Below are 72089 nucleotides of genomic sequence, written 5' to 3'. Positions count from 1 at the left end.
ATAAAAATATGTCATTTGTCAAAAAAGTCAGTTAAGGGGGCTCGCGGGTCTAAATCAATTTTTTTTTATTTAATATAGGATTTCTCTATATTTTTCTATAAATTAACTTTATCTTATACGTAATAGAAAAATGAAATAAAAAAGTGGGGTCACCGTTCATTTACGCTCACAATCTGCCTTCGAAAGAAGCATGTATTTTTGTTAATGTCCTTCTTTTCTGTTGAACTAATAGGAGAAATAACGGTAATATCGAAATAAAAAATGAACTAAATTACAGAAATCGCTTAAATTTTACAATTTTTTAGTTTATGTACAGCTTTTTCGAAAACAACAATAAAAAGTATAGGTCACCGATGATTTAAAAAATATATTTGAATATTAGTGCCAAAAAAATGGCGTTTTTGCACCAAAGGGAGATAATTTAGAGCTTTTTCCATGATATCTTCATTTTAAAAGTCACCTGGGGCCATCACGGAAATTTTTTTGGAATAATTTTTGTACCATATGATAAAGTAACAACTACTAAAGGTAATAAATAAAAGGAGTAGGGGCAATAAGGCCCTTATTTGGCCCAAAAATTACTGCAAATTTAGAAGTTATCATACATATTTTAAAATTACTGAAAAGTATCTAAGGTAAAAGGTATTCAGGAAAATAAAACAATTTTGGACATTGAACAAGTTACCATGGCAACAAATCATGACTTCATTTGCATATTTTGTAAAATTTCGTGATTTTCCTTGTTTTTCACCAAATTTTTAAGTATATTTTAGATTGAAAAAGTATGTGCGCACCCAAGAAACAACTTTATATTTGGTGAGATTTTGTCATTAGTTACAATAAAGCTTCTGTTAAATTATTTTGTTGTTTCTTGGCTGCGCACGATGTTTCCACAACAGAAATAATGATAGAAAACATAAAAACTTCTGTATTTTTGATCGTTTTTGTGAAAACAGTACTTATTATGATGTAATTGTGACGTCATCACATAAGAATCTTAATGCTTTTCATTTATATTTCTTGACCCTATGCATTTGTAAACATTATGTGCCAATTTGAAAAAGTTATCAAGCATTTTATTTTCTTGGGCCAAAACCAGGCCTTAATGCCCCTACTCCTTTGTAATGAAAAATAAAACTTTATTTTTTTTCTGAAAATCTTATACCCGCGAGCCTCCTTAAACCGGTATGCATGCGAATATGATTATCCTGATTTTTCTTTCAAAAAGGAGAATATGCCAAAGGAATATCGTTAAATGGAAGATAAATGAAAATAACATTGCAAACGAAAAACAACAAAATTATGATAAACAGGTTAGCAAGGCCACAAAACACTACACAGCATTTAAAAATATGCAACACGAATACATTATACAACTGTGATGATCTCAGGTGGTCAAGAAAGGAAAGCAAGTTTTGATTCACATGGAGCACACATCGGTCGTTCCACTAATGGGAAATCAAACATTGGTGATATTGCCCGATCTGGTGTGATATTAACCAGACAGAGAACGGGATATTAATTTTGACAATTTAAACTAATCCGTCGTAATACTATTATGAGACATAAATAAAGGCAACAGTAGTATACCGCTGTTCAAAACTCATAAATCCATGGACACAAAGAAACTGAAGTATTAACTAATTACAGAAAACTAAACCTGAATACATAACGCCTAGATATAAAAGATCGAACGTGAAAAAGGTAATAAGTTGTACAGCTTCCATATTGTGTGATCAATCTCGTAAATATGTTCATAAAACTTTCGTCGGTATGACTTTAACTGTATCATTTTAACCAAGTGGAACCCTTGGTTCAATAGTTGTTTTCTAAGAGGCATACCTGTATCCATGATATAACGATAAAAATGCAGTATCAACAAGAAGGTACAAAATGTAAATGTTTCCATATGTTGACGCTGATAGTATGTTGCTATGTAAAACATGATGGAAGATTGTCAGTTGTAAGGTCAAATGATTCACTTTTTTTAATACACTTTTATTCAACAAAGTATCGAATTAACGACAAAAAGCGTCATATATTTACCAAATTGGTTTTGATTTTTGCTATCAAGGTCTTTTTGTGTTTTAATGATTATTTAAATGCAAGGATTAACAATGTCTGTGTTTATTTAATAAATAACGTGCAGTACCAAGATGTATATGAAATAAATGAAATTTGTGATTTTTATTTTGTTAAATGCAATTGATGTTAAATAAATAAATGTTCAAATTTTACATAGTACGAACATGTACCTTTGCATCAATCAGCAACTGCTATAAAGGGGGATTTACAATGACAACTGCTCTCAATTTTTCATTATATGTGAACCTTTCAACATTCGCTTGCCGACATTTTGAATTTATATGTCCGGTGCAGAATATTTCTTATGATAAAGATTATTATAATTCGTTAATGTCATATAAGTAAATAATACGTGTGATAAATTTATTCAGAAACCAAGGAATTTCTTTTTGTATAAATTTGATCTTTAGTGATTACCTTTGCCTCTATTATGCGACATTTTACATTTCCTGATGCATAAAATCCATTTCCAAATACCGAGATAAAAGAGCATGTCCTTTTCGATAAATCGCAAAATGATTCCTCAATCAACCCGAATACCTCGGGACCTTTCCGTCGGTCAACTGAACAGTCTTCACCTTCGAATCCATCATCACATTCACAAATGCCTAAAACAGACTGTGTCTACAGTACAAATGCTTTAACAAGTTAAACAATAATAAGAAATCTTGAATTCATCAAAATGTACCAATCCGTAAACTAAAAGATTGGTGACGTCTAACAAAAAAACGAAAATCGAAAACTTGTTTATATGATATGAGTATTTACCATGCGTTGGACCGACATAATCAGTTACACATTTTACATGTGAATTCACAAGGGAATCGTTCCCAACGTGTCCTGTCGCCCTTATCTGACACTCTCACTCATATCCAACCAGTATTTGAACTTACTTTAATTCTTAAGCATGTTCGCAAACAAAACTATAAACAAACAAGGCGTATATGAAGTTGTTTATAGAACTATCTTTATGTCAAAAACTTGAATCGTTTTGATATATACATGAATGACACATACATATAATCGTCTGCACAAACCATGTTGAAGTATGGTCGTTCTGACCCGGCCTATTTCTGACCGACAACAATTTGGTTACCGCTAATAACATAGTATCGTTCCTACTTAAATAAAAACACAGGATATTTATTTTGCCAGCTTTGATTTTTGTTTTCGATTGCAGTGGTAAATACTTAATATTCCTTTACATTTACGCGTATGTATGATCTTGTTTACCTGGCAACACTGTCTGTTTGTATGCATTTACATTGATTAGTTGTTTCTTTTTTTTTCTGATTTGTGATCCAAGTCATGCATTCAATATGTTTTGAATTTTTTGTATCATTCATAAAGCGGGTTGAAAATTAATTTCCATTTTTGAACATTAAACAATGGATTTACCTTGCTGACATATTCCTGATTCAGAACAATCGTTCGGACAGTAATTGTAGAAAACTAAATCTGCTATATCCATTATAGAAATGTCATTCTTCGAGTTGTTTGTAAGAGTTGATGTACTTGTTGACAGGATTGTTTTGTCTCGCTTTATGTTGTGTGCAGTAGTTTTTTGAAGATTTGGTTTTGGTTTCCAAAAAGTTGAATTCATTCTAATTTCATTTAAACAAGATGCTTTCATTGAATCTAATGACGATGATAGAAAAACATCCGAACCAGATATCTAAATCAAACAGATGACATATTAATAAATATATGTTATTATTATTTAAATAGGTGATTTTATTGCCTCCAAAATATGTCCATGATGCTTATGAAAATCAATTGCTAAAGTTAATTTTAATTGGATATCACCTCAAATTCTAATGATATTACTATACGTTGATGGTCTGAAATTGAGCTTTTAAGCAGATACGTTGTATAACAGAACTTAGGCTTTATGATTGAACGATTTGTCTCAATGAAACACAGTCAACGGAAAAGGAAAATACCAGTTTGTGTTTTTTGAAATGTGCAGGCATCGTATTTCTCGTTTATAATGGTCGCTAAACATCATTTTGTATTTCACGCCTTTCTAGTAAATTCGATATGCGAGTAACAATAAGACAATGAAGTTTCCCACTAATCATATTTTTTTTGCTTTGTGATCAGTTATATTTTTTTGATAATGAACGTTTTCAGTCAGTATATCAGGCAAATAATATTCAAATGCAGGTTATAAGAACAGGATCTGTTAACATAAGCGTTGTATCGGCTTCACATGTCATCTTATCGACATCACTAGTTTTTAGAAAAATGGAAATATTTTAAATGTTTTGAAATTTTCCTGTTTTCATGGTTACAAGAGCCATTTTGAACATTTTCGAACTTCAAAATACAACTCTACCTATGCCAGTTACCTACACTGTAAAGTTTTAACCAGTTTGCAGCAATTATTTTTTTTTTTCAACATGTATGCGGTTTCCATGGTTACATTTGATAATTCTAAAATTTTAAAAGTAGCCATCTTATTGCCACATGTCATGTTATTTTTCAATACAGTTTCATTGACTTAAAATAACTTTTTTAAAATAATGCTAATTTAATGCATTTTTCCATAGGGTAAATGCAAAACTTTTCCCCTGTTTCCTTGTATCTAATTACGAATAACCTTTATATCAGTTATACATATCTCAATACCAGTCCCGCCAGACGGGATTATTTTGCTGCACAATTTATACAGTTCTGTTTTCGTGAAATATGAGTAGCAAGCATTAACTGCCTTTTGCTCAGTCCAACCATTCTTCCATTCAAGTTTCTGAAATAAAGGAATACAGATAAATGATAAATAGGACATGTCATTGATCCTTAAATGATTTCCCAGCTTTCTGAACTATTTGTGTGGATACATTTTGCGGAGGGTTGAACGTTTACTAAAACAGATGAACATATATTTGCCTTTTTAAATTATATTCATGTATGTTTTGCAAGCACAATCATGTTGATAATAAACATTGCCCTACCTTTTGAATTGCCAAAAAGTCAGTTGAACTTAACAGTTTTATCTAACTATAAACCAGTTAAAACAACCTTTTCTGTTTTTATACTTTATTACATTGTAGTTTTTCATTAGACTTTAAAACTTATTCATTGTTGTGGAGCGTTCGACTGTAGTGGAAAAAGCGACACGAAGCGATTCTACGTTCCGTCGTCGGCGGTGTCAACAAATATTTACCCTATGTGAAAGTTTTTGAAATATTAATAACTTTCTTAAACTATCCTGGATTTCTACTAAACTTAAACAGAAGCTTGCTTATGATGATGAGATTGTATCAAAAAGTATATTTTGTTCAAATAAAATTCCAATGTTTCCGTATTATACTTATAAATGGACTTAGTTTTTCTGCCAGGAAAAATAACATTCACTCTGTAGTTGTCAGTTCATTTTCTGCTGATAAATTTGAATGTCCCTTAAGTAACTTTCGTCTCTCTTGTATTCGCGACACAAACATTGTTTGACTATAATATGAATGTTAGCCTGATTATTTTTTAACAATTTTGAATTAAGATTTAAGAAAATATAGATATAAACGTTATCATATTGTTTTATAGAATTTTGAAATAACAGCAATCATGTAAAGGCATTGTAGAGTGTTGTACTGAATACTAATAGAAAAAGTAAAAATTATACATAAAAAGATGTTAGAAAATAATTATATCACAAATCCGAGATATTAAAGCGGGTACATGTACTTCTCCTATTAGCAATTTAATAAATATGAATTAACTTAGCCAATGTATGTGTCACCTGTAGACTATACTCATACTTTACTACATCAATCGGCACATCAAATTCAAAGTCATCTGCTATTTCACGTTTTGTCCTGCCGTAATTGCTACATTTATTGTGTTTCCAATTCATTGGTTTGCATAAAGGTAAGCTTTCCGTCCATGCGCAGTCTGCAGCGTCTTCGTTTTGTGTATCCAAGTCATGTATATCAGATTTGTTAAAACATGAGCAATACAAAACTGCAGTCTGCATTTGTTCTGTTCTACTTCTTGCGATAAACAGGCTTTGGGACCCAGGAACTCTATTCATGAAAAAACGAGCATATATAACAACTAAATACTACAAATTCATGAGGACAACTGCAGCAAAACGATGGTTATGTTAATAATTAATTAAAAGCAACAAATAAAGTAATAAAGCAAAATGCAATCGCACAGGAATTCTTCATGAAACAAAAAAAAAAAACAAAAAAAAAACAAAAAAAACAACCTGGTACGTCATGTTTGATACCACGTGTAAGCGTTCGATGGTGTGCATGCATGACTTACCATTAATATGAAATAACATAAATCAAATATTTTAAAGGAAAACGTGAAACAACAACAGCAATTATAAATTCTTATTGTCAACCAGTGGAAGTGCATTTCATAACTATATATATAAACAGGCCTCTGACTAATCTAGTATGTGTTTAAACCCTAGTATAAAACTACTACAATAACAACTTCGGGGTGGAGGATTTTAAAAATGACAATATAACTTCTGAGATTTATTCAAAAAGCCCGAGGATTCATTATTTACATTTATAGCTTATTATCGGTCGTCCCTCTGTCTATTTCACTCTGTTCAGCTCTTAATATTATTCCGTATCATGTCTTTGTGACGTCAAATACGTTGACCCGGCCTTAAAAACTTTGACCCGGACTTATCAGCGACGTCATAATGTTTGCACTGACGTTAATAACTTTGACCCGAACTTATAAAGTCATTGTTTGTGTGCTGGCGAAACAAAGAAAACATTTCCGAAACACGCAAATATAGCCCGATTAATCGATTATCAGATTATCTGCGTATTGATATTGTAAAATATCAGCTGCTTGGCATAATATGAAGGCTTTTGGATCTCGTTCGCTAACCTCACTCGACAAAAAGCTTCATATCATGTCTCGCAGGAGATATTTTACGATATCAACATGCAGATAACCTGATAATCGGTTTTTATTTTTGTGTTTGTACATGACACAACGTTGACCTTCAGTGACCTGTCAGGTATACGAGGATAACATGTTTTCAACTCGATATGACAATAATGTGCAATACCTGACTTACAGGCCACAACTATCTGTCAAAATCATTCATAATAAAGACATTACATACATGTATACTTTTTTATACCTTTGTGTATACTAAATTGAGAGTGGGAATGGAGAATTTGTCAAAAAGACAACAAGCCGACCATAGAACATACAACAGCAGAAGGTCACCAATATGTTTTCAATGCAGCGAAAAATTCCCGCGACAGAACGCGTCCTTCAGCTGTCCCCAAATATATGTTATGATTATCAGAAAACCGAATAAAAACCACATGTTCCTTATACATGTATGTGATTTTGTTACGTACAGATTAGAATAAACGGAATTTCCTTCTAATGACACTAAACTGATCTGCATGGACTACTTCTTGAATTACACTGAACGTTCTAAATTTGTTTAACCATTGGTTATTCAATCTGTTGATAGCTGCTTATATGCACATGACGTTTTTGGTGCACTTTTTATATCAATTACTAATAATGTTTGTTAACATAAGTAAACTGAGTGTTCAATGTTTTTTTTTAAATGTTTCAGTATCTAAAATAAATAATGTCATTTTCTATACCTACGTCCAACTGCTTATAAACTCTTCTAAGTTCACAAATTCACCATCCCTATTTGCAAAATCGTCTTCTCGATTACCATTGTATGTTCCACATAAACCATCCGTCTGTCCCCAGTCATTTGGGGAAATGGCAACGTGAATATTTAACCAAGATGTTTTCACAGACACTTGTATACGGGTTCCAGTTGGCAGTATCACCTTTGGAATATATAAGCACAGATAATAATATGTAGTTGATATACATGTATTAAAATAGTTATACATTATTTCCTTCCGATGCTACTGAAAAAAGAGATATGACATGACTGTCGGTATTAAAAATATCTACTGTTGGTTTTATGTCTGATTTCTACTCAAAATAATATTGAAATATATGGGTGGTATGAGCTACTAATAGCCTTAAATGATAAATCATTAGCATAACGGTACTACTGTTTTCTTAACCGACTAAAAATGAAGAACGACAAACAAGTAGATAGGGATATGCTTTCTTGTAAGTACTATAAATTTTTTGAATCGTTTTTTACCAAAAAAAAAAGACATTTATAAACTCATATTACTCTGATGTTTGGACGATGCTGTTTCTGTTATGAATACGTATTGCTATAATACAGATCGTATACACGGTGTTTTTAAACACCATTGATGACTTCTAAACTATATAAGAGGGCTGTAACTTATCACAAATATCGTTACCTCATAATTGTTTCCACGTTCAAAAACTTCAAGATATTCTTCTCCGTTTTGACAGTTTAGTCTTCTTGTAATCCACCTCGTTGGATTTTGGCATCCATATATAACAAATATATATTTTGCTGCCCGAATTAATATTGCACAGGTAGAAGCCAGTTGGTTATTGCCCTCCCATCTTTGTATAGTGTGTACCTAAAGTTCAAATATCAATTGAAAAGGAGAAATAAGTTATATATAGTAATCTAATTTACGAATCATTAACTCATTTTCAGCCTACACCATTGCATACTATTTGTTTGTCAGAAATAAATGGCAGTTTGAAACGTCTTTGATTAGTAAACTGGTAATATGCTAGAATGTGTGACCGGTAAGTTGAGCACAGAAAGGAGCACAATGTCATAAGTAATAACAATAGAAAATCATAAGTTATTTATGAGTTTGACTGTCCCATGTGTCCCTTTGATATCTGTCGTCCCTCTTTTATAGTTCAAACTTATAGCCAAGAGAAAGATTTTCTTATTTATAAACAAAAACATATAATCATATAATTGCTGTTAAAATCATAATGATTTTTTTCCCCAGTTTATAATGATAGCAATGCTTTATCATGCATGTTTATCTATATCTATCACTTTTTTATACCTCTATCGGTTTAGTCCTATGTCGAAACAAAACAAATTCGCCCTTTGCATGAGTTGTAAATGACCTAAACAATAATGGAAAACTATAAGTGACCAATACAATAACATGTCTATTTCAACACAAACGGATGATCAAGCTAAAAAAAATAATCAAAATTAGACATATTATATATAACCAAGTACTATAGTATGTGCATAAAAAGACACACTAAACAGATATGAAAGTACTCGCAGTTATCTGACAGCTAGTTCAAAGCCACTAACAACTAATAATCAAATCATGCCTCTAAGACTAAACAAATAGAGTACAATGCAGTGAATTTTGAACCACTGTGCTATATAAACCATACATTCAGATAGATTGCACAGATGAGTAATAAGACCGGTGTGTGTCTGCATAATGAAATTTTTATTTATTTTAGGGACCACTTATTTGGCGGATTCTTATATAGCTCAGTAGAATGAAAGACGTCCACTTGTATTTTTTTGTCTTTCTGATGAGTTAAGCCTTTTTCAACTGATTTTTATAGTTGGTTCTTTTGCTGTACTGTTATACCACTGTCCCAGGTTAGGGGGAGGATTGGGATCCCGCTAACATGTTTTACCCCGCCACATTTTTTATGTATGTGCCTGTCCAAAGTAAGGAGCATGTAATTCAGTGGTTGTCGTATGTTAAAATGTTTCATATTTTTACAGTTTGTTCATTTTTTTTTACATAATTAAGGCAGTTAGTTTTCTCGTTTGAATTGTTTAACATTGTCTTATCGGGGCCTTTTTATAGCTGACTATGCGGTTGTGGCTGTGCTCATTATTGAAGACCGTACGGTGACCTATAGTTGTTAATGTTTTTGACATTTTGGTCTTTTGTGGAAAGTTGTCTTATTGGCAATCATACCACATCTTCTTTTTTATATTGATAGCAGTACTACATGATTATATTTTTATTTTTACTACGTCCCTGACATGTGCATATCCCTTATCAATGGCAATTGTGTTATTAATTTTAGATGTTCTATGAACTAACCTTAATTTTAAGTGGTAGTTACTTATTTGTATATAACAAACTTACCTGCCATCAAAGGTGTTAAAATTTTGACCATTTCCTGAATAACAGTTACCTTTCGGTCTCTCTTTGTTAAATACATGAATCTTAAAAATAAAGATACACTGACTTAAAAAGGTATCAATATCTAAACTACATATGCAGATATTATGTGTATTTACTTTACGCAAACAGTTTATTTCTTAAATTATATTTTAAAACGTTTATACTTCAAGCAAATTGATTTTTGTTTAAATATTTAGAATTGAGCAATTAGTAACCAAGTTTTCTGTATATGCATAAACAGTCTAACCAATAAATTGCAAATATGTCTCAAATTAAGGCAACAGAAGTAAACCGCTGTTCGAAATTATTTATTAATTGAAAAAAAAAATCACAAACAAAAAATGAATGAAACACATCAAATGTAAGACATGTAAGATGAGAACTACTATATAACATAAACACAACATTACTAGTCAGATAGTATGCTAGTGACATTATACGGTATACAAGCGGTCAGTAAATTCCATATGGGGTGAATGCGAACCCCGAATCCCCATATGCAATTTATTGACCCTATATAAATGTACACCGTCTTACGTTACTAGCACAATATGTAACACATTTATCCTCGGAGAAAATTAACCCTTAATACAGGAAAATCATTTTTCCTCCAGGAAAATTGCTTGATAAATATTGTCTGTGAGAAAATTTGCTGCTTTAAGAAATAGACTGAATAGACTAAAGATTGAATTCAATATTAGATTTGTAACATTTAAATGACATTCATTCATAACAATGAAAATTCAAATATTAATTTAATATCTAATTGTGGTAGTGAACTTGAACAATTATTTGCACATGATCTATTGTTATTTCAAATTTCTATCTGAAAACTTTAAATTTGCACACAAATATGTTTTTCATGAACAATCTAACCATATCATAACACCTTTCATCGACTCATAGCTTGTATATATATGATTTCACGTCCCCTCACTCATTCAGGATGATCTCTATCAGAACCGATCCCCTCACGCATGACAAAATGAAAATGTGAGGTTTTTAGGTTTATTCAGATGTCTATCAACACTGGACAGCGTACACGCCGCCCAGAATGACAAGCTTACGCATGAAAAGAAGTTTGGAAAGTGAAGGTCTGTAAATAATACCATTTCAAATTTTAAATGTCATATTTTTAGGTGATTTCTCGTGGGACAACTGATTTCGCAGGAGTTCAAATCCACGCACACCGGTAAATGTTACACGTGTCTCTTCATTGAGTATTCACTACATCATAGCATTCTTTGATTTCCAATATTTCGATCAGTTAAATAAGAAAATTGCGATTAAGAAACGTGCATACCCTTTGAAGCGGTGACAATTACTTCACTCAAGCACAACCGTAAAATCCTCTCACAGATTTTATTGCTGAACCAAATGTTCTGCGTGTAAAAATTAATAGCAGTGACCTTACTATTGTAAAACATGCGATTTGTTTTATTAATTTTCTATATAACGACAGACAGGCAATCATTGGTATATTTCTAATGTTTTTTTTATTAATGAAAATATTATCCAAAACTGCTTTGTAGATCAAAGTGATTTCTTAGATTATCTTAGTTTTCTTAACTAACTTACATACACTTCCGGTAGCTGATAATTCAGCCATAACGTATCTATATTTGACTTAGCAATCAGTTTAGCTGCACATTTGTAGCTTTTTCTCAATGCTTGATCACTAAGTGTTTGCAGTTTGAAATTGTGATACTCGTTCCATTCCGATCCATCAAATGTTAGTCCACATGCACTTTTGGACATCTTAATTTCTTCATCTGGTAAACTGTCATTACAGTTACCCGGTCGACCTTTAAATTGATCCCTAAGACTAAAGAGCTCAATATTTATCCCGCATGTCTTATGACCATGTAGTTCTACGCAAGCTACTGGAACAGTGGATTTTATCCGAATAGTAACTTCCTTTCCGCTTTGTACAGTGTAAGATGTTTTCTCTATCTGCATCATAAACACGGTATTATAATTAAAAAAAAAAAACAACATACTACAACGTATGGAAAATAGATTTTTTCAAGACCCGGTTTTTGATTCGTTTGAAAATCCACATAGTTGCAAATATTAGTAATGAACATGAGTTGTTGAAAGTGAAGGGTTTAGCGCTATTAAGGCTTGGCACAATATAGCCAGTCCAAACTAGCAGCAATGTATACACATGCCCTACATTAATAGCGTGTTGTTTGGTGCTTGTGGTGTTCGTTTATTGTTGTTTATTTATAAATAAAAGACCGTTGGATACCATGTTTGAATCATTCAAAACTAATAATTTTATAGAAAGTAGCTCGCTAATTTGTATTGTTTAAGGCTACATAATGTAGGCCGTAATTCAAATTATAATTGTTAACCTGTTATACATGTGATGTGAATGAAGAGTTGTTTTGTTGTCACATGTTCTTATTATTGTTCATCCTTTTCAAGGACAATGCAGTTACAGTGATATCCTGTAACAGCTTTATAGGGACTCTATTTGTATTTGGTTATTGGATAGTTGCACCATTCTAATCTTACCGCATTTATCTTTCTTGTCAAGTAAAACATAAATAAAGGAACACATAAACGTGCACTGTTTTATTGTAAGCTGTACTTTTACCTGTGCTCCTGCGAAAAATTCTTTACTGTTGTAATACTGCGTAGAAACACCGACTGAACTCGTCCTTGCTCTCATTTTGCACATAACCTTTATAATATAGACTTTCTTGTTAGAACATTTTGGTTTTTAACAATAGGAAACATCTTTATTTTATATATATATATATTGCACTCAATGTCTTTTCTACTGTGGAATTGTGAAAAGTACAATTACAACAGATGAAGGTAAAAAGAGATCTGAGTATACGTATCAGGCACTGTTTTGTATTAATGAATATTATATGAATTTATTGTGTACTATGTAACATACATTATATCTATTTTTCATAATAAGTCCAAGGCACACCTGCTTACTTGCAGTGCTCAATTAGGATAAAATAAAGAGCCTAAAATACCAACAGAAAAGCAAACACTTTGTTTATCTATAGTCAAGATGCACTTTGATGATATTTTGCAGCACATACACAATCAAACTTAATGCAGAAGCTTTTACAATGTAGTAACACGACGCCTGTCGCATGTTATATGGAAGTTGCTTACATTTCAGGAACAACTGAATGAACATCCAGGCATTTTCTATAGCTTTCCTGTCATTAGATATTATATTTCTATTTTATAAATTGTGATGAAGACACTTTCCTTAGTTATAAGGAGGGCTGGGGTCCCGCTAACACATTTAAACTTGCCACATTATTTATGTATGTGTTTGTCCCAAGTCAGACGCCTGTAATTCAGTAGTTGTTGTTTGTTTATGTGTTAAACATTTATTTTTCGTTCATTTTTTTTATTTAGATAAGGCCGTTAGTTTTCTCGTTTAAATTGCTTTACATTACCATATCGGGGCCTTCTGTAGCTGACTAAGCGGTATAGGCTTTGCTCATTGTTAAAGGTCGTGCGGTGACTTATAGTTGTAAATGTCTGTCGGTTTTTTTTCTTGTGTACAGCTGTCTTATTGGCAATCATACCACTTCTTCCTTTTGATAGTTTGTCTCTTCATGATTTTATTTCATCGTTAGAGCGTTTTCTGTTTTCCTCCGCCTAATGTGTATATATAAAACCCTTATGCGCCAAAACTTCTCATTAGTATCTTTTTCCACATACCCTCTTTATTTCAAACATATATTTTTCATGTTAGGTGCACGACTAGGGTTAATTGATTGGTCGGCTCCGTAAAATAAGGGAGTCCTTTGAAACGAAGATTTACATCACAGTAAAATTATTACAAATTATTTCATGAGAGAGTTATACAAAATTGTGTTCATCATTTTTCCAACTAACTATTCGGTATGGGCTTTGTTCATTGTTGAAGGCCGTACGGTGACCTGTAGTTGTTAATGTATGTGTCATTTTGGTCTTTTGTGGATAGTTGTCTCATTGGCAAGCATACCACATGTTCTTTTTGAAAACAGTATCTTTTACATTTTTAAGCTGTTTAAAAAAAGATTACTTCACTTACCCAAAATCCAAGGACTTTGGTTCCGTTTGGATGTGAATCCCAGTCTTTACGGTGAAGAACTCCGTCGGTCACTAGTTTACTGTATGTGATATTATACTTATCGACGATTTCATTCTGATTTATAAACCAAGTTATGTCAAAGAAGTATTGATGATAGTCTGATGGTACTGAGACTTGACATCGAAAAGCTAAAGATCTTACATCAGATAAAGGATCGAATGAAGGTATGAATGGTGTGACTTGTGGTGTAAGAGATATAGGAAAAACTGAAAATAAATGAATCATTTTGATCGGGTATATTAACTCGATACAAATTAACTGCATAAACAATGGTTAATTGTACCTCTTGATACTCAATTCAATTTAAACACTTTACGAACTTTGAACTCTGCATTTGTCGACAGTAAATGGCTGTCAAATCCCCTTCAGTAGAATCTTGGAATGTCAGGCGAAGAACACTTAAAACGTCCTTACATTTAAAGCGATTACCTTGACTCCATTGGGATAGGTACAAACAAGTGCAAAGTGTCAATGGAACATCGGACTACTGGCAGTTACTCTCATGACAGCTCGACCCTCAATAAAAATGTTTGAAACATAATGTCTTCATTAAATGTAAATCTAGTATATTATACCGTTAAGAAGTTTTGTTCTATACCGTCATTAAAAATCTGTATTGGAAAAAAACAATGTTTCATACAAACAACTAATTCAGGATAAAAGTGCTGTATCAATGTTTCAATATTAAAACCAAACTTATGCCAACTGTTATGACCTTAAAGCACTATACTCTTTCTAAAAAAGGTTTGCTCGAAAGTAAATTAGCTGCTGAGGTGTATACGGTCCTGCCTGTACTGTGTAAAGATTATTTCGACAGATTCACTGTCGATATAATACGCATAGTTTATTGGAAGCCCTGGTTGCGAAATAAATGCATAATGCATAAATATTTGTAATATAAATTGTATGAAGGTATATCTTTTCCTCGCAGACATTGAAGCTCAGATACTTTTTTTTTTATATATATTAGCGATAACATGTTTTGGTCCTGTCGATAATCAAAAAGTATGCAAAATTACCTAAATATGCTATTTTTCAATAGCGACAGTCATATTAAAAAAAATACAAGCTTTAAATATAAAAATAACACAATAAAGCTTACGATAGTGTGTTCTATCCAAAATATGTTCAAAATGTTCCTCAGCAGAATAATTTCGAAAATGTAATACCCAAGTGTAAAACAAATCAGAGAAAGATGCCTATTACAATTACCTGTACAATAGCGTCCTGGACAGGCCGGAATTGTGGTTAGGTAAAAAACATTGAAATAATTGCAGTTTTGGACTTCAACTGCAAAAGGGTTTTCACAACAACGAAGAAAACCTCTCTGACATGCATTCAAGGTAACTCTCGATCCTCCCACTGGAAGAGTACCTAAAATGAGATAGTTAAATGAATTATTGGAAATTATTAATCTTAACAAAACAAAACCAAGAGATGGACATATATATGAAAGCACTTCGCACGGTATAGCATGATGACAAGATGGCGATATAATAATATGCCTACAGTTTTCAGCGGCTGCATATAAAAAAGATAGTTAAACAAACGTATAGTAACAATATATAAAGAGAAACACGCTTTAAAAATGCAACGAAGATTATCCTTTTTAAAAAAATGTGGTCATGCATTTTTTCTCATCAGATTTTAGAAAAGTATCAGCATTTTTTTTTAGAATACAATTATTCTGTATCACATGCGATTTCCCTCATAATCGGTTCATGCAAGAAAATCTGCATCGACATTTCAATAATGGGCTTATGATGTAATACTTGTGCAAGTATTTTATTCAATTTAGTTGGAAACTATTTAGTGAATAACTATTTAAGACGAAACCAACGTTAATTAATAACATTCATATTGGAACTAAGTCGTTCTGAAAAAACTGCAAAAATTCTAAAGTATGGATATATTCTTAAAAGGTTGACATTTTATTTTCGAGTCACCTCGAGACCCATCAAATGGATTTAGCAACATGATTAACTATGTCCCTCTCCGTAATCGATTTCCCTTTGTTTGAAAAATCGTAGAAGGCGAAATATGACGACTGAATTATTCAGGTAATCAAGGTGTGTTTTTCAAGGAACGCATTAACGATTTGTTTACATGCACATTTGGTATTACTTATTTTATAGTCGCATACATGGCAAAGCAGTTACCTTTTATCAAAGATCTCAACATACGGAATTACATTTATCATATCTTTTCTTAAATATACTTACCGTTTAACCACACTGGATACAATGATCCGCAACTTAAAATTGCTGGACAATCAGTAGCAATGTTTCCATTTTCCGGAATTCTGTACCAGCCTTCATCCAGAAGTCTGCGATCGCACATATCAGTATCATTCGGACTAAATTGATAATTTACGGAACGAGTAGGCTCGCCAATAATTCTATGGTTTATTGGACTGCATGGATCTTGGCAAAGAGAACCTATTTAATGATTTAATAAATTATGTCATTACCCGAATTATCAAATTGAAATAAATAAGAAAACAAAGTCTTCCTACAAACAACAAGCAAAGCAAATACTAGATAAAAACAACAACAACAAAATAAGTAACAAACAACAAAAAATACATTGAATAAAAAAAAATCATTATTCATTCAGTAGCAGCTGTATCGATTTAGTAGCAGTAAATACAACATTATAAGTACCGTGTGCAAATGAAAATGAAAATCTATCTAAATGTAGTTTTAACAGATGAAAATGAAAATTATTACCTTTCAGGAAAAGAGTTCCTACAAAAACATAGATCCACATGTTTCAGCACATTAAATTTGTTTAAAATGCATATATTTGCGTGTTTTCGATGTCGTTACTTTTTTATGTCTGAATGTATTTTGCAATTTACAATAAGATGAAAAAGACCGCTCACATTTTCTTACAATCGAAATGTGAACTATATGCAATAACGATATAAAAATTCAAAGTATTTTTTCAGCAGTATTTTTAGTCGCAGTCTATTTATTTGATAACGTGCCTTGTAAGACACATCAACACATTTCAAGTACCGACACTTAAAGTTAATGTAGCAAAGCATGTGCCACTTATGGAATTACTAAATACTTTAAATAAAGTATAAAATATCAAGAAAGACTTCCGGGTTCCATCTACCTCGTCTTTCTTTTTTTTTAAATCTACGCATACATTAATTATCCCGCGGCCTTGTGTATGGAGTTTTGCATTAGCGCCGATCTCATTACATTTACGCCTGTCTGTTTTCCTCATTTGCGCCGATTTTTAGATGTCCGTAGTTTCCATTTTTACATCCGTGTAAAGTATATGACTGATAAAAGTATTTTGAACATCACTTCAAAGGGGCGTATGACATTTGCGCCGATTTTGAAATTTTTTATTCTTTCATTTGCGCCGATTTCATTTTTTCATTTGCGCCGATTTTATTTTTTTCCTGATTGGATTTACAGGTAAGTTACAGGTAAGTTCATACTTTTACATTGGCTGAGCAGAGAGTATAAAGACAAATCAAGTGACATTGCAATTGGTAAATGGCTATCCTAATGTTTCGGGTAACCATTCCTTTCCCTAAATGAAATCGATGACTGCTTCACGTTTGACATTGCCTGATGCTCCGCTCCTTCTGATGACAAATGTCATTCATTCTTAGACAACGTTCAAGTACACATTCGGCATAACGGTCAACCAATTCGTGATGGCGTCCATAAAATTAACGAAGGGATGAATTCGACTTCACCATTTGGAACTCTTGGTTTAATAGCTTCCTTGTGAGAAAATGCGGACTCTAGAAATGCCCCCACCAGTACGTATGTCACCGACAATTACGCCAAATATCGAAGAAACGAAATCATAATTCATGCATGTTACGGTCTTTGCATTTCTTTTTTTGGTAAAGTTGCTAAATATTCTAAAATAATTGGCCTCCCACATTATGTTTAATTCCAATATCTTCAATTACAGTGATCATAATTCATCAATGTACTGGTCGACATGATAAAAACAATAGATTACCAGATTTATTTGTTTAAAAAGTTAAAATATTTTAAAGTTTTTATTTGAATTACAATTGAGCTTTTTTATATTAATTTGAGAGTTAAGTTATGTTATGTTGATCTGTTATATGCATTTTATATAGTAAACTTGACCAAATTCTGAATTTTAGTCAGACCATACGCGTACGGTCCAACCGTATGAGTATTTTGAAAAACTACGCATACAGTCCAGACCGTACGCCTTCCGTCCAAATACTCATACATTCTGGAACAAAAATATTTATTTTTCTAAACTGAAGATGTACTTAATTATTTGAATATAAGTACACGGCCACGTGCACTTTTTTTTTGTCTATCTGTTGAGTTAAGCCTTTTTCAACTGATTTTTATAGTTCGTTCTAATGTTGTACTGTTATATATATAACTGTCCCAGGTAAGGGGAGGGTTGGGATCCCGCTTACATGTTAACCCCGCCACATTATTTATGTATGTGCCTGTCCCAAGTCAGGAGCCTGTAATTCAGTGGTTGTCGTTTATTTATGTGTTACATATTTGTTTTTTGTTCATTTTTTTACATAAATAATAGTTTTCTCGCTTTAATTGTTTTACATTGTCTTATCGGGGCCTGTTATAGCTCACTAAATGCGGTATGGGCTTTGCTCATTATTGAAGGCCGTACGATGACCTATAGTTGTTAATGTGTGTGTGTCATTTTGATCTTTTGTGGATAGTTGTCTCATTGGCAATTATACCACATCTTCTTTTTTATATATGAGGTATATTTAGGAATTAAAGGTATTGGATATTTGTTTAATGCATTTTTTAACCAGTTGGGCATTTTACGGGATTGTTGTTTAATGCTGTTTAAACTTTCCTGAAAAAAACACCTTAAATTTGCTATTTATACGGCATGAACGATTGATTTATTGAAAGGGACTCATAGTTTTCCATTTTATTTTTTTTAATTGTCTCATTGTTAAATCAACGGCTTGGGTAAGGGCTTTGTTGTTTACCTTTATATACAACAACATATTAACTATGTTCTTGGTGAAATTTATTAATTAATGGAATAGAAAATATTATAACAAATATTATTGGATGCCGAATTGACTTCAAAAAGGTGCCGATTTGACCAGGTGCTGAACTGACTTGTACATTTCAAATCCTCTCCGATCGTTTGCGGTATTTTCTTGAGAAACCTTGTTTTCGATCATCAAACAGAAGTAGAAACTGCTTGAAAATTATTCCAGAACGCTTCAAGATTGTTAAAATAAGTTTAATTCACTTAAAAAAACAATTTTGAAACTTGCGATGTTTCAACAGGAAGTTTAAAAAGCACGTCTGAAAGGGAGGGTCTAAAACGCGGAAGTGAAAAATGGGTGTATTATAACTAATATCTCTGGAACCGCTAAAGCTAAATTAATAAATAAAACTGATTTTGAAAGCTAATATAGTCTATAAGATAAAATTAAAATAATATAAATTTGAATATGCTTTTTTACCGAAAAGTTGACCGGAAGTCTCTCTTAGTGTGACTCTGGCAACACATTTTTGAACATTGAAACTAAAATTCACGAAAAAGCATATAACCCGGTCAAAATCTTTAAATTGATTCTTAAAGAAAATTTAATTACAAACTATATGATATAAGGAAAAATATAGATACATTACGCAGAAAGGGTAAAAAGTTGACCGGAAGTCACCCTTGTATAGAAATGATGAAGTCAAATTTTCAACTTTGAACATTAATTCACAAAAAAATAAAGAGCCCGGTCAAAATCAAAAACATGATTCTGAAAGACAATTTAATGACAAATAATATGATATAAGGAAAAATATGAATACATTACATAAAAAGGGTAAAAAGTTGACCGGAAGTCACCCTTGTATAGAAATGATGCAGAAGAAATAAACCGGTGAGACTCGAAATCCGTACATGACAGAAATCACTATAATACGACTTTGAAAATATAACGGTTCCATTCTTTTGTAAAAAAGTCTTTACTATACCTACCACATTAATGTTTTTTCGATATCACAAACTAGTCAAAACATTTACTAAATTGTATCATCGGTATAAAGACATCATTCGTAAATATAGCTCAACATGCAGACTTCTTATACGTTCAGGTATTTCACATCTTTTTTTATGGAAATATTCTTTATAAAGCACAAAGGTGTCAGTATTCACCTCAGAAACTTACAAAACCTTTGAATAGACTTATTAAGAAGGGATATAATTACGATACTGTTGTCAAGTCATTAAAGATTGCATATTTTGGCGTTAATATTGAGTAACTGATAAGGTCTTTGAGTCGGAACTAAACACATTTATTCTAAAAACAGTTGTTGGCATGACACGGTTTATGTTCTTCTCATATATTCTATGATGGTATGATACTCAACCCCTAACGGGAAGGATTGTGCCTGATGTTCATGTGATGAAATCATAATCTTTCAGTCAGTTTAATTAATGTGCGTATTGTTATGCGTTTACTTTTCTACATTGGTTAGAGGTATAGGGTGAGGGTTGAGATCTCACAAACATGTTTAACCCCGCCGCATTTTTGCGCCTGTCCCAAGTCAGGAGCCTCTGGCCTTTGTTAGTCTTGTATTTTAGTTTCTTGTGTACAATTTGGAAATTAGTATGGCGTTCATTATCACTGAACTAGTATATATTTGTTTAGGGGCCAGCTGAAGGACGCCTCCGGGTGCGGGAATTTCTCGCTACATTGAAGACCTGTTGGTGACCTTCTGCTGTTGTTTTTTTATTTGGTCGGGTTGTTGTCTCTTTGACACATTCCCCATTTCCATTCCCAATTTTATTGAAGGGTCTTAAGCTTATGCAAACCAAACTCAATTGGTCAAAGTTGCTCCAGACTTTGACCTGGAAATCAATCTGTTGATATTAAATATAAGAGGAGAACAACGACACAACACTGAAATGTAACACACACACAGAATCGGACCAAGCATCAGAAAAAATCCCACGAAAATAACAAATATATTACATCAAAACCAAATACATAAATTTGGGATAGACAAGTACCGTGACACGGCTAATCGCAATGTGAATTTAAATACACGCAGAGTCACGTCAAAAGAATATAAAATGGGTTATTGTGCTGAATTGTTTCTGTATGAAAAACTGACCAACACCACAATTGTGAATCGCCATTTGAATAAGGAACTGTTTATTTTTATAACTATGTGCTCTTCTATTTTTTTTTTATTTCTTTCAATAGTATATTCTCAACTTTTGAGCATTTTCGTACATCATCAATCTATCGACTTTATTGAAAACTATATACAGATTGTTTAAGCTCTCTCTTTCTTTTTCGCTTGCTTGAGTTTTGATCGACAAAACAAACTAGCAACCTGTTGTATCAGCTAGATTTGTATTGTCTAATTGATGGCAAAACCCTATTCATTATGAGTAGATAGAAGGAGATGTGGTCTTCAGCGGGAAATATGGCGATTCGGTATGAAAAGCTAGACTTCTTTGAGATTAGAGATAGACGCACCTGGCATGAAATGCAATTAATAACCTTTACCAGACTAGCAAGCTTGAATTTAAATTTGGAATTAATTTTTACAAGCAGTTGCCCTTTTAACCTTTATCAATATCTTTCCATGACAAGAAGGTGTTCGATCAGTATTTATTCATAGTCCGCAAGTCATGTATAGACTTTTTTTTAAATTGTGTAAGTCTTTGAAAGACGTAGCATATTTAAAAAGTTATTTTGTAGAGAAAAAATAATTACAAAATTAATAATTCATAGAGTTTATAGAAGTTTAGATAATACTATAATACGCTTCTCAATGCTGCATTAAGTTTGTTATTTACTTTAATTATTAGTTTAGAGAACTGTTCAATATAACCAACTGTGTAAGACGTAGATGTTATGTAGACATTGGAACTGTTAAGTTCATATAAATACTTATCAATATGTTTTATTATCTTCAATGTGGGACTTTTTACGCATTTATCTTTAACCATATTTCAACACGTGATAAAAATAAATGCTCAATAATAAGAACTATGATTAACATATATTAGTGAGCAGTAACAGTATATGACTGTAGCATCAATCTAAAAGTTTTATTTCATATATTTGGACAATCAGTAGATGAGGAGTATTAGATGTGATAATAAACAAATGCCAAAGTCTAATTTGATTAATTCGGAACAAAAGGTGCATTATCTTCAAATTTATTCGAAACAAATGTTTTAACAATTTATGTTTTGGGAATATTCAGGAGATGATGAAGTTACAAATAAGTTCAATATTTTTGCTATTGCAAGGTAAGTCCGATCATGTTCTGAAAATAAATCAACAATTTGCCGATTTTTTTCTCTCATCTTATCAATAATTGTAGTTGCGAAAATAAGTACCTAAATTTCAAATTAACTGACTTGATACTTTTTGAACCACGTGTTAAATGTTCTAGTACTAAAATACTAAAAACCGAATAGTAGCGATAAGATCACTTTGAAATATGTGACTAACTGATTCTTATTATAATGTAAACTAAAGATTACTCTAAACACAGGCAATGATTTGGCTATACATTTTGGACCTTTTGGATTATAGCTCTTTATCTTTTATATAAGCTTAGGATTTCAAATATTTTGGCAACAAACATCACTAAAGAAACATGTATTGTCGAATGCGCATCTGGTGCAAGAAAATTGGTACCGTTAATTTTGATAGTGTATTCAGAACAAATGTTGAGTACTTTTAAAGTTTATTCGGAATAGAGGCTATCGTCCCGTCATCTGGGATGTGCATCTTTAAAAGATAACATACAAATTAGTACCCATCTGATGTGATTGTTAAGTGATATTATAGTTTGCTCTCATGTTGACATTTTTTGTACTTTTACAACATTATCCCAGGTCAGGGACGGGTGGGGTAGGTTTTGTTGGGCACTCACACTCAGGTTTATTTATCCAAACACATTTAATATATGCCTGCGCCATTTAGTTAAGTGATTGTTGTTTGCTCATGTCTGTCGTAATTGTTTCATGGAAACTAATTTGTTATATAAATATGTCCGTTATTTTTGTCGATTTAATTGTTTTGTATTTTTGTGTCAGGGCCTTTTTTAAAGGTCTGTTTGATTTTATATTTTAGATTAGAAATATGTTATCTATCAACGTTTAAATCTGTATGAGAATGCTTTTTTTAGTGGATCGAATCAGTCAATTAGCCGACTTTGTGAAGATACATGAGAGGTTTAGCATAGACGGGAGCTCCGGCTCATTTAAAATACCACTATTTTTATCGTTTCTTTACTTATTCAGTTAAGCGAAGAGCGAGGCCCAAGCTCCTCGATTCTAAAATAAATCTCCCGGCCTTAATAATCTCGCTGCAAATGTTTGCACCTGTCCTAGGTCAGGAATCTGATGTACAGTTGTTGTCGTTTGTTTATGTAATATATACGTGTTTCTCGTGTCTTGTTTTGTTTATATAGATTAGACCGTTGGTTTCCCTGTTTGAATGGTTTTACACTTGTAATTTTTGGGCCCTTTACAGCTTGTTGTTCGGTGCGAGCCAAGGCTCTGTGTTGAAGGCCGTACATTGACCTATAATGGTTTACTTATTTTTAAATTGTTATTTGGATGGAGAGTTGTCTCATTGGCACTCACACCACATATTACTATATCCAATTAAATGGTTGACATTTGCTTCACTTTAATTTTGACATTCGTTTACTTTAAATATGGATCACGCATAATGTATGCGGTATTCATTTCTTGCTAAGGGGCTTAATTAAAGATCACAGGAATACGGATTTAATGAGGTCGAATTATTCACTTGCAAGTCAGTATTTCTTCATCATTGTTTCTTTGCTTACTTGGACAAAATTGAACCGCCCCTCCAAACTACTAAGCAGATTTAAATAAGCCTTATTTTGATGTAAACATTAAATGTGATTAGACGGAGAAGACCGCTTATACATGTACAAACATTGAGACGACCTTTTATTTCAAACTGTTTTTAGAAATAGTAAAAAGATACCAACTTTATAAATTTATATATCTTTTTTTTCACCTGCACAAACTGACGTTTAAATTGTTAGATTTATGAAAAGACAATACTTCTATAGTGAATGTCCATGTGACAAAAGAAACCAAGTTTGAATGCACATGATTGTTTCAATATGTCTTTTTTTAACAATATCCATCAAATATTAACATGTGTTAAGTTTCAGTTTGACAATCTTATAATGTAATTATCTGTAAATAATGAACATTAAAAATCGTTTCATTGCATGTATATTTCTAGTAAGACAGTTTAACAAATGATTATTTAAAATAAACGATTGCTGTTTAGAAATACATTTTTATCAGTATCGTCACCGGCATTGTTTGGTATTGATTTTCTCGACTTTTTCATAAGAAGAGTGAATGTTCTGTTGTTCTCTGTCATCGGTTAAGCCACTGTTTATACAATCTTGGATTATATTTGTATACATCAATTTATGTGTTAAACCAATTTCATTGAATGGTTCGAGACGTAGAAATAAGCTTTTTTAATCATAGAATTACACCATCTTTAAAAGAAGGATTAAATATCCTTTGTTCTTGATTATTTATAATTCAATAAAGTACAACATCATCAAATTAAGAATGGAAATGGGGAATGCATCACAACAACTCGACCAAAGAACATAGCACGTTAAAACTGACATTGACATTTGCAGGCTATACACATACGTCCGTAGAATATATTCATTTTTATTGCATCGATGTATTCATGACTCTTATCAAATATATTTGTCCCTGTGTTATGTTTACATGTTACATTGTAGTTGTACTTTCGGCATACATGTAATCGGTTAGAAATTATTTTTGTTTCACTTCCATGTACTAGTATATAATTGGAACTATAAATTTGCTTCATTTTATACAATTCAAAATAAATTAAAGCAATAACTTTTGTTAGTTATGTTTAATTTTTCAGAATAAACATATATTTAACAAATGTACATCCCTAATCAATATTGCGTTTCATTGTCACATTCTACAGGGACCAATAGAGGATCGTGATATCTATGTCTTTTATCTGCACATCGTTTAAAGTGAACAGCAGTTTAGAATATGATATTAATATTTGTGTCTGTTGTGAATGTTATCGTTTGTACAAACATCTGAATCTTATTTCCAAAATGCCGTATTTGTTTTCCGTAACAGATCTTGTTGACCTATGTCGTACGATGTATTTAATATCTGCAGCTGTAGGGTATGTTTATATTCAAAACAGTATTTTGTCCGTTCAGAAATATGGAATTCCATATTGTATTTCTGATTCTATTTGTCTTCTTTTACTCGTGTTCGCACTATCATTTTATATGTTTTGCTTGTTTTCCCTTTTGTTCTTGATTGTTTAATTCCTGTACATTCTAGGAATCGTCCTCAATTTAATACATCATTGTATGTGTCCTAAGATTAACTCAATTTTAGGATGTTTTTAATGAGGTTTAATTTAATTCTTTAAACCTATTTTCTCATAAGTATTTGCAGCATCACACATGTTGTACTTGTGCTTTCGTGATAACTTGTTCTCTTTGTATTTCTCAAGTTATGATTCCTTTTTTTCGTAATCATTCGTAGGCAGAAGTGTATTGAGATAGTTAAATGACACTCAGTGTATTTATATGAAAGATCCATGATATTTATAATTTAATTCTGATATGTATGAACAAACTGTGAGACTTTAAATTCAACTCCGTCTAAAAAAGTTATCGGTTTTAATTGGTTAATTTGAATAGAAATATTCGTTACATTTATTTTTCTGTTTGTTTGGTGTTGTTTTTTTAAATTTAAATGTACACTTATTAAATAATATATTAAATGGTTGACATGAATATCAATAATGTGGTAATTTTTTATGAATTTCTTGTTTACAAAACTTTGGAAACCAAAGATTTTCTTATTCCAGGCGCATTTGGCACAACTTTTTGGAATTTTGAATCTCTCAATGCTCTTCAACTTTTTACTTGTTTCGCTTTATTAATATTTCGATTTAAGTGTCACTGATGAGTCTTATGTAGACGAAACGCGCGTCTGGCGTACTAAATTATAATCCTGGTACCTTTTATAACTATTTAAACCACTGGGTCGATGCCACTGCTGGTGGACGTTTCGTCCCCGAGGGTATCACCAGCCTGAGGTCAACATTTCGGTGTTTAATCCTGGTACTTTTGATAACTATTACGTAATACCTAGGCGCCCTTTTAAGTCACCTCCGGGTGCAGGATTTTAAGGACCCTTACTGGCCTTTGGCTTTTTTCTGCTCTTTGGTTGCTCTTTCGTTGACACATTCTCCTTTCCATGTTTAAAATTGTTAATATTTTTTTTCTTTTATATAATGATTTGAAATATATAGGTATTACATTCACTGGTCAATTGTTGTGCATTATTGTCTTAAAAATATATAGTTTTAATGTTAATTATTAAGCTTTTTACTTCTCCACCAACACTAATTATAAAAAGCTAGCGGTAAAGAAATCCTCAGTAAAAATATAAATCAATTGCTTTAAAAAAGCAATTGTAGGTGGTCTTTCCCCCTTTAGAATTAATTGAATAGGGGAGGGGGTGTTTGTTTGTTTGTTTGATTGTTTGCTTGTTTGTTTGTTTCTGTATGGGGTCTATATTATTGTTACCGGAGAAGTTTCATGTTTAGTTTGGAAAGTTTTTATTTTATTTTAGGTACAGCGCGCGCGCCACATCACGTGACACGGGTTTATAATAACGAAAAGATAGTCTTTTTATTTCTTTTTAGGTCGGGACTTTGAACAGACAACATGTATAGAGACGGAATAAACACAATGTAATTTCTTTTGTCATTGTAGGAAATTGACATTTTGATGACAGTTCACAAGCAGTGCATGTTTTGGATTTAATTGATCCGGTGTAACTTTAAAACACATTTATTGATCATTTTCTGATATTGTACATTTTTCAGCACCTGTTTGTAAAACAGATTAGTATTTCAATCTCGGAGCGGACATTTTATTGTAGGTTTTTACTGAGATTTACGGACCTAGCAAGCGATTTTTACGGCATTGCCATTTATTTTCTCTAGGGAAAGCTTTGAGAGATATCTGCACCAAGTTTTTTTATAAACTTTCAGTACATGTATGCCCTGCTGACTGCAAATTTTGAGGTCGATTGTACTTGTAGTTTCAGAGAACATGTGGATTTTTTTTCAGAAGTGACGCAAGAACAATATTGAATTTCGATTTTTCATGAAACATGATTTATTGATCATGATCATAATTGATTGATTGATTGATTGATTGATTGATTGATTGATTGATTGATTGGTTGATTGGTTGATTAGTTGGTTGGTTGGTTGGTTGGTTGGTTAAACACATTGGTTAAACATGTTGCTTAAACACGTTGGATAGGCTCAAAATTGGATCCCGTATTTAACGCATGAAACGGAAACATGCATTGATTGGTTGGTTGGTTAAACACGTTGGTTAAACATATTGGTTAAACACGTTGGCTGGTTAAACATATTGGTGAAACACGTTGGCTGGTTAAACACGTTGGATAGGCTCAATTTAAACAAGCGAAAAAAAAACACATCTTGGATCCCGTATTTAACACATGAAACGGAAACATGCATTGATTGGTTGGTTGGTTGGTTAAACACGTTGATTAAACATAATGGTTAAACACGTTGGCTGGTTAAACATATTGGTTAAACACGTTGGCTGGTTAAACACGTTGGATAGGCTCAATTTAAACGAGCGAAAAAAAACATCTTGGATCCCGTATTTCACACATGAAACGGAAACATTAATTGATTGATTGATTGGTTGGTTGGTTGGTTGGTTGGTTGGTTGGTTGGTTAAACACGTTGGTTAAACACGTTGGTTAAACATATTGGTTAAACATGTTGGTTAAACACGTTTGATAGGCTCAATTAAAACAGGCGAAAAAAAAGAGACTTTGAATCCCGTATCAAACACATGAAACGGAAACATTGATTGATTGATTGATTGGTTGGTTGGTTGGTTGGTTGGTTGGTTGGTTGGTTGAAATTCAAACACACAAAAAACTGTTTAAATAGTGCCAAAACCACATAATTTGATGACCTTGACCTTTGACCTTGTAACCTTCGTCAAGGTCATTGCTCCACAAGGTCATTGCAAAAGACCCTATGGGTCAAGGACCTTTTGTTTAAGAGTTTTGCCTAAAAATGGCTTTTTAAAAACCATCGATGGGAGTTATGTCCCTTACATGATGGTAAAATCAATATAGTCATAATGTAAAAAAGTTGCCCCTTGAAGTACCAAGCATTTTTCACTGCTTAATTTTTTTGTATCTATAACCGTTCAAGAGTTATAGGGAAATTAAAGACATGTGAAAATCTAAAATATGACCTTGACCTTTGACCTTGACCTAATTTTCTAAGTTAGGAATCAGGGGACTCAAATAAAAACATTCCAGGGTTATACGGTTAAAGGTTTATGAGTTAAAAAAACATACCGACAAATTTATTCCGTAAAGGTACATAACTCCTATAAAATTTCATCGAATCGCTTCGATCCAAATTAGCCAAAAATTCCTGAGGATGTAACGAACAATTTGTAAAAAGAATTTTGTCGCTTTCTTATTTTGTTACGAAGGAGATGCACACACATGACAAACAGTGAATAGGGAGATAACTCTTACAAAGAAAATGGTTCGGCTTAGCAGGGTGAAATTTAAAAGCGCATAAACTATACGATACAATATGAAAAAAATCTAAGCGACATATTGCGAAACAAACATTTATCGCAAGAACAAAATTTGGCGGAAGAAAAAAAAAAAAAAAATAATAATAATAATAATCAGAACAAATACAATAGGCTTTCCACAGAAAAGTGGAAAGACCTAATAACCATAAACAAAGCATTGTTCATATCCTAAAACAGTAATAAGTCCATGCGAAAGCATGTCGTAAATACATGTAGTTATCGAAATTTCCAGGCCAAAAAATTAAATACTCCAGACGCGCATTTTGTCTTCTTATCAGTGACGCTGAGATCAAAATAGTCAAATTACTCGTACAAAGTTGAAGAGCACCGAGGACTCAAAATTATAAACAGTTGTGCCGAACACGGCAAAGGTAATATATGCTTAGTATTTTGAAAAAAACACACTTTTGTAAACAAACAGGACATTTTTACAAAAGACGGAATAATTGTTATTTTCTTTTGATGAGCCGTATGAAAAAGTCCTCGGACACAATTGATAAACCAGTCGGGGATTGCATTTGTTTACATTAAAACATCTTGTTTTCTGTATCCTATTGATTATTCAATTTTGCTGATATTATCTTGCCATATTATGGATATTATGTAACTCGAAATTGTATTACTAACAAATGTTTACACTAAATTATAACCAATGATAGTTTTTTTTCTATTAAGCTTGTTGTTATATAGGCGGTTGTAAATACAATGTTGGTGGAAATCGAATATTTTGGAAATATAATATAATCCGATTAAAAACAAACATCCTAAAAAATATATAAATGTATAAAATTCAATACACTTTTTTGTATTGTATTGAAAAATAATGAAGTACTTCTTTGTTCCTCGAAATGGATGTTAGTTCAATATATGGCGCTACAAGATCAGTTTTTCTCGCTTTTTAATCACTAAAATTGACAAAAAGATGGATTGTGGCATATGGAGCGTGTACTAAGATCTTAAATACTTTTATGTTCAAAATCATATATTTATAGATAAATCCGTCAACAATCGTATTAAATTCATCACAAAAATGGCATTTGCAAAAGAGATCTTTTATTTTTAAAATGAAAAAAAATGTTTAATCTTATCTTAGACGGGCTTTTTCAATTTGACAGTTTTATGTTTTGAACATGTACATCTAGTTGACGTAAAATCAATATGTGACTCTTCAGTCATAGCGTTGTCAGCTTATTTTCGGCTTTCAGTTTGAATGTCCGTTTTGCCTCAATTAAAAAAAATCACTGTTATGCAGTCTTTTCATATTTTTAGAAATAATCTTTTTTTTTTTGTTTTGAAAACAGATGTGACTTATTCTACCTAAGATTGCTTTCTGTCCACGTTAAGGATGTTCGATACTATGCTTCAAAATATCTTCGTTTAATTGAAAGTATATTATATAAAGGCAACAATAAAATACCGCTTTTCAAAATTTCATCAATCTATAGAGAAAATAACAAATCCGGATTACAAACTAAAACTGAGAGAAACGTATCAAATACAAGAGAACAACGACACAACAGAGACACAACACGAAATATAAATGATCATAAACATGATAAATAACGGAACAAACGTTTATTTTAGAAAAAAAGTGAAAGGTACGTGACTTTGTTTTTTAGATATAAACATTTGAAAAATAGGAGAAAGATATGGATAAACCCAGAGGATTCCAAATATATGACAAAAATCCCAAAACTGAGGAGCGAAACATTCTTAAAAACGAAATCAGAACCGCATTCATCTGATTGTTGACATTTTCAGACAAAAAGAAAATATTTACAAATTATATATTTGAAAGTTCCTTCGAAGTGTCTGTAATCAAAAACAGGACAACAAAAATTTACTGATGAATACCAGACAGTTTATTTTCATTTAAATCGTTTTTATTTTTTCATAATTTTAGGGTATTCGTGCTTTGCTGCTAATTGTTTAGAATGGTATTCCTTGCTAGATGGCATTTACAGGCATCACTGTTACTGGTATAAAAGGTCATCGAATGTGATAAATGCCTTTGAAGCCAACAGGCTTTGTGCTGATGAGGGTAACGGATTAGCGCCATACATAGACCTAAAACAGTATAACTTTATGGAAAGTTTAAGACCAAGTGGCGCGTATGTTTTATTTGACATTACTGTTGTTTCTTATGAATAAAATGGAAAACATAAAACACAGGGGTTTAAATCATGTAATGCGTGTTTAGTGTTTTTGGTTGATCTTGTACTGAAGTATATACCAGTCAGGGGCCTTACTTAAACAAGTTATTTTTTTAAGTTACTTATATATTAAGTAATTTTTGTTTTTAAAAATAATATAATTACTTAATAGAAACATAGACTAAATGTAGTTTTTATGAATTTAAACATCATTTTATATCATAAAATAAAGAATTTATCAGATTTAAGAGGAGTATAGAAATTAAGGGTTACTTTAAAAAATAATTACAAAAATATTACTTGAATAAGTTATTTTATTTATTTTTGAAAAATATTAGCAATTACACTTATCTAAGGCACATATGTAATGTATTTGGGTTTCAAATTATAAATACCTTCAGGTCTTAATTATTTCACAAGTATCTATCTATTTATATCAGTCTGCCTTCAAGATTTTAGAAGAAAATGGTAATTTAATAGTCCAAAGAGACCAATCTTTGACCCATTGGCGTCGGTATGAAAGATAAGTGCGTCAGATAGTTAATTACTGTTTCGGAAGAATTAGTTTTTATATATCAATGGAAAAATAACCAGATGACTGTGAAAATTATTTTAAGCTAGTAAAATCTGTTTTATTGGACACCTATAAAAATAATATTCAGAAAAATAACTTATAAAGGTAATATTTAAATTAGCCTCGTTTTCAACATTACTCGTATAGGTAATTTTAATTGTTACTTGTTTAAGTAATGCCTCTGACTGTATACAGTGTTGCTTGAAATTAGTTATACCAGCAGCCAAACCTATGGATAACAGAAGTAAACATGTAATATTCTCTACTGGATGCATGGTTTTCCAAAATCGGGTAACACAACTGATTAAATTGTATTTAAACTTTCGAGTACGTTTTATAGTCCATCAGCTGGGAGGGCAAACGTTCAGTTCTGTGTTACTCCCCAGGGTACCGCAATTGTTTTGTATAAATTCAAAGAGTAACATCTGACGAATATTTTAAGAGGTGTTAGAATTTTGAAAAAAGTGTCCAAAAGGGGTTAAAAGGGGACTTATTCAAGGGTATATCAAACAATTTGTTTTACACATATTTACAGAAAAATATAAAAATAACCAAATATTCAGTACTATACTGTTTATAAAATGGATCACATCATATCTTATTTAAATGCAGGCTAATTTTTAAGTGATTTTTAAACCGTAGAGGACCAAGAATAAAAGGGGGAGGGTAATTTCCAAAACGCATGATTTTGGATGAAAAGTAGCATACATACTACTTTTCTTGACAAAATGGTATGTGTTTTCACATTAAAACATACCGCATAAAGTAACCAAAGACTGTTGAAAAAAATTAAAGGTAAGAAAAACACAACCATCAGCAACCAGAAAAATGCACAATTCTGTCACACATTTTTACATCACATTCATGAAATAACTCACGTATTAAAACACACAAGACTGTAAGGGTTTCTAGATTTCTATATATTTTTTTTTAATTTAACAATCGAATTACCATATTTTAAGGTCACTCCATAGAATCATCAGTTTGGTCACCTGCATCTACCGAATTATCAGTATCATCATTTCCATCATCTTCGTCGTCATCGTTAGCAATATCAACGATTTGATAATGTTTATATCTACAAGCTTTTGAGCATTAACATGCAGCTTTCCATCATTTTCCCAAGATTTCTTCCATTCCCAAGAACACGATTGTAATGGTTTAGAACTTATTGTAATGATTTGCCCTCCAAAGGACCTGCCGTTCTAATTTCTTTATAAATATTGTGCGATACTAATCAGTGACAAAATCAATGCGGGACCACTTTTCGAAACTAAGATGATGTTTTTTTAAAATAATAATTGCCATATCGAAAAAAGTGCTTGGTATCCTAGTAATGGTTTGAATAACTGCCATATCATCAAATATTCACAGGAATGAGCCTTTTCTAAAAGACCACTCAGGACAGATTTTAATTTTTCATTACATGTGTACCATCAAAGTTTGCAAGAGACATTGGAAGAGGACCTAATTCAAACTGGAGAACCTATCGCCTAACCAAATATCTTGTTTGGGCTTCGACAAGCAGGCGACATTTTTTTCATCTGCTCTCAATGTTTTGTTGTTCTTATCAGCCATTAACTGCTTGCCTTTTATTTCCTTTTTTAAAAATGTAAGCAATGATTTTCTTTTGAGTGTTTTGAAGGTATCGGTTGATAAACCGTTCCGTAATGAAAATTTATGAAGCAAATTTCCCCAATTCATACGCGTTAAGAAGGTCGCACAGTAATACCGAAGAAGCAACATAACCCGAGAACAAGCCATATAACTGCTCAGATGTTATAATGGAATAGGCCAGCTTTGCAGTGTCTGAAACAATTTCAAAACATCAGATTCATCTCGCTTCATTCGAGTTTTTCTTATTTCTTTTTGGGCAGATGTTTCAGGGTTAACAATTCCTACCAAATCTCGACATTTTTAGGATATTGAAATTCTTTCATGTGCATAATTTTAGCAACCAACGTTTATCAGAATCTTTATTTAAACTGAATCCGACAAAACCATTTTTTTGTATCTCTAAGAAAACTAAGAAAGTAAAAGGTTATTGCCAAATCCTACACCTGACTATTTGACGTTCGATCAAAGCGATGTTTGTCGATTGAATGACTTAACAATCTTAAGTCAATCACTACATAGCTAAAACACAAAGTGTTATCAAGTACACCTTTACTGAGTTCGATAAAGTTCATCTTTTCTGAACGCAAACAAAATCACCTTAATTTGTAATTTTTTCATAAATATTTCGTTACACATTCACTTTATAAAATAATTTGTCTCACAAAAACATCATAAATCGACAATTAAATGTTTGTTGCCAGTTGCAAATCGATAATGCTTATGTGTGAATGTATTGAACATGTTGTATACTGAATCAAAGACGGTAATTTGATGATTTCCAGTATTTCACGATATTTGCACGTACATATATTTTATTAAATAATTCATATTTTAGACGATATATATAAATACTGCAAATGATTTGAATATTGCATAATGATTTATTCTCAAGTTAAATTAACTAAAACGTGTAATTGTATGACAAATTTCTTTATGAAAGATGAAATTATGTCTTAATTTGAACCCAAAAAAATTAGATTGTTTGTAATGTAAAAAAACATTGTTTTTAAAAAAAATATCTTTCGAGTTTTTGGTAGTTTTGTATCTGTTTTAGTTGATTAAACCTATACTTTAATTTTTTTCAATCGCTTTATATTAAAAATTTTAATTAAAAATTACTTAGTCGTGATTTCTAAATGAGGGGACCATGGAAGGAACGTTTTTAATCCTCTTTTGGACACTTTTTTTTAGTATAACACCTTGTATTTTATAAGATGAAAATGAAGTTGAATTCCATCCAAAAAAAATACGGTACCCTGGGGGTTAACACAAACTCCTGAACTAGCTCGCTTTTGAGAACTAGCTGATGGACTATTATTTGAATTTTTATGTAACACAAAATTTTTTTTTTTTCAAACAAGCAAACTAGAAATTGTCAGTCGGTTGAAAACAAAACTTTACGACAAAAGAGATGATTTCCGATTTCCAATTGTGAACTTTCCATTTCTAAGTAGCAGCATGCTAGCAGCGCCAGGGTATATATCTCCCAATTAATAAGATATTCCCGTGCTTGCATTTCCTATCATGATTTTCTTAATAGTGGGTTGCTGCTCACAAGGAAGCTAGTAATCAAAGAGTTTCGAATGGTGAAGTTTCAATCATCCCTTTGAAAATTTTACGGACGCTATCACGAGTTGGTTGACCGTTATGGAATAATCAAATCATAAATGATATCAGATATGTTGCTTACGTCGTAACTACAATACTCTTCTCTTTCATGAATGTGACCTACCGAATTATACTATTTACCGGATTTGTTATAACATTAGAAACACGACGAGAGGCAAATATGGAGCAGGGTCTACTTACACTTCAAGAGCACCTGAGATCATCCCTAGTTTTTGGTGGAGTTCGTGTTGCTTATTCTTCAGCTTCTATGTTGTGTCATGTGTTCTATTGTTTTTTCTGTTTGTCTTCTTTCATTTTTAGCCAGGCGTTGTCAGTTTTTATTTCGATTCAGAAAGTTGACTGTCCCTCTAGTATCTTTCTTCCCTCTTTTACATAAATTATACCAGTTAAGCCATCGTTCATTCTCAATGCTTTTATCTATTTTTTGTCTTTGGTTGCAGTCTTTGTAATATTTGTTTTTATTTAGTTTATTATATTGTTGACTTTACCTTTTCAGTTGTTTTTCTTGTGTTGGGTCCTTGTAAAGCTTATTTTCCAATATGCAAAAAGATTTACAGTTACCTATAACTGCTTTAATGTACATTATTAAATCTAGTTTTCTCGTTGGCAATCATTCCTTATTAATGCTATATTTTGGCATTTGATGGCATGATACACATAAAAACATAAATCATTGCAATTATAATAATAGCGGTAATTGTGTGATATCTGTGTTTTTCTATTCGTATTGTGTATTCCTTTTGTATGATTTTGAACTGAGTTGATGAGAATACGATAAAACAGAGTAACTTATGTGGTTTCAAATGAATCTTTAGCTATCAAAGAATATGTATACATAACAAGAGTGCAAGAAAATGATTAAATTTATATTATTGATGTATATACATATGCTTTTATAGAGGAGAAACATTCATTGGCGTCATGGACGTGGCTGAAGAAGACACTTGGACCAATTTAGACGGATCAAGCATAGAAAACAATGATTTTCGGTCAAGTTTTTGGGTTGATGCAGACCCATATTATCACCAGCCGAACGGAGGAACAGGTCAAAACTGTGCCGTGATTAACGAAAGAAGCTTTCGTCTTCCCAATAAAACTCAGGACAAGTCATGCACATCTGACTTTCGGGACGAAATGCTATGTTATAAAAAAGGTACATGTAGGTTAATACTATTCTAATTGTAATTTGACATAGCGATATATTTTATTCATCCGACGAGGCGATATTGCCTTTTTGTGCTGTGTGGCGTTCAGCAATCACAAATCAATCTGTCATATTCATTCTAAATTTGCATGCGCTTAAGACACTCTTAAAGTTTGGAAATACAGTAAAGTGGAAAGTTTGTTTAGTTTGAACTTATCTTATTGTGAACAATGACAAATGGATTAGACACAAGTTAAACAATTAAGAAACGTCTTCTCCAATTTTTTCACTTTTAACGTTAAGACCAACCTTTCACATTGATATTGAGAATAACACTAAACATTCTAAAAGAGCTGCTACTTTGCTGTTAAAATGTGTTCTGTTGGTTTTGTCTCAGAAATATATACACCTTAACATTTATTTTCCATAATTAAAGACACAAGTGATAATAATGTGTGTATACCAAAATGGTAATTCATGTCATAAATCACTACACCCAGCTGAAAAAAAAACCTACAAAATAGCCAAATAATAGAGTAAATAAGCTACTTCTCACCTTTATACGTCTAAGTTATTCTTTTGGCTGGGTAACTGCTGTATCGGGTCCATCAATATTATAAGCACAGTAGCCGGTGCCTATGATATTATTATGATTCAAATGTCACAATACAAAATAATTATCAAATGTTAGGAAGGGGGCATGATGTTAGCCATAAAGCTGGACCAAGAAATTGTAAAAGTAAAAACAAATATTGACGACTTTCAAAATTATGTGATAGTTATTAAAAAATCAAGTTGGTGTATGTTAGTTGTCAATATACTGAAATCATATGCAACCGTCATCCAAGTGAGAGGTTTTAACTAACTTTGTTACGAGGTTAAATACACCATTTTCGACATAAAAAGGCCTGTTCAAATAGTTGTTATCTTTTAGATGATGTTTTGAATTTTTGATTTGTCCACTTGATGAGGGAATCTCCGTTAAGAAATTTAATCGGAGTTCGGATATTTTTTTAATTTTACTTTTTAGTTATACTGTTTAGCTTTGGAGATCCTATTTGTCCCTAATGACGTCGGAAGTTGACAACACATAATTCATATATTAAGGTTTAACAGACAATTCATGATTATTTTGCATACATTAATAGGCTTTCATCAGTTCATGTATCCTGTAAAAATGGATTAAATATAGAAAGACAAATACACAATTAAGAAAAAACGGCTATTCATTGTTAAGATTTAGTAAAGGAAAAAATGTATACAGTGTTGCTGGTATGAAAATATTGAAAAATCGTTGGCACAAAAACTAATTAATGAACACATACAAAAAAAATATGAACAACTAAAAGAAATCAAATAATGCTTGGATAACTTTACGATACTGTTGCATGGGGGTAAATGACACGAACATTAATTATATTTCTTTTCAAAGATTCAGTAATGATTATATCTACCTGAAAGAAGTGGGGGGGGGGGGGGGAGCGAAATACAAGAGGGAAGTCAAACTCATAGATCGAAAATAAACAGACAACGCCATTGCTAAAAAATAAGATTAAAAACCGACAAAAAATAGTACACAAGACACAACATAGTAAATTACAGACTAAGCAACACGAACCCCACCAAAACTGAGGTGATCTCAGGAGCTCCGTAAAGGGTACGTAGATCCTGTTCCACGTCTGCAATAGTTTGTATTTGCAAACTTATCTTTTGAAAAAGTTGACAATATATTCATATACATGTTAAGGCACAAGATCAAACTCTACATCATCTTCGACTATGAGTAAGCAGCTGCCCTGCATATCACTGTTGCTTATATTTTTTTACATTGAAGTTATGAATTGTCTAAACTGGACTTCGAGCGGTGATCAAATGTTTAGAGAACACTGTTACTGGTTTACAAGTAAGCCTTTATCAATATCGGCATGGACAATTGTTGATGCCATGCATAAGTGTCGGGAGGATGGTGGCTACCTTGCACCATTAATAGATGACCAAAATTATCAGTTTATCAAGGATGACGTTCTGAGAACAGTATTTTCGTAAGTAGACAATTCAAAAGTAAGATCACAAAAATACTGAGACGAAAATCAATTCGGAAAGTCCAATATCACAAGGCAAAATCCAATAACAAAAAGCATCAAAAACGAATGGACAAGAACTGTCATATTCCTCACTTGGTACAGGCATTTTCAAATGTAGAAAATGGTGGATAAAACCTGACTATATAGTGCTAACCCTCTCACTTTAATGACAGTTTCGTCAATTCCGTTATATTTACATTGATGCATTAAATAAACAAACGTAAGAATAAATAAAATAGTCAAAATATGGGTACATCAGTCATCATCGTATAACAATTAAAAAAAAAACAATTTAAAAGAACACAAAAACATCTACTATCTACGAACACATTCATTAATTTTAGTGTCTGACGTCTGAAAATTTTATACGCCACATACATTTGTCGTTTAATGTGCATACAAACAATTTAAAGTTTCTAGAGTAAAATTAAGTAAATTAGTGTGCCGTCGACGTATTTATGTGCATACAACTCACAACGCTTATTATTAGTTACATAGTGTGCTGGAGACCTTATACGAAATATATGGGGTCATTACAATTCCAAATGGGGCAAGAGCGAATATGGCGTGATAGAAACGCTCGAATCCCCGTATGGAATTTACGGACCAAATATATGTATCGTTTTATGTAACTAGCACAATATTATTTGGCGAATTTATCTTACTGACTATCTTAACATGTATTAGTTAGCCTATAGTGGATTATCAAAGTGTCCAAGCCCGAAGTATTTAGAGCATACATCAGTTGGTCTATACAAAATCAAACGCCAACAATAACAGTTTGTTTACTTTAAACATGTTAAATGCGTTTAATGAATTTATTTCAATTTTACATCATTTTCGTATGTTGAAACCTTCAAGTTTTTTCCTCATCGCCGTGTTGCTTTTTTTAATACAGGGACGTAACACCACTAATAACCGTAACGTAACGGTACCCAAATTGCAACGTGTACCCAAATTGCACCTATTTACCAAAAAATAGCAGTGGAAATCTTACAAGATTTCCTAGAGACTAAACAAGTTGAATTGTTATGATCCGATAGTATGCACGTCTTTCAACATAGGTTTATATATTTAGATATACACAAAACGTTTACAGTATGTTTCAACAGAGGAAGTGATTACTGAAAAAGCAAAATGTACTAAAACGTCGCCATGCGACGTCATCAAAACGTCATCTTTTTAAAATTAGCAAATACAAAAGTTTCATATATCCATTTCTTAAAAAAAGAAAACTAAGCAAGGACCAATATCCAATTGTTCAAAATATTTGAAAAAAAAAAAAAAAAAAAGCTCTGTTATTCGACTTTTTACGATGCAAATTTGAGCATAAATGCAATTTGGGTACCCCTCATTACAGAATCATTGATGGTTTGGAGGTTAGTTCAGACCAATTTTTCTATGATTCCATATGAATTGAAAATCAAGTTGGTGTACCTATACAATAAAGAAGGATACGGCTACAAAATAAACACAAAATGGAAATGTCTGTCTTGATCATAAAAAAAATCGCAGTTGCAATAACTATCAAAATAGGTGCAATTTGGGTACCGTCACGTTATATAGAAATGAACCCAGCCTAGTAATCTTATATTGCATATACACAATCTCCTTGAGATTGCTTTTAACTAATTTGATACTATGAAATGTTGATAGTTAAGATAAATGGAAAAGGTCTCCCTTCGTTCAATCGCTCACGATAAACAAGATTGAGCACATCAATTCAAACAAATCCACGGTGTAGACGCTGGAGCTTGGATTAAGTAATCAACACAAAAAAGTCCTGGTTCATTATTGGGACCTGTAAAGTTTCTTATGGCATGTTAAAATTGTTGCCTCGATATTTAAGTCTGACTGAGAAAAAACGTTATATATGATAATCTCGTGTGGGTTGAGTGAGTATGGAAAACAAACATTACAAGTATAATTGAAATGCAAATGTTTTGTATCAATAGTTATGATTGGATGACCGTAAACATACTTTTGTTTTCTTTGTCTGAAACTAAAGAAGGCGGCGTTTTCAATTGCGTTTTCACGTGTAATATCTGCAACAATAAGCATAATGATTGAAAACCTTAATTGTACGAGTCGCCAACTTTAATTTATTCATATTTTCACTTATTTGCAGATTAAAAAGTACACAAGTTTGGCTTGGTACCCATTTCATGATGGGTTCCCCATCTAACTGGAATAATGATCCATCGTTTGTGACAACGCTATCACCGAGCTCTTCTAGTGAGAAATGTGTTGTTATTGATTCAGGTCAAATTCAGTCATGGGAACCTTGCAACACAAACAGTGGTGCCTTGGAAGGAGCAGTTTGCTTCAAACATGGATTAGGTAAAATTATATGTAAACTAGCTTCGTCTTCCTATAATTAGTTGTAGGTCAACAAAATGTAAACACCAAGCTTCAATTTGTTTATACCAGATGCAAAGAATCAGCAGTGACGCTCAAATTGAAAAACATCTGGTAAAAAAAAATATGCAATTAACATTGAGGACCACCAGATCAAATAAAATGCCACATACAGCTACATTTATCTATTCCTAGGGTTGAAAAAAATAGGAATTAAAGTATATCTTTGAATTTATACAATATGCGTATTATTTATTAATCATGATTTTTTTAATTAATAGATAAATACACAGCAAAAGCATGTTCGTTTCTTTCTAACATTAGAAAAACGTAGAAGAACTCATTATATCCAACGACTTGCTACACAAATGAAGCCCCGACCTTTCGGTAAAAGATATTCCAAATCTTTTTACTAAAATCTGCATGTGTTTATCTTTTGATACATTGCAAACAGTCAATTATGCACGCTGACATAGCCAAAATCTTTTTTTTTGTCGGTTCTCACATTAAAAAAAACTCCTTCGCAAACAATGCTATATATATCTGTTATAAATTACTGTATAGCGGCAACATCTATACGGTCGTTGTTCTTTCACTGCAAAATACCACACATGCGTAATATGATTTACAAGTCTAAATAAAATGAAGGTCCAATCAACGGTTTTAGAACCTCGAAATAAGTGCTATGCGAACAATGCTGTACATACATGTAGTACATGTAAGTGGTTGATTAGTGGCAAAATATATACGGCCATTGGTATTTGATTGCAAAAAAATACACTTGTGTTATGTGGAATACACACCTGAATAAAATGAAAGTCTAATTAGTAATTGTAAAATATGTACTTGCAGCAGATATTCCTCTCATTAGCCCAGAACCTATAACATGTGAACCTGATATATCTATTGTGAATATTAATTCAACAACAGTCGAAGAATTAAAACGTGTCCTGTTTATTGACCCTGAACAAACGAACGGTAAGCACATACCAAATGTTCAAGATTACATGAATACGGTAAATAAATTTGTATTTTATGATTCTTTTTTTTTTTTAAATCATTGTTGCTTGTTTTAAAATTCCGCTGCAATGTTTGCTCTACTGGTTGATAAGAACAATTTAAGTGAAAGGCATCAAAACCGAAGGATTATATATAAGGAATAGCTTCAGACGAAATAAAAAAATATCTCGTAGAAAAATGTTATTTTAATCTTTTTACGTTAACAAGTATACAAGTATGTAACTTGTTTTATGAATAAAACATCTGAAAAGTAAAACCCACTTGATAAAGGCATTGCAAAAGTTTCACCAAAAAAAATTGACGCAGACCCCTTAAATATGAACGCAAAAAATTCATATAAAGCATATACAATATACAAAATTTTTACACATTGAGATAGAATGAACATGGTTTTCGTCATGCTCTTCGAAGTTGCATGTATGTGTTTATCAAGTCAGAAGCCTCTGGCCTTCATTAGTATTTTTTTGTAAATAAGTTCATTTATATGTTTTAGAGTTTAGCGAGACGTCCATTTTTACTAACTAGTACACAATTTTATTTAATGGACAGTTCAGGACCCCTCTTGGTGCGGGATTTTCTAGCTACGTAGAACTTCCCTCTGTGGCCTTCGGCTGTTGTCTGTTTTTTAATTGGGTTGTTGTCCTTTTGACATATTTCCCATTTTTTTCATTCTCAATTTTAATTTTGTCGCAACCCTTTACCACTGTTTAGTAAGCAACCGGATATTTGTTGTTACACACGGACGATTAACATGAGTTATACGATAATATACTGTCACAAGTTTAAATAAGATTTCAAAGACAAGTCTGGCTAAGAATCAAGGCGTTAATGGTGTATTAAATTTGCTCTTATTTCATACGGACTAATGACATTGGTCAATTATATTTTCGTTAATGGATTCTATAACTTTATTGTATTTCAGAGGCAACATATAACTCCATCATTTTTTTTGTTTTTCAGCCTATAAACTAACGAAGATCAGCGTATACGAAGATAGACCAGTAGCAAAGGCTATAGGTGGAGTAGGAGTCGCCATCCTTATTTCTGTTATCTTATTCATTGTGTTGTTAGATTGTCAACGGCTAGAACAGTGTATTACTAAAAAGAAAACAAAAGAATCTACCAATATGTAGATTTCATACAGCTCTAACTTTTTATCTCGAGGAAAACACTTACAAACGTGTCCAATGTCCGGCAGTTGTTAGAAGTTGTTTACATGTGTAACGTTTATTATCATAAAATTAATAATATAAAAAAGAAGATGTGGTATGATTGCCAATAAGACAACTATCCACAAAAGAACACTGCTTTACACAAAACCACTTTATTGTCATATAATGTAGCTACAGTACTATCATCACCATATCAACAAGAAACTGTTTAATATCTGACATGTATATGTGAAGGATCATGTAAAATAAACAAATTGAAGGCAACACACATGGAATTTGCATTAAAAATATTGCTTTATACTATATTCGAACAGTTTTTAAAAACACCTTTTTTTTAAATGTTGTCTGAGTCAAAGGCTACTACATAAGCAACACGACGGGTGTCACATGTTGAGCAGGATCTGCTTAACCTTCCGGAGCACCCGAGATCATCCCTAGTTTTTCGAGGGGTTCGTGTTGTTTATTTTTTTAGTTTTCTATGTTGTGTCATGTGTACTATTGTTTGTTTGCTTGTCTTTTTCTTTCTTAGCCATGGCATTGTCAGTTTGTTTTAGATGTATGAGTTTGTCTGTCCCTTTGGAATTTTTCGTCCCTCTTTTACACTAAGTCTAATATTAAAGAAGTTTTGTTCTGTTCATGTTCTTAGTGTTTTGTGTTACAAGCATCATTTCAAGAATAATTTAAATAAATGATTGGAGAGTTATAATTATATGAGATTATAACATCAAGTGATGGCAAAAGATCACAAGTCCTTCGGAACGGTGAACTAAAAAGAACAGAAGAAAAACATGTGACATTTTTTAAGAACTAAAAGAAAAGTAGTGGGATAGGCTTGTTGTCACGACGTCTTCGTAATCTGGGTTTGCTTTGGTGTACGGTAGCCAGCTTTTATTATATGCACATCAGTTTTTACTTACGTATTCCAGTTCTTGATAACAGTCATAACAGTTAATAAAATATTGACAAATACCACACACGGTAGGCAAAAATAACCCTGGAAGTTCATCCTGTGCATGTTTACCTAACTTTATTTTCCTAGTAATGCCAGCAGATAGACATTTTCGAAATTTTGTTTGTTTGGTATAATAATCACATAATGGCTGGTTATGAGGGTTGTGAGTATTTGCCAAAGAAATATGCAACTTTTTTGTACAAAACTAAATTAAAAGTTACTAAGGTATGTTCTTTATCATGGTTTACTTATGTAAATTGTTATTTGGATGGAGATTTGTCTCATTGGAAATCACACCACATCTTCCTATATCTATTTATGTAATTTTGGCGAATAACCCATTGAACAACTGTTTGTTTAATGCCCAGTAACTTTTTTATTGTGATAGTCTTTTTCAAATGTTGTAATACTTTTTTTAGTTTATTTGTTCTATACACAGAATTGTTTTTCTTTTTTGAATACACAGTAGTTTATTATTGTAAGTCATACTTACAAATAATTATATATATATATATATATAAGTGTATATTAAACATGTTAAATGAAACAAAACCAAATATGAATAGTTTGATAATAGAATAAAGAAATACCAATTTCATGAATATCATATTGCAAAGAAAATAATATTTATATAAATAAAAAAAAATGGTCTCCTTTCCATGTTAAATTTGATTATTTTTTGTTTCATAATGTAGCATGATAAGTGAAAATAAAAATTATGTAATATGTCCACACTAAGGACTCTTTTATAACAGTCTCATTGGACCAACATGATTGTACATGTTGAAATGTATTGCCTGAATTAAGTTATCTCAGACCATTGGAGAAGAGTTGTCATAAAAATATTCCAAATAGTCATATGAATATGTGTTTAAGTCATGTAGGTGTTATTTGACAACCATTTGATTTCATTGGTGATGACTAAGGGGTGATGATACTTTTAAGGAATAACCTTGCCTTGTAACCATGAATAAGACGAAATAAAAGGATACACACGACTGAATATATGAATTAAAAAAGTACTAATCTATAATGGAACCAATACATTGATCGAAGCCGATATGAAGTTCACAGTTCAAACTTAATTTGCCCAAAATTTCAAAATTCCGATCTTTAAACACTGAAATCCCGAAACCCTACAAAAGAATAATCCTGAAATGATAAACATCGCTTGTTGAAAATCAATAACAACTTATATATGTAATAAGAACAGGTTTGTGAGCACCCAACCCCACCCTTACTTTGGACAGTGGTTTAACATCTCAACACATAAAGAACAAACTGTACATTTAGCGTTGAAATTGCCTTAACCCAAAAGATTAAGACTAAATAATATAAAAAGCATAGACAAAAAGCACAGAAATCAGAGAACACACAAGAAAGACAAAAAATATTCTTAAATTGTTCATGGACATGACAAAATAAGCTTTGGTATTTGCTGTTTATCTCTCCATTTACAACGATTTATTGTATTGGTTAATTTGCGTATGCATAGGTCAGACATCTTGGTTTACATGAACAATAAGTCAACATTGCAGAAGAAACTTAAAGTTGATATTTATCTTCATGGTGCACAAGTAGATAAATGTGAAATTAATTGTGTGCTTTCCTGCAAAAAATAAAAAGAAAATTTCATCATAATCACATGATAGTGGCTATAAACAACATTGAGTTTTATCAGTCATTTTTTGTAGGTGCACAAAAACACAATTGTATAAATGCAACAACAAATAATATACACTCGTCGAAAGAAGGAACAATTTTGTTATAAGGAACACCAGCTTTATCTACTCATTTACACCACTCACCCATATCAAATATACTAAGGAAGATATTTGATGAACAAATTGCAAAATTGTTTCATCCAAGAATTGAGGGTAAATGTTAAGAGGAAGGACAAATTTATACACTGAAATTTTACGTAGTAGATGAATAACTGCGCACAGCAGCTAAAACAGTTTCTTTTTTAAATTAACAAGAAAAGTGTGTATTTTGTTTAATCTGCAAATATGAAAGCATTTACAAGAACAACACACATGGTGTGACATTCAAATTGGTTGCTTATTAATGTATTGAATTGAAACAATAAACAAAAGAAAAGAAAAAACTTTATAAATGAAAGTTATAAAAAGGATGTACACTACCCAAATCGAAACAGTCAGAATAAATATTTTTTGTATGTCCTGATACTTCTCAATTAAAAATTTATCAAACTTTTAAATTTGGAGAGAAATTATTTCCTTACAGGCAATTGTATAGTCTTTAATTTTCCCTCTAGGAAATTGCAGTTGACGAAAGTATTTCCTCAAAGGAAAATTTGAAGCCGCCAATGTCCTCAAATCAGAAAGTATATTTATGCAGGAAATTTCCTAAGGGAAATCTTTTTTGAGGAAAACGACATTTCCGCTGACATGTCCATGGAAATTGTTGAACAAAATGGCATACATTTTTCAACAGTAGTACTAAAGCCACAAACATTTAGACCAATATCAGGACACCAATACAAACTAAGTCATATACTTCATTTTGACTTAACTCTAAAAATTAAGGTGAGGACTTTTCCACTCAGCGGAATTGCAAACTTGTCACATGAGACTGTTTAATAAATAATATGATAATAACGCTTCGTAATGTTGAATTAAGTTAGTTATAGACTTTAAATATTAGTTTTAGGTCTGTTCAATATTACCTACTTTATTGCAAGTAGATGTATGTAGACATTAGTATAGAACAAATCATATACAAAATTAAAAACCAATTGTTCAGAGAACAATTGAAGGTCTTTCCACAGTAAAGATCTATTTTGATATTGATATAGGAAAAATCAGTTAATAATGTTATTCCCTATGGCTTTATGATGTATTTATATGAATTTAAAGCAAAGGTCAAAATCTAGAACGTCCTATTAACCTATGACCTTGACCTCAATTTCAAGGTCACAAACCAAGGACCTCATATCAAAAGACTATAGGTCTTATTTATTTTTGGTTAATGAGTTATATCACTATACGTGTATTTATAAATACAAGAGGGGAGAAAACTCCCTTTTACGTTGAACGTACCCTTGCAATCAAAAGTTACGTGTAACAACATGTCACAACAAACAATTTAGTTAAAATAACTTGTCGTTATCTTATACAGTCTCTGGAAATAAGAGAGAATAAGCTAAATTCAAAAATTAGAATATGACCTTGACCTTTGACCTTGACCTAATTTTCTAAGTCAGGTCCCAGGGGACTCAAATAAAAACATTCCAGGGTTATACGGTTAACGGTTTATGAGTTAAAAAAACATACCGACAAATTTATTCCGTAAAGGTAGATAACTCCTATAAAATTTAATCAAATCGCTTCAATCCAAATTAGCCAAAAATTCCTGAGGATGTAACGAACAATTCGTAAAAGGAATTTTGTCGCTATCTTTTTTTGTTACGAAGGAGATGCACATAGATGATAAACAGTGAATAGGGAGATAACTCTTACAAAGAAAATGGTTCCCCTTAGCAGGGTAAAATTTAAAAGCGCATAAACTATACGATACCACATGAGAAATATCTAAGCGACATATTGCGAAACAAACATTTATCGCAAGAACAAAATTTGGCGGAAAAAAAAAAAAAAAATAATAATCAGAACAAATACAATAGGTCTTTCCACAGAAAAGTGGAAAGACCTAATTATCAATATGTTTGTTTTCTGTGTGATACATTTTACATATTAGTATTGGGCAGCATTTAACACGTGATAACAAATGGAAAAGCTCAATAATAAAAGCTATGATTAGCATGACTGTAGAACCATTAACAAAAATAACATTTCATCTATTGGGACAATTCAGGAGATGATGAATATTAAGAAACAAAGGCAATAATCTCTGATTTATTTCGAAACAAAACTGCAAATTCGCAAAAAAGTTTATCCCACCCAATCCTATATGTGCCTGTCCCAAGTCATGAGCAAGTAGTTCAGTAATTATCGCTAGTTCATGTCTGTCATACCAGTACTTGTTTTTCGTAAACTGTTTTGTTATGAATAAGACCATTCGTTTTCTCAATTGAATCATGTTATATTTTTCATCTCGGTGCCTTTTATAGCCGACCAAACAGTATAGGTTTTTCTCATTGTTGAAGACCGTACTGTTTCCTATATTTGCTTACATTCACATCATTTGAACGACCATTTAAGTTTAAATTGGGAGGTATGTTTTTTTCCTAACATAATATTGAGCCTCAATTTGATGAAAAAAGTAGTGTAGTCATTACATCAAAATATTTCTATCAATATTTTCCCTAGACATTATAGTATTAAATGTTGACGAAAATCTGATTGATAGCTCAAAAACAATGTTTGAGTCAAACATGAAACCATAACCAATATATCACTGGTTGGAAATTAGATCATTTATTATGTTATAAAGTAATCATATGAAATGATGTTCTTTGAATCAGCAACCGTTTTAATAAATGTTTGATACAGACAACATAATTTATTGTATTTCAACCAAAGATGAAGAACTGGATCTTCCATCACTGTATTGGATACCTAAACTACATAAGTGTACTTACAAACAACGATATATTGCTGGGTCTTCCAAGTGCTCCACGAAACCCCTTTCTAAATTATTAACATCCATTTTATCAGCAATCAAAGACGGGCTTCAAAGTTATTGTGAAACTGCCTATTCTAGAGGTTGCGTGAATCAGATGTGGATACTTAAAAATTCCAAAGATCTTTTAGAGTACATACAATCTAACTCTCTTTCATCTTGTAACAGTATTAAAACATTTGACTTTTCTACTCTTTACACAAGTATTCCACATTCCAAACTAAAAGACAAATTAAAAGAGTTGGTATTACTTTGCTTCATAAAAAAGAATGGCCAACGTAGATTCAAGTATCTTGTCTTAGGGAGGGATACATCATACTTTGTAAAGAACCATTCTGATTCAAACAAAAAATTCTCTGAAACCGATATTATCAAGATGCTTGATTTCTTGATTGACAACATATTTGTTACGTTTGGAGGACGTGTTTTTCAACAGACTGTCGGCATCCCAATGGGAGCAAACTGTGCCCCTCTACTTGCTGACTTGTTTCTTTATTATTATGAGGCTGACTTCATGCAGGAACTTCTTAGGAAGAAAGATAAGAAGTTAGCAATATCCTTTAACTCTACTTTCCGCTATATAGATGACGTTCTTTCACTAAACAATTCAAAATTTGGTGACTATGTGGATCGCATCTATCCCATCGAATTGGAGATAAAGGATACTACAGATACAGTTAAGTCGGCTTCATATCTTGACTTACATCTAGAAATTGACAATGAGGGTCGGTTGAAGACAAAACTTTACGACAAAAGAGATGATTTCAGCTTTCCAATTGTGAACTTTCCATTTCTAAGTAGAAACATTCCAGCAGCACCTGCATACGGGGTATATATCTCCCAATTGATACGATATTCCCGTGCTTGCATTTCCTATCATGATTTTCTTGATAGAGGGTTACTGCTCACAAGGAAGCTATTAAACCAAGAGTTCCAAATGGTGAAGTTGAAATCATCCCTTCGTAAATTTTACGGACGCCACCACGAGTCGGTTGACCGTTATGGAATAACCGTTTCACAAATGATATCGGATATGTTCCTTACGTCGTAACTACAATCCCCTTCCCTTTCATGAATTTGACCTACCGAATTAGACTATTTACCGGATTTGTAATCACATAAGTAACACGACGGGTGCCGCATGTGGAGCAGGATCTGCTTACCCTTCCGGAGCACCTGAAATCACCCCTAGTTTTTGGTGGGGTTCGTGTTGTTTATTCTTTAGTTTTCTATGTTGTGTCATGTGTACTATTGTTTTTCTGTTTTTCTTTTTCATTTTTAGCCATGGCGTTGTCAGTTTGTTTTAGATTTACGAGTTTGACTGTCCCTTTGGTGTCTTTCGTCCCTCTTTTAATGTTTAGTCTAATTCGTATACTTGTTAAAAGACAAAGTTAATTTCTTAATTTTATATTTACTTCTGTGGAAAAGGATCTGCTTACCCTTCCGGAACACCTCATATAACCCCCTTTTTGTGGGGTTCGTGTTGCTTATTATTTAGTTTGCTGTGTTGTATCATGTTTACTGTTATTTGTCTTTTTTTCATTTTTAACCATGGCGTTGTCAGTTTATTTTCGATAGATGAATTTGACTGGCCCTCTGGTATCTTTTGTCCCTCTTTCAAAAGATTAATATAAGAATAAGTATATGTGGAACAATGAGACAACTCTCTACCAGAGACCAAATTACACTGAAGTTAACAGCTAAAAGTCACCGTACGGATGAACGTAGTACAATTTTCCAAATACATGCAATGTAGAACTGACCAAGTTCGTTCTTGGTTAGAACTGTTTTAGCTAGAACTGCCTAAAAAGTGTTAGGATAACAGTTCTGTATCCTGTCCTAGAACAGATTCTGACAGATTGTATGAGAGGTTAGAAGTGATCACCACTGTTCATGGTCTTGTGTTTCAATGATTCAATTGAAATTGATGTTTTGAACAAAACCTGCAGAGCTTTTATGCATTTTATGTGACAATGACAATGACCATTACTAGAACTCAAAATGCTCGTAGTATGAAGATATGAATGCAGTAATGTCGGATGCGTGATAAGAACGGAATGAACATGGTAGAAACGTACTACGGTCTTGAACAGCGTGATATAAACGTGGTAAATGCGTAGTAGAAGCATAGTTGAGTCGCGGTCAAACGCGATGGTCGTAGTGAAGTTGTTGTAACGTCGCTGTGATATTGGAACGCAGTCTCTCCGAATAAGTAACAAGTCTAGGATTTGTATAATTTATAACAGCTTGGTTTTTTGTATCCTATTGATTATTCAATTGTGTTTATATTTACCTGCCTAATTGTACATATTATCGAACTCGGTTGTGTATTACTAAAATATGTTACAAATAATTATAATCATTAATATCTTTTCTATTAAGCGTGTTGTAAAATATCAAAAATGTTGGAAGAAATCAAATATTCTAGAAAGGAAATTACATATTTCGATTAAAACAAACTTATATATATTTAAATGTATAAAAAATCAATATATTTTATTCATTTTGTAAAAGAGACAAAAAATAAGTACTTCTCTGTTCCTCGTAATGAATGTTAGTCCTATATCAGGCACTACAAGATCCGTTTTTCCTCGCTTTTTAATTGTTAAAATTGACAAAAAAGATTGATTGTGCTTAATGCAGCGTGTTATACTGTCTTAAATACTTGTATATTCTTTTTAAAAGATAGATACATCGTCAATTGTATTTACAATTTTACAATATAGGCATTTTCATATAGAAATGTGGAATTTTGAACATCCTTATCTGAGACGTACTCTTGCTTGTAAATACTTTAGAATTCATAACAGTGTGGTTGTGGACATTGATTGGCGCACTTTAATATCCCATTGACTGGGACAGATTAGGCGAACGTTCGTCTATTACGCCTATGCCTCACGACGTCCTTAGTATAGACATTTGAACTGTGGGGTCACCAAAGGTTCTCAACGCATAAAAAAAAGGCAGGATGAGTAACTTGGTAAAAAAAAAGGCAGCATGACAATTGTTATAAAAAAGTCAGGATAAGCTGAGAAAAAAAGGGAGGACCAAAAAGACTGAAAAATAAAAAAAAGGCAGGATACAATTTTTCATCCTAGCCCCCCCCCCCCCCCCCAAATGAGAAAACTCTCCATTCAAATAACAATTTATAAAAGAAACCCATTATAGGTCCAGATACGGCCTTCAACACGGAGCCTTGGCTAACACCGAGCAACAATTCCAAGCCTAAAGGACCCCAAAATTACTAGTGTAAAACCATTAAAACGGGTACAACAACAGGCTTATCTATATAAAAGAAAACAAGAAACGGCAAACACGTATAAACTACATAAACAAATAACAACTACTGCACATCAGAATCCTGATTTATGTTAATTACTCAGAAGCCAAATAAGTAAAGACTGTTGGTCCATTTGTTTATTGTATTAAAACATATCATTAGATAATTACATTCTTTTCTGACATTTTAATATTGAGATTATAATATCAATGAATGATGGTTGTCAAACCATTTCTGCCATTATACATTGAGTCCAAAATTTGCGGGTCCAGGACAATATAAGTGTTTTTCCAGCACCGTCTTATATTTCATGTTTTTAGTCTTGTTTTGACACGGTTAAATATTAAGTAGAAATTTCTTGCCAAGTGACATTAATATATTTGCGAAGTTGATAAGGAAGCCCGTTCCATCGACACATCTATATGCCTTAATAAAGGAAGTGACACACCTCATTGCAGGTTTGGTGACCAGTACAGTAAAAAAACATGTTTATATGAGGTTACCTCAATATAAAACCGAGTCCCTTTTGTACATGCCATATAAAACAAACAAAATGAATGTATTTATATATTTATTATCTTTTATATGTATACACTGTACATAATGAATTAAAACTCCTTTGGTTTATATTATATATGTCAATGATCCTCCTTACAGGAGGATTGTACACCGAATAAGAACCCGAGCGCCATCTGTCGTCATAATGATTGATAGCATAATACAACAATGACATTATTAAAACACTTCGATATTTCACACATCGACAAGTCACATTACAAGTTACAAAACATCAATATACAACAAGACAATTTACCAATAAAGAATTTTGAAATCTACAAGTTACACATTGACAATTAACAAATGAAGAATGTTGAATTTTGATACAAAGATACTCGTTACAAATCGACAATTTACGAATGAAGCATTGTGAAATTGCACAGTTACAAGTAACAAACTGACAATTTACCGTTTAAGAATGTTGAAACTACGATGGTGCAAGTTACAAATTGACAATTTACGAATTAAGCATTATGAATTTCATAGTAACAAGTTAAAAATTAATAATTTACGAATTAACAAGTTAGAAAATACACAGTTACAAGTTACGAATTGACAAGATACGAATTAAGAATTTTGACCCCGTTGGCTTTCCATAGTTATCATGGTTTCTGTTGATGAATTTATCCACGAGTTTAAGTGTACAACGAAAAAAAACAACCATTGTCCACTTGTTCATTTGACTACTGACAAGATCTAAAGAATATATTGAATATCGCAAAATCTGGAAAAACTTAAAAAAGATAGTCACAGGGCAAACGCACTATAAACTACAACTGCAAGCAGGATTATACCTTTTTAATCTGTAAAAACCTAGTCATTTAATATTTCTTAAAAAAATAATTGTATCTATGAAATGCAGATTTCCGGTATTGTGCTTTTATAAAGTGTTCAACTGATATTTTATATTTTATAGTACGCATGGGAATTAATAATTTCATGCTGGGCTTACTTTTGATCAGAATTATTTTACAATTTCAGGTACGTTTATAGCATTTGTTTATGTTACTACTTTCTTAAGGGGAACCAACATCCAAGAATTTAAGATCCCACGAACATGTAAATGTTGTTTAAACAACGAAAATTGATACCCACGAATTAAAGTACTTTAAGAGAACTATACAACTGTAAGTTAGCAAGGTATGGTGACCCTCTTGGAGAAACTGAATGATCTTTGTAGCATGTGTGTTATAAAAGAAGTGTGTATTTTGTAACCGTAAGCCGTGACCGACAGTTAATGAATGAATTTCATGAATTCCCCCAATTCCTAATTTGTGCTATGCGAAGTCTAATTTTACATTGTTTTTACGCAGTAAAACTGAAATAGTTGTCAATTCAGAACGGAGTCTAACACTATCCGCTTTTTAAGAGGGGATCATATTCTTACGCACAATCCCGGTCCTGGCAGGCTAGTATAGTTAGTGATGAGTATAGTTATCATTACGAATTATCGTGACCATTCGGTCACCATGTTGTGTTGGTGTTCCGAACTAAAACAATAACTATTTACCCTCCAGTGGTTAATTGTTTATAAAGCTATGTAGATGTGCTGTTGACTTCATTTGCAAATGATTGGGTAATATACGAGCATGTCTCGATAAATCTCAATAGGATAATATAGAAGCATAGCTCAATCCAGTTTATCGCAAAGATACAAGGATATGTTAGAAACTCACAGTTACTGACAGCTTGTTAAAAATCAATAAAAACTAATACATGTAATAAAAACAGGTTTGTGAGCACTCAACCCTGCCCTTACTTTGGACAGTGGTTTAACAAGTCAACACATAAAGAACAAACTGTAAATTTACCGTTGTAATTGCCTCTACTCAAAAGATTAAGACTAAATAATATAAAAAACCCTAAACAAAAAGGACAGAAATCAGTGAACTCACAAGAAAGAAACAACATATTCTTAGTTTGTTTATAAACATGACAAAATAAGCTTTGTTATTGCTGTGTATCTCTCCATTTATAACGTTTTATTGTATTGGTTTATTTTGTGTATGCATAGGTCAGACATCTTGGTTTTCATGATCAATAAGTCAACATTGCAGAAGAAACTTAAAATTGATATTTATCTTCATGGTGCACTTAATGAATAAATGTGAAATGAATTGTGTGCTTTCCTCCGAAAAAATAAATAGAAATTGTTATCATAATCACATGATAATGGTTATACACAAAAGTCAGTTATATCATACATTTTTTTTGTAGATGCACAAACATACAATTGCATAAATGTAACAACTTATAATATACACTCGTCGAAAGAAGGTAGCAAAGTTGTTATAAGGAACACCAGCTTTATCTACTCATTTACACCACTATATACTAAGGAAGATCTTTGATGAACAAATTGACAAATTGATTCATCCAAGAATTGAAAGAAAATGTTTAGTGGATGGACAAGTTTATACACTGATTTATTACGTATTAAATGAAAAACTGCGCACAACAGCTGAAACAGAAGAAAATTCAAATTAACAAGAAAAGTGTGTACTTTATTTAATCAGCAAATATGAAAGCATTTACAAAAACACCAAACATGGTATGACATTCAAATTCGTTGTTTATAAATGTATTGAATTGAAACAATGAACAAAGAAAACAAAATATTTTGGCACAGAAAATACATTATAAATAAAAATTAAAGTATTATATAAACATTATAAAGTATGTACAATAACCTTGATTTAAAAAGTCAGACTGGGTATTTTTTGTATGTCATCATACTTTTCAATTAAACATTTATCAAACTTTTAAATAGCATTTGTATCATTTATTCATTTTTCAAAAAAAAAATGTTTTATAGTTCAGATCTACTCAAAGAGTAAAAACAAGGGAACACATTTGTCATAGAGGAAATTTGGAGAACAATGGTTTCCTAAGAGGATATTTTGTGGTTCTGAATTTTTCCTCAAGGAAAATTGTTTGTGAACTAAACAAATTTCTCTAAGGAAATTGCAGTAAACGAAAGAATTTCCTCAAATAAAAATTTGAAGCCGCAAATTTCCTCAAAGGAAATAGAATTTCATCAAAGGAAATAGAATTTCATCAAAGGAAACATTGATGCAGGAAATTTCCTTAGGGAAATATGTTTCCCTTGAGGAATTAAGAAAAAAAAATGCCGTTTGGACAAATATTTTTCCTCTAGGGAAATTTTATTTCCCTTTAGGAAAACTATTTTTCCTCTGACCTGTCTGAGGTAATTGTTGAAACAAGGGGCGTATATTTTTCAACAGTGATGCTTAAGCCAAAAAACAGTAAAGAAAAATATCAGGGAGCCAATATCAACCAAGTTATCAACTCCAACAATTAAGGTCACAACGTTTGCAATCAGCAGAATTGAAAACTTGTTTCTGAAACTTTGAAATAAAAAATATTATGATAGTTACGCTTCGCAATGTTGAATTAAGTTGGTCATTTACTTTAATTATTAGTTTTTAAATATGTTCAATATAACCTACTGTATTGCACGTAGATGTTTGTAGACATAAGTACAGAAAAAATCATAAACTAAATTATCAATACGATTTATGTTCTATGTGCTACTAAGGTTTAATATTGGACAGCATTTAAACACGTGATAAAAAAGGAATACAATGTAGCTCAATAAAAAAAGTTATGATTGGCATATATAAAATGAAGGTTACAGTATATAAGTGAAGAACTATTCAAAATGATGCCCTTTAATCTATTCGGAAAATTCAGGAGAGGTTAAATATTCAGAAACAAAGGCAATAGTCTCTTCGAGTTCATTCGGAACATAGCTGTAGTACCTTTAACTTTTTTTTCGGAACAAAGACTTTATACAGTTGATATATTCAGAAAAATCAGAAGAAGATGAAGTTACAATTTTATTTTCTATTTCTTCTAATGCAAGGTAAGACAAATAATATTCTGCAAATAAGATAACAAGTTGTCTCATTTAATTCTCCTATTATTAATTGTATTGTAGTTCAGTAATTATCGTTGGTTCATGTCTGTCATACTAGTATTTGTTTTTCGTAAACTGTTTTGTTATAAATTAAACCATTCGTTTTCTCAATTGAATTATGCTATATTTTTCATGTCGATGCCTTTTGTAGCCGACCGTACAGTATAGATTTTTCTCATTGTTGAAGACCGTACTTTTGCCTATAATTGCTTACATCCACATCATTTGAACGACCATTTAACTTTAGAATGAGAGGTATGTTTTTTCCTAAAATATTATGATCCTTAATTTGATGAAAGAAGTATTGTATTCATGATAAAAATATATTCTGTATCTAGATTTTCTGTATACGTTATAGTTTAAAATGTTTAGGAAATTCTGATTGATAGCTTCGAAAAACAATGTTTGAGTCAAACATGAAACCATAACCAATATATCACTGGTTGGAAATTAGATCATTTATCATGTTATAATGTAATCATATGAAATGATGTTCTTTGAATCAGCAACCGTTTAAATAAATGTTTGATACAGACAACAGAATTTAATGTTTAGTCTAATTCGTATACTTGTTAAGTAAAAAGACATACTAGTTAATTTCTTAATTTTATGTTTACCTCTGTGGAACAGGATCTGCTTACCCTTCCGGAACACCTGATATAACCCCCTTTTTGTGGGGTTCGTGTGTCTTATTATTTAGTTTTCTATGTTGTTTCATGTTTACTATTATTTGTCTTTTTCATTTTTAACCAAGGTGTTGTTGGTTTTTTTTCGATTGATGAATTTGACTGTCCCTCTGGTATCTTTTGTCCCTCTTTTAAAAGATTAATATAGGAAATAAGTATATGTGGTACAATGAGACAACTCTCTACCAGAGACCAAATTACACTGAAGTTAACAGCTAAAAGTCACCGTACGGATGAACGTAGTACAATTTTCCAAATACATGCTATGTAGAACTGACCAAATTCGTTCTTGGTTAGAACTGTTTAAGCTAGAACTGCATAAAAGGTGTCAGGATAACAGTTCTGTATCCTGTCCTAGTACAGATTCTGACAGATTAAATGAGAGGTTAGAAGTGATCACCACTGTTCATGGTCTTGTGTTTCAATGATTCAATTGAAATTGATGTTTTTAACAAAACCTGCAGAGCTTTTATGTATTTTATGTGACAATGACAATGACCATTACTAAAACTCAAAATGCTCGTAGTATGAAGATATGAATGCAGTAATTTCGTATGCGTGATAAGAACGGAATGAGCTTGGTAGAAACGTACTACGGTCTTGAACAGCGTGATATAAACGTGGTAAATGCGTAGTAGAAGCATAGTTGAGTCGCGGTGAAAACGCGATGGTCGTAGTGAAGTTGTAGTAACGTCGCTGTGATATTGGAACGCAGTCTCTCCGAATAAGTAACAAGTCTAGGATTTGTATAATTTATAACAGCTTGTTTTTTGTATCCTATTGATTATTCAATTGTGTTTATATTTACCTGTTTAATTGTACATATTATCGAACTCGAGTGTGAATAACTAAAATATGTTACAAAGAATTATAATCATTAATATCTTTTCTATTAAGCGTATTGTAAAATATTCTAGAAAGGAAATTACATATTTCGATTAAAACAAACTTCCTGAAATATATTTAAATGTATAAAAAATCAATATATTTTATTCATTTTGTAAAAGAAAAAAAAATAGAACTTCTCTGTTCCTCGTAATGGATGTTTAATAGTCCTATATCGGGCACTACAAGATCGTTTTTCTCGCTTTTTAATTGTTAACATTGACAAAAAAGATTGATTGTGGTTAATGCAGCGTGTTATACTGTCTTCAATAGTTTTATATTCTTGGATGAAATTTGAAAAAAGGCAGGACAGGATTTTTAGTAAAAAAAAAGGCAGGATGAGTAACTTGGCAAAACAAAAAGGCAGGATGACAATTGTTGTAAAAAAGTCAGGATAAGCTGAGAAAAAAAAGGCAGGACCGAATAGACTGAAAAATAAAAAGGCAGGACAGAGATTTCAAGTAAAAAAAAAAGGCAGGACACAATTTTTCATCCTACCCCCCCCCCCCTCTTTCCCCCATAAAAATCAAATGGTAGCTCCCTTACTGGCTTTAAAAATTGCAATGCATGTCCTGATTGATAATCTTTTTCGGACGTCAAGGCGATTTAGCAATTGCGATTGTCGAATAATGTCATCTTTTAACTTTTTTATCTGGTCTAAACTATTATTTTAGAACGAATGCATGATCCGCTTTCAAAAATTGTGCAAATACATAACATATAGACAAAATATACGTTTTCGTACTTGAAAGTTATTGGATAGTAAGAACGCTATTTGGATTAAATCTTGTGAAATTTTCATGCATTTACGGTATTGTATTGGTAAAACTGTTCTGCTTTACTGCTACTACTTTGTGAAAAACACTTAATTGGCAACAGAAACGCATTCATCTTAAATTAAATGTCTACACAAACCATGATTTTTTAAACATACATCACATCCATTGAAAAGGCTAATATTCGCCAGGTCTTTAATTTCAACTTAGTGAGTTGACTAAAGTAATATTACGGACCATTTTCCAATTTTCATACGGTATCCTTATTATTTTTTTCTCTCGCTCAACTTTCGTGTTTGTTTTTACATGCCAAGACCTCTTTGAGCTTTCATTCTGTAAAGTGTGTATTTTGCTAATGGTTGAAGGCCATACCGGGACCTATAGTTTGCTAACGCCTGTTGGTCCCTGGAAAGAATTTGTATGATTGTCAATCACACCAAGCACTCTTTTTTTTACATGCAGTTATATCTATGATACGAATGAGAATTGAATTGTCATAGAGACAACAACCCAACCAAAGAGCAAAACAAGCCCAAGACAACATGTAGATCTTTCGTATCAAGGGAATTGCTATAAATATATTTATTTCAAGTTAATAGTATAAGGCCATATTCAAGTTGTAAATAGATCTTGTCGTCAACTTTTGCAACCAGCTTCTGTTTCTATAATTCACCGTTCATCTTTTTTTTGGCCTCGACCTTTCCATTGGACAGACAATTTTGTTTTCGACTATTTTTAAAAGATGCATTTATTTACAAAATCATACAGGACGCATTTGTTCCTCCTGTCCCAAGTAAGGAGCCTCTGGTCTTTGGAAGTCTTGTATGTTTATTAATTTTTGTTCATTTATTGGTTTAGGAGTTAAGTATGACGTACATTTTCACTGAACTAGTACACTTTTTATAATAGTTTTTCGATATCGCTCGGGCAAAAATTATCATGAATATAATGCCTACCCATGTTAAAACTACAATAAAGTATAGTTTGTATCAATCATTTTCTTAAACCTACCATTTTTTGGTCTGTTGGATTTGTATGGCATTAAAAAAAACAAGAATATAAACTAAACAGTGCAACTTCCAACAAGAATACAAGATTAATATTGAATTTCAAATACGACCAAAAGTAAAAATTTGCTCGCAGCGGAAAAATTCAACAGTTTGATTTTCAATTAAAATAAAGTAATTGTTTTAATTTACACACCGTTACTTTTTCCAATATAAATATTCGAACTATTTTGTTTGATGTTTCCTTTATAAGTTTACATCATTTTTAAAAAGACCAGTGACTTCGATCTTTAGTAGACTATAAAAGGGGTGTTCATTATCTCTCTTCTGCTGTAAGTTTAATTTAGTTATTTTGTCATGATTGCCATCTCTTATGTTTTTGAATAAAGGGTTGTCAGGTTGTCTTATACGTCAATGATACACACACCAAAAAAAAAAGACAAAAAATAAAATAAGGTGCAACATTCATTCTCCATCAAAAGAATACATCACATGAATGTATTTTTTGTAAGAAAAATACCAATTTCGTAAAAGGTTGTGTCTTGGACTTGAAGAGCCAAGGCAAATTGACAAATATCTGAATGAACGGGTCGATTTATGGTTTATAACAACAAAAAAACGTGTTTTTTTTTGTCATCTGGAACTCTTCACAAACAAAACCCACATGGTTAGCATTGAATAAATAGAAGGTCACTCTTAAATTAAATTGTTCTCTTAATCATTAAGATATTTTTTGAAATAACGTGGGCCCCATTACTTAAAAGTTTGGGTTTTTTTTTGCAATGAATAAACTTTTTTTTATCATTATATTTTTATATCAGCTCTGAACATTATCATTCTTAAAAGTGAAACTGTAGTAAGTGATGGTAAAAAAATTATTTAAAACAAATTCCTTAAGTGATTTGTGAAAAGAAAGTTTCATTTTATATAATCCAATTGTGTTAACAAGTGATTATTTAAATCCCCACTTGAAGGCCTCCGATAGACTGAGTGAGCATAAAATCATCGCCGACGACAAACAAGTTATAGGTAATTTTTTCAGTATAATAACTAAAAAACGTATTACCGTCGACCACACTGTTATGAATTTAATGCTATTAATTGTTTATTTTAAATTTGTTGTATTCTAAATAAAGTGTATTTCAATTTTATTTTTTTTGGCTAAGTAGTTATCTATTGATTTGACTGTTTTGTGTATTAAACATCTGTTTTTACTTTGAAGATCAACATGTGACTTTTTAGCCATGGTGCTGTCAGTTAATTTTTTACTTATATTTTGAATGTCCCTTTGGTATTTTTTGCCTCCTTTTAAAACATATATAGTTATAATGTTAATATGTAATTTTAATCTTTTTTTGAAAATTCACAACTATTTTATGGGGAAAAATGATGTGATTTTTTCTGCCTATGATAATTTTTTGTCTACTTGATGTATGTTCCCTCCTTTTTTCAAAAAACTGTTATAAACTGATTGTAAATTAATTATCATAAATGAGGGAATAAAAAAAAGTAGAAAAAACTTGAAAGGTCCGTGACTTTGTCCTCGAGATATAAACTATTGAAAGATTGGTGGAAAAATGGTTGTCTCAAGATTGTTCATACATTGTTCAAACTCTTAAAGAAAAATAAAGATTATATAAGATTTTGAAATATAGCTTTTACACTATAGTATGTAATAAGACTAAGAAAAGAAACGTCTGGGTTAGCGGACAAAATATTGATTTGCACTATATGGATAAATAGAGAATTCCGAAAATCTAACACAAATCCAAAACAGGAGGAGCGAACATCATAAAATAAAAAAGCAGATTCCTAAACATCTGATTGTTGACATTTGTGGACGAAAAAAAGAAATTCTAACAAAGCGCGTAAAATATTTTGAAACTTTATTTAAAAGAGCTTCGAAAGGACAAAACCTCATTTTCGATAAAAAAAAATATAACCCAGAGGGTTTTGATAAAATATTGTTTTCTTCTTTTATACTTTTAGGGTTTTCGTGCTTTGATGTTGATTGTCTAAAATGGTATTCGTCGTTAGATGGAATTTACAGACACCACTGTTACTGGTATAAAAGGTCAACAAATTTAATAAATGCCTTTGAAGCTAACAGGCTTTGTGCTGAAAATGGTCATGGATTGGCACCATACATAGACATAGAACAGTACAATTTTATGGAAGAATTAAGACCTAGTGACGCGTATGCTTTTTTTTTGTTTTTTTTTTTGTTGTTTTTTTTTTTATTTTGTGTCAGGTCCTTGTATATATTAATATGCGGTATGGCTTTAGCTCATTTTAAAAGGTCGTTAATTATTCTACAATTTCAATTTACGTCATTTGATCTATTTTTGCATTTAATTTTAGTTATGTTCATGACATGTGATATAATTATAGACATGGTGCAGGAACAAGGATAGCGGTAATCGCGTCACATTAGTAAGAGTGTTTCAAATGGTACCGGTGTTTTGGTTTTCAGTTCATGATTTTGAACAGATGTTAATTTAACAAGATAAAGCATAACATCTAAAACTTAAATGACCATATGGCCACATAAACATCATTAAACCATAGAATATTTATACAATCGTGCAATTGTCTTTATAGAGGGGAGACATTTATTGGCGTGATGGACGTAGCTGAAGAAGACACTTGGACCCATTTAGACGGGTCAAGCATAACAAACAACGATTTTTGGTCGACCTTTTGGGTTGAAGCAGACCTGCGTTACCAGCAGCCGAACGGAGGATCGGACCAAAACTGTGCTGCGATAAACAGTAAAAGCTATAATGTTCAAAATAAAACTCAGGATAAGTCATGCACAAACATATTTCTGGATGAAATGTTATGTTATAAAAAAGGTAGATTGCTAGTTATTATTTAACATTGTTATTTTTTGTACGGCAATTTTCTTTCATATGCACCCCTCGCTGCTATATAGCCTTGCTGTGGTGTAAATAAATCATCGATCAGATTAGTATAAGCATCAAACTCTTACTTTTGTTGTTGTTTAAGACCACACTGTTACATTAAGATTGGGGACACCAACTAGAAAGGCTGCTACTTTGTTTTTGATATCATATTTGTTTTTGTTGATTTGTCTCATAATTGAATACAACATAATATTTCTTATCCATGATTAAAACACGTGTTTATTTGATAAAGATAATGTATAGATACCAAAAAGGGTAATTTATGACATGAAATCATTACGCTAAGTTGACACAACTAATAAACTTGAAAAATAGCGGTTTCTTGAATGTGACCTTTCGTTGCCACAACACAGCTTTTAAAACTGAAATGAAGCTCACTCTCTGCTGCACCTAGCTCCAGCTTTAGTGGAATAGTTTGCTATATGTTGACGATATCTTAACCTCTTTCGTGTTGGGCGATACCGACAATATCATACATAATTCACCAAGGAAAAGATATGACAAGTCTTCTCAAATTGGATAGTATTTATATATATATACATACAGAACTGGCATTCAGTAATCGACTCACAGTATTCAGTTGGGTATCCCTGATTACTGATTATGTATACATGAAACGCTTGCAACAGTGTGTATTCATGAACTCATCTTTATAAAAAAATTAAGATACAACTGAAAATGTTGACATATTTTAATCCCCGGAAAAAACACAAGCCCAACTATATACAGTCTCTTCTCTTGTTTATAAATTGCAGTGCATACACAATTTACATATGTTTTACTTCTTTGAAATTAAACTATTTTAGAAGAAAATTGTTTAAAATGGAACTCCACCGCTGATCAACAATACAGAGAACACTGTTATTGGTTTACAAGTAAGCCTTCATCATTGACGTCATGGACAATTGTTGATGCCATGAATCAGTGTCGCAACAACGGTGGCTACCTTGCACCAATTATAGACAACCAAAATTATAAATTTATCATGAATGACGTTTTGAGTACAGTATTTTTGTGAGTAGATATATATAATTCTGAACCTATTTTACGAAAACTTGCTTATTTTGAACGTAATTTGATGTATAATTTGTTTACCACGTTATATTCTCATTGAGCGCTTTTTACAGTAGTCTTGGAACTGCGGTTATTTCAAATATATTTTAACATGTTTAAACATAACAGTTTTTAACACATTTCAACTGAAATCGAGAAGCCACCAAGCCAGGTTCAGCCCACTATTTTTTTCTCAAACTTCCTGTTCCAAGTCAAGAATATAGCAGTTATCTAATAATTAGGTTCAATGTATTTAACATTGTCCTTTGTTTTTCTGTGGCTCTCCAGTATTCTGTTGTTTGCTTGTTTTCTCTTAGTGTTGATGTGTTTTTTCTCGATTTTAGTTTTTAACCGGAATTGTTTTCTCTCAATTGATTTATGACTTTTGATCAGCGATATATTACTGTTGACTTTATTTACAGAACGTCATTTTGTTTGGTAGGATAACTTGCTACATGTACCTGTGCTTCAAATATAAAAAAAGAAGATTTGGTATGATTGCCAATGAGTTAACTATCCACAAAAGACAAAAATGACACAGACATTAACAAGTATAGGTCACCGTACGGCCTTCAACAATGAGTAAAACCCATACCGCATTTTCTACCTATATTTTAATTTGATATTTTTTTTAGTATCAAAATACTGAGACCTTGTGCCACCATTTGACAGAACGCTGTATTTTGATATTTGTTGTTCATAAGATCAAAACTTGAACACAACGACCAATTGTGAACGCAACCAAACTGAGTTCACGCTGGTGCTTTCGATATCTCAGCAATACGAAATATTCCTGTTTGTGTTCGCATGGAGTTTTAAAAAGAGTGCATCAATATTTTGATCTGACGTTAACGTTAAATATGATTTTAGGCATTACTAGATTGAGTCAGTTATGAAAACGAACATTGCATGAATAAATAATGAAATTGAAAACTGCATATACAAGTATACGTCAAAGTCTTGTTCGTCGTAAACCAGTATCGTGAAATGATATGGTCAAGTCCCTTTTTTTCATTTCATGTTGTGAATACGCCGTTCACATCTTCTTTGTTTTTAAACTAGTATAAGGATAACAATTGATTTATGTTTGCAGAATAAAAAGTACCCAAGTTTGGCTTGGTACCCATTCTATAACAGGCTCTCCATCCAACTGGAATAATGATCCATCGTTCGTTACATCGCTATTACAGAGCTCTTATAGTGAGAAATGTGTTGTTATTAATTCAAATCTAATTCAGTCATGGATACCATGTAAAACAAACAGTAGTGCCTTGACCGGAGCAGTATGCTTCAAGCATGAATCATGTGGATTAGGTAAACCATTTATAAAGTCGTCTTGTCTTCATATAATTGAGTATAGGTAAACGCATCACAGTCACTTGGCTTTAGAATGTACTAAGGTAAGGTTTTAGTTCAAATGTTCGGACTTTTGGTGTTTTTCCATACAATAGAAGGTAAAATATTCGGCCCAATCACAGCTATTTATCTTTTAACATTAGACTAAATACTTGTAGCTGATGAAAGTTTATTTGACAACATTCAAACAGATTCTTGATTTTATTTCTTTTGATTTGAGACCCAATGTATACCAATGCAAATATAAGGTAAAATTCCGAGTCAGCCTTTTCCCGTCATATTTGTTTAATCAAATATCTCGCAGAGGAGCACCCTAACCAATCAATATTTGCAGTTTATTCTTATCCTTGACAGTTATACTCTTCCAGCTTAAAGTATCAGTTTTTATTTCTTGATTTATTTAATATTACCTTGTATCATCTGAGTACATCCTTAAGCCTAACCTGTTGTACGCCAGAGGCGTTTTTTTCTATAAAAGAATCAACAGTGACGCTTGAAACAAAAAAATTAAAAAGGGCACAATAAAATAAAAGTTGAGAATCAAGGAACCGAAATACTGAAACGTTTTACCACATACATATAAGTTAGTCTATTGAACGGGTTGAACATCATAAGAATTAAAACGCAGTCGTAGTGTCAGATGTTAAAATCTATTCAGAATGTGTAAATCTTAAAAAAACAAAACAAAACATGAGCGAGTCTAATGCACTCCTTTAAAGGAAGTGAAGTTGACGACAAGGTAAGTGTGTCTAGCGTACATATACACATCTTGTATCTTTGCAGAGTTTGTGTGTATTGACACTCCTTCATTGTTACAAACGGTATAATCAAAATTTAATGCAAAAAGTAAAATAAAAACAAAATTATGAACTCCGAGGAAAATTCAAAATGGAAAGTTCCTTATCAAATGGCTGAAACACGACAAACGATTGGATAACAACGGTCATATACAAACTTTGTACAGTTATGTTCTGATATAGACAAAAAATGGTAGATTAATCGATTTTAAAGCTCACTTATCCACTCGCTTGTATGACAGTCGCATCATTTACACTATATTGACAACGACAAGTGAACAACACAAACAGACCAAGTAGGTAAAAATGTCAAAATTGTGGTACAGTCGTAAACATTGTGTTCTAATCGTAATCACTATTAAAAGAAACAAATATGTAACAAAGAAAAACAACATGGTACATATGTTAAAGCTTATTCTGTAAACGTGCAATGTTATCCAAAATGACGCCAAAGTTTAGAATCATTTACAATGTTGTATATACATGATATACTCAGGGATTGAATAGTCGCAACATCTATACGGTCAATGTTCATTGACTGCAAAAAAAACACTACACATGCGTCATGCGATATACACATCTTGATATCACATATTAGGTAAAAATATAATTGTTAAAAATATACTTATAGCAGGAGAAATCCCACTTATGAGTCCAGAACATACAACGTCCGAACCGGAGAAATCCAATGTGAATATGAATCCAACAACAGTAGAAAAAAATGTGAATATGAATCCGACAACATTTGAAAAAAATGTGAATATGAATCCAACAACAGTAGAAAAATTAAGACGTGTCCTGTTAATTGACCCTGACGATACAAACGGTAAGCACAAATCACATAGTTTTTATTTTATTTTGTAAATCGTACGTATTTATATTTAATATAAGTGTTGCTTGTTTTCGAAATTAGGCAATGGTAAAACAGAAGTGTTCAATTCCATTATATCGATGAGGAAAATTAAGGTAACAGACATCAAAAACTGAAAGAATCAGATGAACTCAAAATGAATCATGTATTGGAGATATAACAAATATCTCGTTGAAAATTTTCATTTTTAACTTTTGTACGTAAACAGGTACACAATGTGATTTGTCTTATAAATAAAACACATGCAAAATGTCCATGGAGTAGGCCATTCCAATATTTTAATACCGAAAACATGACAGAGATCTCTCATAATATGAATGGGAAAAATTTCATATAAAGCATATACAGAAAAAACATTAACCAATAATTTGAAACACGATAATATGTTTACAATTGAGTTGATTATAATACGAAATACATTTTTGTTATATTTTAACACATTAAGTGATGTCGATACCTATGAAAGGCAACCCGAAATTTGTTGTTAAAAACGGACGATGAAAGTGAGTTTATGGATAGCCTCCTTAACAATGTACAAGTCAAGTATACAGAAAACGCATTTTCAACCTTTTCATGTACTGTACAACAGATTTAATCAGAATGAAAAGACAAGTTTGTCGACGAAACACGACTTTTAGGGTATTGTTTCTCTTACTGTACCAATACTGATACGATTGATCAAGGTCAAATTCTTTATTTAATACTCTAACATTGTTGTGTTTTAGTGCCAGCTTTCATTATAAAATACTAATATTTTCAGCGTATAAATTGACGAAGATCAGTGTATACGAAGATAGACCGACGGCGAAGGCTATAGGTTATGTAGGAGTTGTCGTTCTTATTGCTGTTGTCGTACTTATTGTGTTGTTAGATTGTCAACGAACAGAACAAAGTATTTCTAAAAACAAAACAAGTTAATTTACCAATATGTACATTCTCTACGACTGGCACTTTTCACTTCAATGGAAAAATATAATTAGTTATAAAAGAGGGACGAAAAATACCAAAGGCACAGTCAAACTCACAAATCTAAAATAAACTGAAAACGTCAAGGTTAAAAATGAAAAAGACAAACAGACAAACAATAGTGTAAAAGGTACGAGGCTTATAATTTGATATGCCAGACGCGCGTTTCGTCTCCATAAAAGAGGGACAAACGATACTAAAGGGACAGTGAAACTCATAAATCTAAAATAAACTGAAAACGCCAGGGCTATAAATGAAAAAGACAAACAGAAAACTAATAGTACACATGACACAACATAGAAAACTAAAGAATAAACAACACGAACCCCACCAAAAACTAAGGGTGATCTCAGGTGCTCCGGAAGGGAAAGCAGATCCTGCTCCTCATGTGACATCCGTCGTGTTGCTTATGTGATAACAAATACGGAAAATAGTCTAATTCGGTAGATCACATTCATGAAAGGAAAGGGGATTGTAGTTACGACGTAAGGAACATATTCGATATCATTTGTGAAACGGTTAATCCATAACGGTCAACCAACTGGTGATGGCGTCCGTAAAATTTACGAAAGGATGATTTCAACTCCAACATTTGGAACTCTTAGTTTAATAGCTTCCGTGTGAGTAGCAACCCTCTATCAAGTAAATAAGACTCATCAGTGAAACTCAGATCAAACTATTCAGAAAGCCAAACAGGTATAGAGTTGAATAGCATTTAGGACCAACAATTCCGAAAAGTTGCGCCAAATACGGGTAAGGTAATCTTTGCCTGAGTAAATTTACAAAAAAAATGACCATATAATTGATATTCATATTAAAACAGAAGTGCTGGATACTGGATACTCGGCTAGTAAAACCCTTGCAGTATCAACGTGTCCAATTTCCTGCAGTTGTTGGAAGTTGCATAACTTATATTTATATTTAAGAAAGTGGATAACATCGAAATATATAGCTTTACAAAACTAGTTTAATTGTCATTTGTTGTAACAATTTCAAATAAATGCCAGTAAACTTATTATACAGATTCTTGTTATCGATTCTTGAAGTGTTACAAACAATGCACCAGATTGATAATTGACATATTCATTTGAAGGATCATGTTTAACACATACAAGCGCCATACCATGGATTTTCAATATGAATATTGAGTAATATAAGAATCGTGTCTTACAAATACTTGTTTTTTTTAATCTTATCTGATTTAAAGACTTTTAAACCAATATTAAAAAGTTAATGTTTGTCTGCTTGAATTGTTTTTCATCAAATCAACATGTATAAAATAAAAAGTGTTTGATTAAGATAAACATTACACTGCTAATACGATATAAAAAGATGTGGTATGAATACCAGTGATATAACTCTCCACAAGAGAGCAAATGACACAGAAATTACGAACTATAGATCACCGTACGACCTTCAACAATGACCAAAGCTCATACCACATAGTCAGCTATACAAGGCCTCGAAATAAAAATATAAAACAATTCAAACGAGAAAATTAAAGGCCTAGTTGAGGTACGACAAATAAACGAAAAACTAATATCTAACATATAAACAAACAACAACCACTGAATTAAAGGCTCCTGACTTGGGACAAGCACATACATATATTGAAGACCTGTTGGTGACCTACTGCTGTTGTTTTTTCTATCGTCGGGTTGTTGTCCCTTTGATACATTCCCCATTTCCATTCTCAATTTTATAATAGGTCGGGGGTAAACATTTTAGCGGGATCCCAATCATCCCACTTAACTGGGACTATAGTGTAACAGTAAAATAAAAGAACAAACTATAAAAATTGATGTTCATCAAAATTGTGTATACAGAAACTCAAGATTTTTGATTGTCTACTACCATGAACACGGTAAGTTCACACTAACATATATACATCCTTCCAAGTACCGGCTAATAGATTATAGATTCGTTTAGGTATGTTTTTAAGAGTTCATATCTTTTTGTGCATTGTTTTCTTGGATTGTTGTTGTTATACCGTATTTTGTTTTTGTCATTGTTTTGTTATTCTCTTATCGACTTGCTAGATAAATCCTTTTTTTTGACGTTTTGGATCCTTTTTCATGCAAGACATATCACTTCTTTTTTTTACAAATTAATTACCAGTTCTTAATATATAATATGATAATAAGTGATGGTACATGTTTAACTCTTCAGAACTTTCTGAAGTACAAGTACTAAACGAATCACTATAGTTTCGTAACTAGTGTACTCATTAAGTAAAATATTCAGTATTATTGGTTACACGAATAAATGTGTCAAACAATGAGTGACGCATGTACATGTATACTACTGTAGTTTCTGAAACACCGATAGTGTTTCTTTGTTAGTTACATCATTGCGGAACTGTAACTGCCAAATATACGTACATGGTTCATGAAATTATTCCAAACATCAACTACGGACTGTTTATCGTGACCCTGAGACGTTATGCAATGTGTCAATAGTTATACATTGTATATTAGACATGCGTACACCAGATAGTCAAAATAAGTTTTTCAAAACGAAAATTTCTGCAAATATAGGCATTGCAAATTTTCATAGGAACTCCATTTAATATGAAATTTCGTAATTAATATATCCTAGCATGGATAGTTCATCAACAGTTCATTTTATAAAATATTGGGCTGTGCAGCATATTTCAAACCTATTATAACTTGAAATTCTGAGTTTGAATTTATACTAAAATTATGTACTGCCCTCCTCGGTCTTTCTTAGAATATAATTTAGCCACTATCCATGTCTATTCTTACTTTAATATTCCACAAAAATGCAACAGAGATATTATATTCAGTAGGTAAATAAAACAAAACAAAATTTATATGAATATTATACATCTCCAAATAAAAAGGCATGGTTTGTTAAACAGATTTATTTGATTAACACATTTTTTTGTAACTATTCACACACATCTCAAAAAACTATTTGCATCTAACACTAACAATTTGAAATATTCATGATTTAAACATAAAAAAATCAAACATTCAATTTCAACTTTAAGTGACCAACAGCTTAAAAAGTTGATAAACGCCAATGTAACACGTCAAGTTCTAAACTTGCTTGAATTATTTGATAATTAGAAAACAAAATCGTAGATTAATAGATAAAAATACGAAGTTTGCTAGGTTTGTCTGTGAATTGATATGTCGAAAAGAATCATTTTTTAAATATAGTTCACAGGAATTTCGATATCACTACTGATTTCCTTGTTTCCCTAATAGCAACAACTCTACGTCCAAGTTGCCATTTATTCTTGCATAATGGAGAGGCAACTGGCCCTCTCTGTCACATATATTTACATCGGCCGAATGATGTAACAATTGTTTAACAATATTAACATGTCCTTGTTGACTTGCCATCCAAAGTGGTGTCACGCCAATATCATTGCAATTATTTACTATAGCTGAATGTTGCAGTAACTCTGTAACAACAAGTGCATGTCCTTCATGGATTGCCCAAAACAGTGGAGAACATTTATCTTTGTCACAGAGGTTAACATCAACAGCATCACGCTCTATAAATTCTTTTACAACACTAATATATCCGTAATAACTTGCTTTCAACAATGGTGTTTCAAAAATATAGCTATCATCGTTTGTCGAACGTTTTAACGTTGTTTTTACATCGTTAACCTGCCTTTGCTGACTTGGTTTCTGCAATGTTGATTCTTCATTGGCTTGACTGCAGCTCATACCGTTACCTAATTGGCGGAAAAGATAAACTAAATTGATCAAAAAGGATAGGTTGACACGATATAATGTCAAATTTGTTTGTTTCGATAAGTTTATATCAATCATATAAGTAACTGTATACGATATCCTCCCCTTTCAGATCACCCGATATCGTATATGAGTTGAAAAAAAGGATGTTTGTATTTCATTGTTCCATTGTGTATTTGAAATTGTTTTCCTTTCTAAGCTGTATTTCGCAAATACTCTTCAACTTCGTACTTTGTTTCGCCATTAAAACATGTTTTGACTCGAGTCTCACTGATGAGTCTTTTATCGACAACATTTCAGTCCGGTATCTATGATGAGTCTATTCATGTATTTGTTTACCATGTAAAACCAATACAAGATATTCATGTTGTTTTTCTATAGATAAATGCATAAATGGACATATGCTTTCTCTTTATACATTATTTATAAATGTGGTGTTTTTTTTGTATATTTGAGAATATAGTTTATTTAACTTTATTATGTTGAAAAATATGCAAATAATTTCTTTACGTTAAAATTCCATGGGGATTGGTTTTTCTTCATGATATGTGATAAATAAAAAGCAATCAACATATCAAAGAAAAGTTTGTAGTTGCAAAAGACGTGCGTTTCAGCCACAAAACAGTCAACAGTGACACTCGAATGAAAAAAATAAAAATAAAAAATAAAGTACGAAGTTGAAGTGCATTGATGACTAAAATTCGTAATAGTTTTGCTTAAATATACTTTATATTATATTTCAATTGCGTATCTATAGTGTTTTCGTGGCCTTTTAAATTAATATTTATGCATAATTTTCACGCATTGTTGAACTTCTAAGTCAAGTTGGTCTCAGTTCGATGGAAGAGGGGCAGTCAAACTCATAAATTGAAAATAAACTGACAACGCCATGGCTAAAAATGAAAAAGAAAAACAGACAAATAATAGTACACAAGACAAACCATAGAAGCTTAAGACGGAGCAATA

At 32.0% G+C, this 72089-nt stretch overlaps 3 protein-coding genes across 3 annotated transcripts; 1 reads left to right on the top strand and 2 right to left on the bottom strand.

Annotated features, from left to right (window-relative positions):
• Positions 1 to 11696: 11696 nt before the first annotated feature.
• LOC134728053 (uncharacterized) lies at positions 11697 to 17077 on the bottom strand. The gene is made up of 6 exons (XM_063592451.1): positions 16974 to 17077; positions 16467 to 16682; positions 15457 to 15618; positions 14185 to 14450; positions 12730 to 12816; positions 11697 to 12080 (listed from the first exon to the last, which is right to left on the bottom strand). The coding sequence occupies exons 1-6, from the start codon at positions 17011 to 17013 to the stop codon at positions 11697 to 11699; spliced, it is 1155 nt and encodes a 384-aa protein (XP_063448521.1). The 5' UTR covers positions 17014 to 17077.
• A 39239-nt stretch (positions 17078 to 56316) lies between these two features.
• Positions 56317 to 67344, top strand: LOC134728052 (uncharacterized). Its single transcript, XM_063592450.1, has 7 exons — positions 56317 to 56323; positions 61412 to 61619; positions 62024 to 62277; positions 63156 to 63363; positions 64496 to 64716; positions 66316 to 66381; positions 67187 to 67344. Exons 1-7 carry the CDS (start codon positions 56317 to 56319, stop codon positions 67342 to 67344), a joined length of 1122 nt encoding a protein of 373 aa, XP_063448520.1.
• Positions 67345 to 70598: 3254 nt separating this feature from the next.
• LOC134728050 (ankyrin repeat domain-containing protein 50-like) lies at positions 70599 to 71096 on the bottom strand. Its single transcript, XM_063592449.1, has one exon. The coding sequence runs from the start codon at positions 71094 to 71096 to the stop codon at positions 70599 to 70601; it is 498 nt and encodes a 165-aa protein (XP_063448519.1).
• Between the last annotated feature and the right edge of the window lie 993 nt (positions 71097 to 72089).

The sequence above is a fragment of the Mytilus trossulus genome, chromosome 8 (genome assembly GCF_036588685.1).
Source record: "Mytilus trossulus isolate FHL-02 chromosome 8, PNRI_Mtr1.1.1.hap1, whole genome shotgun sequence".
NCBI classification, from domain to species: domain Eukaryota; kingdom Metazoa; phylum Mollusca; class Bivalvia; order Mytilida; family Mytilidae; genus Mytilus; species Mytilus trossulus.
The sequence above is the reverse complement of the archived record's forward strand: the minus strand, read 5'-3'. Positions and strand labels throughout refer to the sequence as shown.

Coding starts and splice junctions, on each gene's coding strand:
- LOC134728050 (XM_063592449.1), bottom strand. CDS start 71,096: ATGAGCTGCAGTCAAGCCAATGAAGAATCAACATTGCAGAAACCAAGT.
- LOC134728052 (XM_063592450.1), top strand. Junction 61,620..62,023: donor GAATTAAGACCTAGTGACGC/GTATGCTTTTTT, acceptor TTGTCTTTATAG/AGGGGAGACATTTATTGGCG. Junction 62,278..63,155: donor AATGTTATGTTATAAAAAAG/GTAGATTGCTAG, acceptor AAACTATTTTAG/AAGAAAATTGTTTAAAATGG.
- LOC134728053 (XM_063592451.1), bottom strand. CDS start 17,013: ATGTGGATCTATGTTTTTGTAGGAACTCTTTTCCTGAAAG. Junction 15,619..16,466: donor GTATCCAGTGTGGTTAAACG/GTAAGTATATTT, acceptor ATCTCATTTTAG/GTACTCTTCCAGTGGGAGGA. Junction 12,081..12,729: donor AATTTTTCGCAGGAGCACAG/GTAAAAGTACAG, acceptor TTTATGATGCAG/ATAGAGAAAACATCTTACAC.